We start from the raw sequence: 72,089 nt of genomic DNA, 5'->3' as shown, positions 1-72,089 counted from the left end.
AATGATAATAGATATGTATGGAAAGACACATGTTCAACAAATAAAATCTATACATAACCATTTGAATAACATAAGTATCATGGAAAAACAGGAACTTGATTATGTACGATAAGTATGTACAATATGTACATTATGTACAGTATGTGCACGGAATACTGTATCTGTGTAATGAGGTGGGGTTTTGATAAAAAATTATTCTACCAACAAAATGAACAGAAATACTTGACATCTCTGAATATACAGTGCTGCTTGAAAGTATGTGAACCCCTTGTGCAATTATAGATTTTTTAAATGTTTACCATGAAATGTAATTAATCAGAACCATCTTTTTTATCTGACATAATAGGTTTATATTTATCAATTCCAGTACCAGCTTGCTTCAAGACCTCCACCATTATCCCTGTCCCCAAAAAGTCGAGGATCACAGGCCTGAATGACTACAGACCCGTTGCCCTGACCTCTGTAATCATGAAGGTCTTTGAACGCCTCGTCCTTGCCCACCTGAAGTCCATCACAGACCCTCTCCTAGACCCCCTGCAGTTCGCGTATAGAGCCAACAGGTCCGTGGAGGACGCGGTCAACATGGCTCTACACCATGCCCTGGAACATCTGGACACGGCCGGGACCTACGCCAGAATCCTGTTCGTTGACTTCAGTTCGGCGTTCAACACTATCTTGCCACCCATACTGGAGTGTGGGCTCTCTGCACTGCAGGTGCCTGACTACACCTGCAGGTGGATCACAAACTTTCTGTCCAACAGGACCCAGCGGGTGAAGCTCGGGAAGTCCATCTCTGAGCTGAGGACCATCAGCACCGGTTCCCCGCAGGGCTGCGTCCTGTCTCCCCTCCTGTTTTCCCTCTACACCAACTGCTGTACCTCCAGCCACCAGTCGGTCAAGCTCCTCAAGTTCGCGGACGATACCACCCTGGTAGGGCTCATCTCCAGGGGGGATGAATCTGCTTACAGGAGCGAGATTGACTTGGTGGTCTCCTGGTGCACCCGGAACAACCTAGAGCTGAATGCTCTTAAGACAGTGGAGCTGATAGTGGACTTCAGGAGGAACCCACCCCCTCCCTCTCCAATCATACTGGGAGGCACTCCAGTCACCACAGTGGAGTCATGCCGCTTCCTTGGGGTGACAGTCTCTCGGGACTTGAAGTGGGGGCCCAACATCGACGCCCTCACAAAAAAGGCCCAGAAGAGACTGTTTTTCCTGAGGCAGCTCACGAAATTCCACCTACCAAAGACCACGCTGGTGAACTTCTACACGGCCATCATTGAGTCCATCGTCATCTCCGCCATCATCATCTGGTTCCCCGCTGCAGCGGCCAAGGACAAGGCCAAGCTGCAGCGGGAGATACGCTCGGCGGAGAGGGTGATTGGCTGCCCTTTGCCCCCCCTTGAGGCCCTGTTTAAAAGTAGGGCTTTGGGGAGGGCCAGGAAGATCATGGCTGACCCCGCACACCCAGGACACGGTCTCTTCGCCCCGCTCCCCTCAGGCAGGAGGGTGCGGTCCCTAAAAACTGTGAAGGCCCGACATGCACACAGCTTTTTCCCCACAGCCATCTGGCTCCTAAATGCCGCTGGGCCCCCCCCTGACCTGACCCCTATCTATCTACCCTCCCTCCACCCCCACCCAGAGAGCTTTGGACTGTCTGGATATGAACACTTGAACACTTGATCTCTGCACTTTATATTTATATTAATTATGACTCTTGCACTTTGATGTTGGTTTGCACTGTCTTGTCCTGTCTTGCACCTGTCCTGCTGTAAACCGTGCTCCATTGTCCCAAACCAAATTCCTAACATGTTTACATGTCATGGCAATAAAGTCTTCTGATTCTGATTCTGATTCTGATTCTGAATTCCATATGTTGGTTTAGAGGGAATCATGCATGTAGTAGGAAAACTAAATTATAAAGAAATTAGTGCAGGTGCAAAAACATTTTTAAGTGAATAAGTGAACCCCAACTTGCCTTGTTCAAGTAGAATCAGGAGGGTAAATAATTGGGTACCAAATGAACCAGTTGAAGGGGAGATCTTTAGGAAAGTGTTCAGATGGGACTCATAAGATGAATACATAAGAAACCTGGTCAGTTTTGTGTTATCCATACAGGTGAATGCAAAACACAACATGCCGAGAGGAAAGGAGATCTCAGAGGACATCAGGAGGGGTTAAGGCCCCTGCCCACTGTGCGATTTGTCCACGATTTCGCCACGAATTTGTTGTCGCAGACTACGTTGTGTAGTCGTAGAGACATCCTAGCGTCGTAAGGCCAAATCGGGACGTCGTAAGTCGCACAGTGTGAGAGAGTCAGCGATCAACGACTAATTGCTCCTACGTTCTAAAGACGAGGCTACGACCTGCCGACAAATTTCTGGCAGGTCAGAAATTTTCGGCGTGGCTCGTGAAGTGTGGCTGGTCCTACGATATGTGCCGTCGTAAATGTGGAAAATAGACCCTAGCTAAAAGCATAAATGGATGTAGTGCTGTGTCTTCCCTGTGCAGGGGAAAGCGTCCCCTCCCGTTACCCCGACAACCCCGGAGAGGCAGGGCGGAGTTACGGAAATTGCCGAGTGCAACCCGAATAAGAGTTCGCTCGTTTTCCCCTACAGATAGTTCGGTTGTATGTTCGGTGTCATTTTGCGCATTACAAATGGAAGTATAAAGCACACCTGGTAATTGTAGATTTTCCACATTTCAGAACGGCATAGTTCTAAAACGTCTCGTGGGTTCACACAGGACGTTCAGAGACATTCGGTTTCAGCGCTGCCAGGGGGGTATTCCATCAACGTCGCTAAAGGAAAATCTAGGCTTATTTTGACAAGTCTCGCGAGATCTATCAAGGTATGCCTGGATCTTTTTAAGGGTCTCGCGAGACTTAACGAAATAAGCCTAGATTTCCCTTTAGCGACGTTGATGGAACACCCCCCAGCTGGAGCTTTTCGTGAAGTGCAAAGGAATTATAATTCCTAGTCCGCCATTTCTGACTCACGGTAGGAACCTTTGTATTGTTTACAGTTCACAATCGAACAATTTCAACAACTGCACAAGTCGCGTCACAAGCAATCGTGGATGACAATCGTGGCTGAGAGCAATCATACAGTGTGAGCACAATCGTACAGTGTGAGCACGCACGTCGTAAGGTCTGATCAAATCGGAGACGGTAGGACTGAAACTTTCAGTCGTGCAGTGTGAGGGGTTCACCGACATAACATCGCACAGTGGGCAGGGGCCTTTAGTGAAAGCACATCTGTCTGCAGAAGACTATATAAGATTTTAACTCCATTAGTCCACTGTGAGGCAAATCATTTACAAATGGGGAGCATTTAACATGAGAGGAACATGAGTAAAAACCAACCCAAACATAATATTTAGAGATTTCCAGACCTCCCTTGCTGCATCTCAGGTAACTGTGCATGCTTCAACAATAAGAAGAACACTGAATCAAAATGGCATTCGTGGGAGGGTTGCTAGGAAGAAGCCTCTGCTGTCAAAAAAATAACCAAACTGCCCTTCTTAACTTTGCCAGAGACCATCTGGAGATGCCTGAAGGTTTCTGGAAGTCCATTCTCCGGACTGATGAGTCCAAAATGTACCTTTTTGGTCACAATCAAATTCACTATGTTTGGCGAAAACCCAACACTGCCTACCACCAAAAGAACCTTATCCCAACAGTCAAGCATGGTGAATTTTGAGGTATAGCAGGAGATTTTTTAACTGAACTTCAAGCCACCTTTCATACAAGAAATGCAGCTCAAAGTGCTTTACAACAGGACAAAAACATATACAAGCAATACAATACAATATTAAAGCAGGGGAAGTATATAAAACAGTAAAAATAAGGTACAAATAAAATACAATAAAAGAAGAGAAACAAATGTAAGAAATAAAAAGATAAAACATTAATAACACGGTCTTAATCTGAGTCCCTTGCCTTGAAAATACTTGAAAAGTCCCTTGCCTTGAACATATTTAAGACTTCATGCTTTGAAAGTACTTAAGACTTGACTTTATGAAAGTATGGGACTTGACATTATGAAAATATTTAAGACTTGACTTTATGGTACCAACGTTATCCCCTCACACTGAGTCCCTTGCCTTGAAAATATTTAAGAGTCCCTTGCCTTGAGAATATTTAAGACTTCATGCCTTGAAAGTACTTCAGACTTGACTTTATAGAAATATTTAAGACTTGACTTTATGGATAAGAATCCCTTGCCTTGAAAACATTTAAGACTTCTTGCCTTGAAAATATTTAAGACTTGACTTTATGAAACTATTTAAGACTTGACTTGACAAAGAATGGCTCAGGATAAAGAAAATGTGTGTTTTGGATTGGCCAAGTTAAATTCTGATCTAAATCCAATTAAGAAGCTGTGGCAGCTTCTCAATTGCATAAGGGGTTCACATACTTTCAAGCAGCACTGTAGATCTTTTCACTATTTTAGGGTTTTAAACAATCCTTTTAAACAGAGGATAGGCAAGAACATTTGCCTTTTTTTTTTTACTTTGTTTATTGTTTTTTTGGGAAAGCATCAATTATGAATACAGCATTTATAAAAAGTAAAAAGGTACATACCGTATACACTCTATAGAAAATACAAAATATAAAGACATACAAACAAAATCAAAAACATAAAAACAAAACATGACAAAACAAAAAAGAGAAAATGACATACAGACAAAATATATATATACAGTATACAAATTTAAAATAATAAATAAATAAAAATAAATAATACAAGTTAAAGGCTAATGGTTTCCAGTTTCTACAGAGTCGGGAAAGGTCAAGGTCAAGGTCAAGGTGTAGGATAGGATAGGGTCCCATATGAGGTGAAATGTATCAAGTGAACCTCTTATAGAATATTACATTTTTTGTGGAGGAAAGTGGAGGAAAGATAGCAAGTCCTTCAACCAGGAGAAAGAGCTTGGAGGACTAGAACTCTTCCAGTGTAATAATATGCGTCTGCGTGCAACAAGGGAGGCAAAAGCAACCACACTAGCACACTTTTTGTTAAGACTGTTCATTAAAGCGGGCATCCCAAAAATTGCTATCAAAGGGCATGGTTGTAAATCAATATTGAGAGCTCTGGACATAGTGTCAAAAAAGGAAGACCAGTATTATTTTAATACTGGGCAGGAATAAAACATATGTGTATGATCAGCAGAGGAATAAGAACACCTGTCACAAGTGTCGACCGTGCCTGAGAACAGCTTACTGAGCTTTGCTTTAGTAAAATGACTCCTAGGCAAAACTTTGAACTGAATCAGAGATAAGTGAGCGCATGAAGATGTAGAGTTCACCATAATAAGTGCCTTTTCCCATAATTCCTCAGTCAACACCAGCCCCAGTTCCTCTTCCCATTTGTTTTTGGTTTTTGTCAGAGTGGAAGTCTCGAAAGATAATAACTGATTGTAAAGAATGGAAATAAGACCTCAGCTATACATTTGCCAATTATGTGTGTGAAGTGAATTAGCGCCATTGAATTTGGAGGTGGCTGAGTGTTGCCCTTCAAAATAATAATAATAACTAAGAATAATAATAACATCTGAGGTGTTTATTAGTTTACTTTGTCTATTGTACTCTCCAATGTGTTAGGTTATGAGTAGGGCTGTCAATGTTAACGCTTGCGATTAATCTGGAAACCTTAACGTGTACAAACCTTTATGCAAATTAATCATGTTACGAAGATATATACATACATATTAGAACTACAGACATTAGACGGAAGTCAGTTTACAATTCCATTAAAGAACTTCCATTAGCAGACACAAGTCAGGATGGCTGAGCGGTCTAAGTCGCTGGGTTCAGGTTGCAATCTCATCCCGCTTCTGGCAACCTTTTTTCTTCTTCTCAGTAATATACAATATGGTGGACCCACTACTTACATGTTACTAAATATTAAATACGGTGGACATACTGCTTACATGCTACTAAATATGAAATATGGTGGACATACACGCTAGTATTCGTTCAGTGGACTACTGACCAACAACAAGTGTTGGGTCGTCGCAAATCTGAAGAGCCACTAGTTTTGTGTGTTTGAGCTAATTCCCCTTCCTCTCACAAGGCTAAAGTGATCTCAAGAACAAATGGTATACTTTAACCCGTGTCCTTCTTAGTTTATGTAGGAGCTATAAGTATACTGTATTCTGTGATAGCAATTCGAGAATGGAAATAACGGTGATCGGTTTGAAGAAAAATACTGTCTGAAAGCAAGACACATTTTGTCACTCGAGTGCTTGGAGATGACTCTGTAATTCTCTGCTTGCTTAAGTACTGAATGTCGGAACAGCCCCACAAAACCAACCAGTGGATTGATTGATTGATTGAAAACTTTATTAGAAGATTTGCAGAAGTAGGTACATGAAAGTACATATTACATACAAGGTCAACTAACAGGATAAAAACCCAAGAAAGCCACTGGCTTATTTCAATTGGGGTCCTTGATACTCAATTAATCGTTACATGTAAGACAGACAAAAAAACTAGTACTATCTACAAGATAATACAGACAAATAACTAGTACTATCTACAAGATAAACATACATCCAACATGGGAAGAACAATACAACAAAACATAAGGTATGTACAGCGGGTAGGACAGGTGGGGACATACACCACAGGTGGGGGCGGGGGACAAAACACAAAGTATGTACAGTGGGTAGTTCGGGCAGGGGGACAGACATATAATATGTACAATGGGTAGTTTGGGCGGGGGGACAAAACAACAAGTATGTACAGTGTGTGGTCATGGTGGGGGGGGGGGGTACAAAAACACCAGTAGATTTAGGCGGGGGGGAGGGGGGGGGGGGGCGACATAATAACATTGCGTTTGCTCAGAGTGTAGACCAGGTAGGGGGGTGAGGATTGGGGGATGGGGGGGGTTGTCCATTGTTCCACGGTTTCGGTAGAGAGTCTCCGGGTGGTGGGGGAGGGGGGGTCGTCGCCGGGTGGGGGAGGGAGGGGGGAGGGGGGGTCGTCGCCGACTGAAGCCTTTGGTCGTGTAAGCCTGTCTAACCTCGCTGCAGCTCCGGGCTTTCATCTCAGTGGTCGAAGATAATGTGGCGATTGTGGAAAGGAGTTGACTCGAGACAAAAAATCGAGTTCATGTATCATACCTGGGGCCCAGACACCTCACGACTCCAAGTACTTTGGTTTATTTGCTAAACTAAACACACAGAACAAAGCACAATGAACAGGGGCTACCTATCTCCCCAACAGACTCACGGTTTGTACGATTCCCCCCCATAAACCTTTGCGGTACTTTGCACATTCCTATTGGATGCCAGCTGCCGTTGTCACAATATAATACATTATAGTAAATTCTACCATGACAATGAATGGGGAAAAGTTAAGGGAGTTTCAGAGTAACTTTTCCCGACTCCGAAGGTCCCTGTTTCGAAACAATGTTTTTCCCTTTCACCTTTGTGGTGGAGCAGTTACTTACGATAGGGCTTCTTTCAACCGACTAGAATTCAGGTGAGAACGAGCGGGTGCAGTGTATCTGTGCAGTCTGAGATTTGGCAGTTAAGTGCAATTCTGACTTTTTTACTCAAATTAAGAGATTCTAATCTTATTCAGAAACCTTCAAAACTGTTTGTCATTTCTTTATTCCAACACCACACATGTTTCGTTTTATCTCCCCCCCAAAAATACAAGTAAATACTAGTATTCTAAACTTGTGATTAATCATGATTAATTTGAGTAAAAAAGTCAATCATGATTAATCTGATTAATCACAGAATATTATTGTGATTAACTTGATTAAACATTTTTAATCGATTGACAGCACTAGTCAACATTTTGAAAATAGCCTTAGCTGTAGCCTTTTCAGATCAACCTTGGTTTGACTGATGTTCCCCCCCATACTACTAGTAGGTCGTCCTCGGGCGTGCCCTCCATCGGCGTACTAAGCCACAAATCAAGTTCTCATAATCAAATGTACATATCAGCTGTAAACACAGTGATTTTGATGGCTTGCCTTGCATAGTGTGAGTTGGTCAATGCTATGAAGAGAAGACAAGATCACATCAGATTTGCATTCTGACACTGAAGATATGATCCACAACATCATCCCAAACTGGAACTTAAGCCCTATTCCCACAGGACTAGTATTGTCTGCTTACCTCTGGTAATTTGAAATAATTACGGAGGACGTCTGTGTTCTTAATCCTGTGTGAATCGGCCATGTCTGTAAAAATGGCTGTAAAAATTCCACCGCAAATTACCTACCATATTTCACTGATTACGGAGGTCCTGTGATAATATTAATCCTGTGCTAATCAGCATGACGGTAAATTGGGGTTTTTGGGGAGTTTGTTTTCTCTGTCCCTTTTTTTTGCAGCATGTTCGAGAACTAACCAATGCCTGTTGCGCTTTTTGTTCATGAAGCGGATATTACACAGAGCTATGACATCATATCCGGGGGAATGTCCATAGATTCCAGTAAAACACAGACTTCGCTTATCTCGTCCGAATGCACCACACGAAACACAGACATCTGAGGTGGATTTCTAAATTACAGAGGTCACCAGATGATACTAGTCCCATGTGAATAGGGCTTTAGTCCAGCAGGTCTCCCAAAACAGGTGGTCTCTTTTGGTCAGATGTGGCTTCATGCTAAGCATTATGAAGATGATCAGATTGCGATGCAGTATTGGCTAAAAAATAACTATTTCCAATGGAATAGAGTCATGTCTTATTCTTACTGCTCCAAAATTGCAATATCATGTTTATCTAAAGGTTGTCTTTATAAAGTGCAGGCTTCAGGTACGTTTGTCATCGAGAAACAGGGATTACTCTGTGAATTCTGAACTTTGCATCACGACAAACTGGATAATCCTGCTGTAGACAGTTTGTTAAATGCAAGAGCCACTTTCTGAGTTCATCACTGTTTGGAACAGATTAGTGGAGGGTAGTGGATCTCATATGGCCCGGTCAGGGGCCATCACTGAAGGGCTTAAAGGATTAATGGTCTCTCTCTCCAATATTCAATCCAACCAGCCTTGAGGACACATGAGTTACAGGACAAGCATGTTACAATGTGTCTGCATGTGTTACAATGTGTGTCGGCGTAAATATAGATCCATGCACTTCACTCATTCTGTACTCCCCACATGTATGTTTACATGTGATATGCTTTCTATGATTCTGTGATGGGGTTTATCCTTAGGAATCCTATCTCTTTTTTTATTCTGACTCTCACCAGCATTGTAACAGAGCGGACTTCCTGAGGGTACAGTTCAGTCCAGCTTGCTGCAGTGATTGACTTACGATGCAATGGCTTCCATGGAACAAACTATGGTCATATGGGGTTGGGGAGGTGGGGTCGGAGGCTAAATACATGTTTAAAGACACCATGAGCCTGCTCCATCAACAGACAGGCCATTTCAGCGTATGTTGGATGAGATGTAATTTCCCATCTGCTTTATGGCCATTTCTGATCCCTGGACTCTTGTCAGGGAACTCTTCAGGGAAGATATCATCAGTAATATAAGGAGGACTCTGGCAATACTCAGGGCCTTAGAAGGCACTTCACTTCCCATAGCCTCGTGGATGGCTTGAGGAATGTGAGAGCACAGGTCACAAGTAAACGGTTTGCAAACACTGTATCAAATTGCACACATTCAAGTGGCTTAAATCACCTTGGATGTTCAATTTGAAACAGTGATTTTCATTGGACTAGCCCCAGATATTCCCCTGACCCTTAAGTATTTCCTTAAACTTAAATTGTTATAGTTTGGTGAATCCAAACAGTGAGGGAACACATTTAACTGTTATTGTGGACAGTGTTGTTAGTTGACTGTGATTATGTTCACCGCACCAGACCAGTTCAATGATTCTTTAAGCAACTTTCAACAACCGCCTTTTTTATTTTATTTTTTAAAGACCAGTTTATGCTTTATGAAAATCTCCTGTTATAAGGTTTGATGATTCAGCTACTTTGGATAACAACATTTGAATGCACATGTTGGATTATAAATAGGTACCTAGTTTTTCAAACATTCACATGGTAAGGAGAAACTTAGGGCCTTAGCCATAAATAATAGTTGGAATAAATGCTCATTAGAAGGCATATATTGAGAAAGGACTCTGAATAGAATAAACTGTATAATTCAACACTGCAACACTAAAGTAAGGCCCTTTTGTATGACCAAGTTGTTTTTTTCTCCCTCATTATCGGCAAACAGAAACTTGGCATGTGTAATGACTTATGAATACACTCTTGAGAAGAATACAAAACAGCATGGGCCCTAGCCTGGCCAGGAGTGCTGCAGCTATAATATGAAACATTAACTTGGCTCCACTGCAGCATCCCAACACATGTTATTGTTTGTTGCCAAACGGCTCTTTAATTGCGAACAACAGTAAATCTGAGGTAAAATAATTGCCAGACTAGTTGAGAACATGTGTTTATATCCCATGTAGGTTATAAAGATCGTTTTGTTATTGCACTTGTTGATTTCTACTGAAGAAGAACACTGTTTTAATGAGAGAAATTCCAATGTATTTTAGAAACGTTACAATTTTTCAAATGATAACTTTAAAGGTGAAATGAAGCTTCACAAGTGGTATATGAGTCCTCCAAGGATGCTTCATAAATCATGTATAGGTGAATGTCATTACTGTATTATGGTAGCAAAGGGGTTTGCCACATTTGGCTAAGCACCAGATGTAAGGATCGGATATAAAACCTTTTATATATTATGAATGTTCTTATGAATGGTTTGTTAAGCATCCAATTTATGAACGCTTCACAAAGTCTTTTCATTTTGTTTTTATATGACACTTTTTTCTTAACAGTAGCCATAACATTATATTGCCACTAATTTGGCAGCTGAATGAAGAAGCCACCATTAGATCATTGTGCAAGAGGCTAATAATAAAATGATCTAATAGTAGCTTCTTATCAATAGCTTCATCAACAGGTGACTTTTTCTGTTTCCCATCATTTCCACAGAATATCCTTAAGTACAGTACATGCAATTCAGTCCATCTCATCCAATACATGCATCCCTTTTCATGCCTCTTACACTTATTCTCTCCACCTTATGGTCCTGATCATGTTGGACAATACTATTCTCTCTCTCTCATGGAGTGACCCAGTGAGTGTCTTCCCTCTGGGTTCTGTCCTCCACCCCTACTTTACAGCTACAAAGCACGGCCTGTCTCACCTCCCCACCTCCCCACCGCCCATGCTGCTTCATAAACCCAGCTGTTTCCCTTTGTCTCTCCTGCTCAGTATATCTCACAATGTCCTTCAAATTAGCTAAGGGAAAATCGTCCACTTGTATGGGAGGATCACATTTTGAAGACAATGAAATGTTTTAACTGGATCACTCATTGCGCGGGATGCATATCCAGCTGTGTCTCTTCAGCCATGATACGTTTCACTTGTAAAACACGCTCATTAGTTACTCAACACTTCTTGGGCTGCCTGACAGGGAATTCCTGATGACAGTTTCCCCCACCCTGTTCCCTCCCACACTCTCAGAACCTCCCACCATGAGCACTTCAAGGCTCTTGCTCTCTGCTCATGAGAAAGCCCATTCCAGATAAGAAAAGGTTAGGGGTAGAGTGGTCATCTAGGAAAAGGTATGCTATGCTGACCATTTAGCAAGTCCATTTAGTTGCAAGCTTTACCAGTAGGATTGGACACCAATATCCCAATTGGTACGTTCAGTAAGGTCTTATTCTACATGTTCATTACTATACCATATGTATCATAAAAGTATACCACTAATACATAGGCTCTAACTTTTTTTTTTTTTTTTTTTTTTTTTTTTACAGATTATAAAATTGCAGATTGTAAGCTTTATGTTATACATTGACATCTGAAAAGTTGAAGAAGAAGCTAATTTGAATGTTGGTACACCTCAAATCAAATACCGGAGAAAATCATTCAGAATCAAAACAGACGCGTTTGCTACCATCGCATTGTTCGCAGCTAAGAAAGAACATCGCTATGAACATCTAACTGCATGTTTAGCACATCACAATATGCTGATAGAACATACATGCTAAAAGCACATAACTGCACATATGAGAGGATCACACAGTCCTTGCTTTTGAACACGTCCTATAACGTACGTTTGTTTACAAGCATGTATCACTAATCCAGTAGCCTGAAGCAGGATGGCAGACGATACAGTGAATCCAATTCACAAATGATGATGATTATTATTATTATTATTATTATTATTATTATTATTATTATTATTATTATTATTATTATATTGAGTGGGCTCTTCCAACACTTAAACTTTCGCAATATGGAAAGAAAATGGAAAACACTTTTTGAAGAAGAAGAAGAAGAAGAAGAAGAAGCTTTTTGGTCATTTGCGCGACTTGAGAATTACCTAAATGTGGACCTTTTCACCAAACCATGTCACATTTTACTAGGTGCTCTTGATGATTTCACTAGCTGCTCTTGATACACTATGTAACAATGTTCCAGCTGTTAGAAGAAAATGAGTTTGAAACCTTTTTGTGAGTTTCTACTTGCTTCTCTTACCTTCCCCTCTTTCTTCTGTCCATTCTGTGTACATCATCCTCCGTTGGGGAACACTCAGAAGGAGAGTCTGTCCTTCCATGTGACATTGAAACAGGCCAGGACACTGCCTCCATACATCACACAACGGCTGCCTAAAATAAGCCCTGACCTTTTTCCCCCAATGTTGTATGTGCATAATATAGAATTTTGAAATGTTGAGTGGCTCATAATGGCTCGATATGCTACACTAGTTTGTTTTAAGCAAGAGAAAGCAAGAGAAGGAACATTTTAGACCAATCAGGTAGAGATCTGGGTTTCAAAAGCACTGATCGTTTGTACCATTTATGTTTTCATTAGCAAAATGTTAACTGTCATTTTACAATTCATGTGTAAAGTTTGATAAATTAATTTCAGCAACAAAACATCCTCTTGTATTCTTAATAAATCAATAGGGAGCAATGCTAAATGTTGGGTAGAGCTCTTTACAGTTTACCATGGTTAGACATGAGGAAGAGAAGTCTTCATCTTCTTTAATGTTCTGCCACTCTTAATAACAATACAATCTATATTACATTTAGGGTTAGTTTTCCTCTGATGTGTATGAGCTCAGTGTGTACACCAATGTTCCTCCTTGGAGCTTCATTTCAGGAATGTCACCCATGAGGCCTGGGACAACCCCGCCACCCCCCCCCCACCCCCCCCACCCCCCCACACACACACACACACACACACACACACACACACACACACACACACACACACACACACACACACACAGTCTGACCCTAGCCGGGTGCTTCCCTCACCAAACCTGAGAGGGTTGCAAGCATGAACAGAGGTCCCTACACTTAACAGTATCAACAATCTAAGCACTCCCTCTGCTAGGCTGTGAGCATTGCACAGTGCATTACTGTACACCACAGACAAGTGACCTGATACCCACACTTTCTTTCTGTCAACAAAGATTACTCTCAGAGGAGCGCGGTGGGGATCTCCTGACAGGGCAACCTGCTGCTCCCTGACTCATGTGGACAAACAGAGCATGTGCGGGATGGGATGCAGGTTTGTTTTCCCTGTCAGAACAGGGTACGAACAGCAGCAGGGCCAGCCACCACATCCCCTGTGGAAAAGGCTCATATTTCTCCAACACTGTGGCCCACCGTTTAGAATTCAGTAGTGCAACGGCGCAGACTGTAGCTAGGGATGTCTGTGCCCTTGTGGCTCATTTTCAGACGTCCCCTGCCCTTATGCACTATGCCCTCCACCCTTCTCCGAAAAGAACCCCCCTGCTTTGTCTTGATTTCTCATTTCCTTGTCCAGGCTTGTGACGGGCCCTGCTGAGAAACTACCGCCTGGTGTGAGGTCAGGTGTTATTTATCACAGCCGTCTGGGCTGGGAGTTGACGTTCGTAAAGGCGTTCTGCACTGCCATTGTAATTGAGTCTCCTTGTCTTTTCTAGGACACCAACAGATATAACTATGTCAGGACAGCTCACAGCTATATATTACCAGCCTCACTGAGGAGGACAACTGGTAAGTTATCATTCGACGTCAGCTGACTACAGGGAGGGACACACATCTGGCTCAAAAAGAGGCATGATTTTACCACGGTAGATGCACATAGTATGCATCATACAAATGCATATCACTATTTTCAGAGGTCATCTACTGTATAATGTAAAACTACTGGTACTTTGCCTGCAATAATTGTCTGTTAAGAAATTGTAAACAAAAGGACTAAAAGGATCCTTATAAAACGGGTTCAGAGAAATATGTGATCTGATTGGCTAAAACTGCATTCCAAGGCATATATTCATCTTTGACAATCACACGTAGCTGAGAAAGGGGTACCAGGCAGTTAAAGGCAAGGAATGTAATAAGAAGTTTGGCTGGTGACATATTCTGTGGATGGGAGTCTCTGACACATTCACGCCTACCTGGTCCTGGTCTGTGGGACAGTTGTTTTGGGCTTTTTCTTTATTATGGTGAGCAATCTTCTGTCATCCACTGTGGAGGTCTTTCTTGACCGACCAGCCCTTTTGTGATTGCTGAGCTCACCAGTGCTTTTGTTTCTTTTGAACAATGTTCCATACTGTTGTTTTTGGCAAGCCTAAGGTTTTGGCTATGTTTCTGATTTTTCACTTCCTCGACTTTCATTGACACCTCTTTGGTCCTCATGTTGACAGATGCAAACTCCAATGGCAAATCAAAAGCCTAGAATTAATAGTACACATTGACAGGTCTCTTCTACCTGCACAAATGATGTGATAAAACACACCTAACTTACCTGTCAAACCAATTGTCCCATTACTTTTGGAAGAAAATATGCTTCACTGTACCATTACGTATGCAGGTCACTGTATATAATATAATATATAATTTTGTAAAAAGTGACAATAGCACATTGTCAATCAAGCAATAGTCACAAAGTTGAGTTACAGCTTACAGAATATGTTCGGTTGTGGCTCAAATAAAATTGCCATCTAGACATACTGTAATTCAATGTATGATGTAAATTTACACTGAACAAAAATATAAACACAACACCAATTTTTCATGAGTTGAAATCAAAAACCTAAGACTTTTTCTATGTACACAAAAGGCCTACTTCTCTCAAATTGTGTTCTCAAATTTGTTTAAATCTGTGTTAGTGAGCACTTCTCCTTTGCCGAGATCCATCCACCTGACAGGTGTGACATATCCAGATGCTGATTAGACAGAATGATTATTGCACAGATGTGCCTTAGGCTGATCACAATAAAAGGTCACTCTAAAATGTGCAGTTTTATCACACAGCACAATACCACAGATGTCATAAGTTTTGAGGGAGCGTGCAATTAACATGCTGACTCCAGCAATGTCCACCAGAGCTGGTGACAGAATGTTCATTTCTCTACCATAAGCCGTCTCCGAAGTCGTTTCCAATTCCAATTCCAATTCTCGGAAATGCCTTTGGAGATGGCTTATGGTAGAGAAATTAAATTCACGGGCAACAGCTCTGGTGGACATTCCTGCCAATTGCATGCTCCCTCAAAACTTGCGACATCTCTGGCTTTTATAGGCTTTTAGAGTGGCCTTTTATTGTGACCAGCCTAAGGCACATCTGTGCAATAATCATGCTGTCTAATCAGCATCTGGATATGTCACACCTGTCAGGTGGATGGATTATCTCGGCAAAGGAGAAGTGCTCACTAACACAGATTTAAACAAATTTGTGAAACCAATTTGATAGAAATAGGACTTTTGTGTACATAGAAAAAGTATTTCAACTCGTGAAAACAAAAGTGTTGCATTTATATTTTTGTTCAGTGTATATAGATATAGATATAGATAAAGATATAGAAAGATACTGTAGATAGATAGATAGATAGATAGATAGATATTTTATGATATTTATATACTTTATTTAAATGTGATAGTTCATTGCAAATTAAGATTGTCTTATAGAATCAACCTAACAACAGATCTCTAACTTTATCACAGCAAACTGATGTCTACATATTTGAAGACCACTGCTGTGTTACAAAGAAAAAAAAAATCAGGCCAACCCCTCTGACAGTGTTGACATTTATGGGGCAAAGGCTCCATGCACATTGGCAGAGGTCATCGGAAAGTAAACACCTATTAATGGTTACCTGCATGACAACCAGATAAACAGGTCATGGTAATGATTAAGCCAAGGTTGGTTGGGTTATAGGCCATGTGTGCACAAAAGCATGTTGGGTGAAGGCAGGTTCATGCCGGTGCTAAAGAGTGAATGTAATTGTTTTAGGACAGCGATCTTTGACCTGTGATGTGTGAAAGCAATAGTTGTAGATGGTACCACTGGAGCACTTCGGAAAATAGGGGAGCCACACAGACACTCGATCGCAGGGACTGCAGTAAAATATGCCTATTGAAAGCCATCAGAACTCTTATGCAGGTATTGCATAGTGGGTGGGTTGCAGGCTACTCAGTGTAAAATGAAGAGAAAAAAACAGCACTCTCAAGTTCACAAGGTCACTTCCAGCCCAGGGATAAAGTAAACTGAGCGAAACTGCACAGGCTGCAACTTATCAGGCTGCCTGCGTGCCAGAGTTTTTTTTTCTTTTTTTCTTTTTTGTGAGTGTGAGTGTTTTAGAAAACAAAACAGTCCTCAGCTCAGGTATTAAACAGCGAGACCTTCAATTTGATATGAATGGATACTTGTTGTCCTTATAAGAAAAGAAAAAGAAGTTGATTTGAGAAAGCAAATAATACAGTCAAGATAACTCCATTTTTGGATATGAGGAGACTGTAAAGTCCTTGAGAAATAATTGTGTCGTCAAATAAAGGAGACTTCCCTTTTGTTTGGCCATGTTCATGCCATTGTTTGATTTACAAAAAAAAAAAACTGTGGTTACCTTTCTCAATGAAATGTCAAGCTAGTGAAAGAGGGAAATTGAAGGCTACTTCACGGCTAACAATTCAGTGAGGAGGTTGAGCGTATTCCCCTTCCCAGCATTCATCAGTCTTTGGTGGTCTAGGAGAAACATGAGGGTAATCATAAGCATCAATGGAATTCACCATCTTTTTGCTCATGAAAATCTGTTGTTGATTTTGCAGAAATGTGAAGCACTTTCTCATTGTTCACCCCCATTCTTCTGACACTGAGTAATGTGTCATGGCATGGAGAGCTTACTTCTGTACAAACCATTTCAACAGTCGGTCATCCACAACCACCTTAGCACTCCACATATTACACCTGCATATTTCAGAGCTTTTTGCAAAAATCTGGAAAATGTTACCTTTGAATATCATTCAACTGTAAGGGTACAAACTGTGAAATGAGTACTTACAATTCCATGCAATTTAACATTTCATGAATTCCAAATACAAGTTTAATTGAAAATGTCAATGATTGTTTGTTTTCTGTCAATGGACAATGCATTGGCAGGGCTGGTGGGTTGGTTCATTGAAAGTTGATGAAATGGTGGTCTAAATGATCTGCAACTACCAACAATTCTTCAACAATTCAACAATCGTATTCAGAGTTCAACAAAAGACATGTCATGCCATCAATGCTGCTGCTGGTTTGTATAATTTATGTTCAAGTGTGACATATTGAGACTCAATCTGCATTTCAAATTATGAATCATAATACCCTAAGCCCAATCGAGGTTCCTGTGTTTAACTTGGTCAACATACGACTTCACTCAAACTGGTGATCGTAAACGACTTAACTTAAAACGTGTTTATCTGTGCCAACTTGGTACAATGGGACCAAGTTGAGAGATTACGATACACAAATCATGTTGTGGTATGCTCATTTGGAGATCAGCCTGTTACCTTAAAAACGACATTTTGTTTTGTAAAAGAAATGTGATGTTTAAGACCTACATTAGTATCATAAACACTGGCAATAGGCAAAACAGTGTTGGTTATCTTATGTTGAAGTAACAAGGAAATAAAAAAACCTTAAACCCTGGCATAAATTACATGAGTGGGAGAGTTGTTCAAGTCTATATCACCTCGGCAGGAATTGTAACATTAAAAAAGGTGAAAAAAGAGAGGGTCATCTGGTTTCCATTAGCAAGATAAAATGGTTCACTTGGAGCCTTTTACCAGCCTCTTTGTTACTGGGAGGCGTCCATACTGCTCCCTCCATCATCATCCAGTTGACACAACATTAAAGGCTTCAAACAGCCGCGCTGGGTCCCTTAATCAAAAACTAATTGTAATAGATATAGGGGGAGTGCTAACACTCTGACTGCTCAGGCTGGTATCAGTCGTCAAAAGCTGGAGATACCATGAAATACAACAAAAGCATGATAGCTGAGACAGGGCAAAATAAGTGTGAAGTACAACATGTGGCTTAAAAGGCACATGTGCTCTGATAGCATACTCCATGAGATAAGCTCACTCTGAGCTTGTCAAGCTGTGTTAATTAGCAAAAAAACGAAATCAGAAAATAAAACATGAACTTCTGGTCCAAGGTTTGCATGTCACTAATAGTTTTGAATAAAATGCCTAATTCATGTTATTTCTAATAAGCAAGGAAACAGATGTTGTGAGTGTCAAAGGTCCTCAATGCTTAGAGAGAGTTACTGCACAGAACAACGGCATTATTAGGCATTATACAATGGTTTGATCAGAACAAGCTTTGTGATTGGCCGAGAGACATTCAAAGCTGTGTTTTTTATTCCCTGATAAAGTAACAGCGATTACGTGTTTTACCTGTTAACCATACGTCACAGGAATATCCCTGTGCAAACACTTGCATTACAAAGATTTCTTTATCACGTTACCTTGACAACAGTGGTTGTTTTGAAAACTATATTTCTGAGCGCAGGGCAGAAAACACAACCATCTACCACAAAATAAACATTTATTTATTTATTGTTTTCTTTTCACAGCCTCTCATGCCTTATTGCTTCATTGATTAACTTTGAGTGGTGTAGGTAAGGGTAAGTTGTCAGGGAACACATTAGCAAACATTAGCGCTAGTATAAGACGTAGCAAACAAAACCACTAAAAGCACTTATGTGAACATTTTCCCCAAAGCCGACGCAAGTCTTAGTTATGCACACCCTCTGCCATCCTTGACCTAACTCCTTGCATCTTGTATCATCCTGCCAGTTCTCGGGCATTACTGTAATAATAATGCATTTATTATTGAGGGGGGGGGGGGGGTTGGGGGGGGTTATTATGTGTATGCTGTTACGATAGCTGGCCATCCCACTTAAGTATCAGAATATGTAATTGTAAGTAATTGATTTCTTTGCATTTTTATTAGTTGTGATTCAATTAGCAATACCTCTTGCCTGCACGACATTTTAGAACTTAAGGAGGTTTTTCTTATATACTAACCTTCCTGACACTCTTCTGCTATTGGAATCCAGTCGAAATTCATGTGCAAGGTTGGAGCAGGCTGTCATGTCAGAGTGATCCATAATGTAATTCCCATCTCCTTAGATGATTGAGTTAGGAATTAGGACTACTGATACACTTGTCTTCCTCACCATGTCAGTCCCTTTGGCAGGGCTCATTCTTTTGCAGTTAGTCATACAACCTCTTGATGAATTTATTCCCAAGTGAAACCTAACCATCCTAATCTCTGCCATATAGGTCTTAAGGACCTGACTATAAGTGCATTAGATTGGTTCATGGTTTGAATAGTAAATTAAGAGGGTAATGGTGGAATTTAAGTTAGTGATGTTAATGTAGACTGTTGCAGAGGGTATTGTGAATCACCACAGTCGCCTTTATAATGACGACAATTTATTCAGGACAATTCAAGAAGTTACAAATTGCAGAGGGCAACAGTACAACAAGACATTTTATTTGACTAGAATCAATAACAAGAAATCATTATGATAGATTAGAATTGGATAAACACACACACACACACACACCTGGTATTCAAACTCACACTTACAATAATGCTTAGCACTTCAGTCTATGGCAAACAAAATATCAAAGTTAGCTTATCATGACAGTTGGCTCTTAGATCTCAAAGTGTCTGGACACTTTGACTTGGGGTAAGTCCTTTTTCACCCACCAAAAATGTATGCCTGAGAAATGTAATTGTGTAAAAAATGCACGCAGCTCCCAACCAGCAGCACCACCCTTCCTGCACTCCCCTGTGGATAACAAATGGGCCTTTTCTCTGGGAATTGAGGCTAAACGATGGTTTCACTTAGAGAGCAAAGTGACTGTCCATCTTCATAACAGTGCTCTCCATCAAAGAGCAATGAATCCCATCCTATCCCACTGGCTCTGATTAAACGCAGGCAATGGATATCCCCTCTGTGAAGGCCTGCAAAGCTGCCCCCTGTGTCCGCCTCGCACCTGCAACTATCAGCTTCTTCTTCTCTTGTGATAAAAAAAACCCTACACATCTGGTCAGGGGAGCACTGTTCTCCTCAGGCTGAGCCATTCAGCAAAGTCTTTTTGAAAATGACACACCTCCATTTGATTGAAATTACTAAAGGCATTTCTTATTAGAGGGGTCACATGGAAAACCCACAGGTCACAAAGTTCAATGGCTAAGGGAATTTCGCTGTTTGTTTCACTTTGAACTTTTTTCTGGCTTTTTTTTTCCTAATTGTAGAGTGAGAAAATCATGTTCAAGGAATGCAGTTTTGCCAAGTTTAGGGAAAGCTGCAACTCTCATACTTTTTACAATCCAACTTGAAATACTTCTGATGACATAAACAAGATCATATTGATTGATGCAAATATGCAAGTACAACGGAAAACAGTGCGCCTGAAATAGGATTTTAAGGCGCAATCCGTAAAAAACATGTTCACTGTGTTTCTCCTCTGTTGGGGCCTCTTTTGAAGCACAAAATCAAAGAGGTAGGATTTAGTAGTGTGTGTGTGTGTGTGTGTGTGTGTGTGTGTGTGTGTGTGTGTGTGTGTGTGTGTGTGTGTGTGTGTGTGTGTGTGTGTGTGTGTGTGTGTGAGTGTGTGTGCGCGCGTGTGTGTGTGTGTGTGTGTGTGTGTGTGTGCGGGTGTGCGTGTGTGCGTGTGTGTGACTGCACATGCATGCAGGCATGTGTGTGTTTTGTTTAGCCACGCTTGTGTATGTTGTAATTCGTTCTGCTTCCATACAAAAGAAAAGCTACAGATGGTGTCTTCAATGCATGAGCTTGTACGCTATACCCAGTTGCTCATGTAAAAAAAAATATAAAGTCACAGTTTAAAAAAAAGAGCATGTCTCGACTGATGGTAAGAGAGCCAGTGGAATCTAGTTAGTCCTGTCCTGGCTTTGTATTGGGTTACCATCCATTTCAAGGGAGTAAAAACTTACAACATTCTTCCTTTAAGTCTGCATCACAGACAGTGAAGAACATTACTCTAAGAAAAACAAGCTAAGGTCAACTCAGATAACCATGTCACACATTAATCCTTTAAACGCTTTAACATACCCATGTCCCTAATACTTACACTGACAAAACAGTCGACTTAAAGTCTATGCTCATACAGTATTTACAACGAAGAAGGTCTTTCTTTACTCATGTTATGAAAATGTGTGTATAAATGAATGCCTACAGTAGCCCATAACAAGTTAATCAGATACTGAATTAGAAGTAAACCTGTGTCTCACACAAAGTGCACACAGTAACATTAGCTAATGTCATTATCTCATCTGTGAGGTTAAAGGGCCTAATCGGATGTTATAGGATTTGCAGAAGCCTAAACTGATCTAATAGGGTAAACTACTGGCACTGTGACAAGGTCTTAGATAACAGACTGAACATCCCAGCTATTTCTAGTGGTATCAATATACTGACCACAACCTAATCTCACTGAGGCAATGACCATGACTCACATTGGCTTGAATGGAATTATCTCATGATCAGATGTTCTCCGCAGGCAACTCTATGGATTTGTCAGTTGGAACAGATCGAGTGGGAAACATTTATTTGGAATATTCCAATAGTCATGCTGATACTGTCCACAGCTATCGTAGGAAAGTATTGATACTTGTTGTCTCTGTGGAGGGGGAGGAGGAAACAATGACTTCACAGAACCAGGATTAGGATGTGTATCACTCTGAGCCATGTTTTGATGGCAGCAGCTATTGAGTGGATCGGTCCCTAGAGCTTCAGTCAGTATATTAGTCCCATAACGCCCATTCTCCATATTTGTTAACATGCTGGGTCACCTGTCTCACAGCTGTCCACGTTGACTGAATCTGCCTTTTCATCATCAAGAGGTACCTGCCGTAATGACCCTGTAATAAAGTGTCATTATCTATCCGCCCACAGTCTTGTGTACCCTGCACAAAGCCGCTGGAAGAAACCAGGCCTTGTCTTTTATAATTCATTTCTGGTGGGTATAAATGTCAGCGTCCTTTTGTGTGGATTACAGACATTCCCACATCAGGGCTGGGCTGATTATACCATGTGGAATAGTGGGAGTAGAATAGAGCATTTGATTTCAGATAATGTAGAACGAGACAAATGCCACTGGACTGGCAGGGGCCTTTTGTCTAAGCCTGGCTGTAGCTGGAGACTTGAATCTGAGACAGTCTATGTCAGCGAGTGCTTGAAGAGATGAAAACGGCAGTGTGGTGTGGATTTCACTGACTGTAATAATACAATTTGTCAGGTTTTATGATGCCTGTGACAGCTGGAATTCATCCCCTTAACCTTTTAAATTCCACCTCATTATCCCATGCAAAACCACCTAAGATCCTAATTTGTCACCTTTATGTATGATGGTGAATGTACAATATCATTCACCATGCTATCCCTTTAAAGGTGCAATCTGTAGTTTAATTCCCCTGTGGTTGCAAAATGAATTACATTTACAATCACAGCTGAAACGTAGCAAATCCTCATAGACAGAAATAGTTTATGTGACTCAGGCTACATTTAAATCATGGAAAGCATAAGGAAGACTGTATGAAAAGCATAATGACAAGACTATTAGCTGACAATCTAATGGTGTAATGAAATGTTATGATTGTGGCCCGTGGAGACAAGTGAGCAAAATCATGTTCTCAGAGTTTGTATGTTCTCAGAGCTGTATGCCATGTCTCAAAACCAATGACTGAGAAACTATATTACTGATAGTGACTTGGATAACGGAACTCAAGAATAATCACATTGTTAATTCAAATCACACATATCTTGATAATGTGAATATGAAACACATGTAGCATAAGAGATAGCTTGAATAGTTCTTCAATAATGTGTTTTCAGACACCAAGTTCAATAACTTGTCCAGTAATCTGTATATTGATTGCTAGTGTCATCATGTGTTAGTATAGAGGCAGTCATGTGGCTGGCGGAACAATTCAAGGGTCCCATTGTTCATTCATCAGCACCCCTGATTGGGCCCATGTCTTGGTTAGCTGCAGGCCAGCCAGATAAAGATCAGTAGATGATTGGGCACACACATTCTTAACATGGCTGACCCGTGACATCTCGGAGGCAGGCAGGGAGCCTGTCATTATGTGTACAATGCACTGCTTTCTTTCCTCTTATCTTTACCGATGACATTGAGAGTTTTCGTATTAACTCATTAACGACAAGACTCATCATTAAAGGCATCAAGGGGTACCAAGGCGTGGTGTAGTGGCGGTGACACTACCATGAGGAATGTGACCGAAGCCCTTCTGCAACCTCATGGAGGACTTAATAATCCCTTAGGGCAGTTGCAGGTCTTGGTCTGAAGCTGTCACGTCAGCCATTTTCATGTCATCATACACTAGGTTGGACTTTTGCATAGTAAAAGCTTCTTCGAAGTATGTAGGGTCATGGCTAGGCCGATCACATTTTTGGTTTAAGGACATCAGCTGCACCCTGTACCTTTGCACGCTCCTAAGTTTTTCCTTTATTCCTAGTTTGTCATACGGAGGCCTTGACACAATTCCCTACATTATTGATGGGCTATCTGCTTTCCCTGCACTATACTGTATATAACGGCATGGGGAAAAAATTAATACCATCCTTTCCACAAATCTGTCACACCAGCCTTTTCTCTGTTTTGTTTGTTGTCATGTTGCCGCAATTACACCAAGGGGGGAAAAAATGAAAAAAGTGTCTGCGAGAGATTGATAGCTTTGGTCTGTGGTTCAATTGTAAATTAGAATGCAAGTCCCTCTGGGATACAAGGGCTCTATTTGTGATTAAGAAAAAGGCTCCATAATAGACTGATGGTGAAAAAGTTTGCTCCCTCTTACAAACAGGCAATTAGCTTGATGAAATGGCCACTACTTTTTTAGTGTCCTGGATATGTAAACCGATATTATAATGAAGTGTCGGATAGTTTATGCTATTATTTTCACCTTGAGCTGTACAGGAAGTGGTGTTACAGTATATTGGCGCTTTGTCCTGCCTTGTAGCACTGGCTGACACCAGCCCAGCACAACAGCCCATGCACAATGAAAATTGGAGCACAGAAAGAAACAAAGCAGATCCTATTGTGTGATGAAGGTGGTGCTAGCAAATGTCATTGCAGAGGCCAGTCTGACAAAGACCTCAAACATTGCATGCAGCTAAGTAATTCTGATTCCTGGAACATGCAAAAACACTTTTCTTCTGTTGTTTAGGTAATAAACTAGTAGTCAATACAGCAGCATCTATTTTGTCATTTACTTAACACCAAGCCCAAAGTTGTCTGATGGCGTGGTGGTAAGTGGGTAGGGTAAGTTGCTGTTGTTTTTGTGGTCTCTCTAGTAATGTTTGCTGGTAGGTGTGTAGCAAGGGGTCCTGGTGATTAACCACCACCTTTCTAAGGTACCCCAATAAGTCACACTTAATAACTGAATAAGAGCGATTTCTTTCTTTCTTTATGTATTGTAATTTACACCAGTTTTTTGAGACAGGATGGTGGATATGGACATGGTGAAAAGATACAAATGCATGGATGAGTTTTTCAAGGTCTTGCTTGGACATGAAACCTCTCATTCTTGTTATGTTCTTCAGGTGATAGTAGGCTGATTTAGTTATCGAGTTTATGTGGCTGTTGAAGTTTAGATCGGAGTCTAGAATTACACCAAGATTTCTGACCTGTTTTTCAGTTTGAAGAGAGAGAGAGAGTCAAGTTTTACACTGACTTTCGATCTTTTGTCAGGTGCACCGAATACAATTATCCGAATACAATTATCCTAATACAATTTGTCCTTGTTTAGTTGGAGGAAGTGTTGTGTCATCCAGGCGTTTATTTGCTCAATGCAATTACAGAGATTGTCAATGGGACTATAGTCGTTCGGTGAGAGGGCTATGTAGATTTGAGTGTCATCCGCATAGTTGTGGTAGGCAATTGCCCAGCAGATCCATTATATAATACTATATAATACAAGTAAGGAGAAGAGTGTTGATTTGTGTTAAGCAAAGGTGTAGTATACCAGAATAGATGGCAGTGACACAAGGCAGTTTTACTTTGGATATCAGAGGGGATCTGCTTGCAAGCAAGGGTGAGGGGGTCTAATGTGGAAGCAATTATTGAGAGGGTGACTCATTGCACAGACATTCTGAACCAAGTTTTCTTTCATTCACAGGTCATTGTCCACAGTTGTCGAATACCACTGGTATGTCAAAATCACTATATTACAGTACACATGCTTTCCTTTGCTTGAGGATATTTACTTTGAATATGACTTTGTACTTCCACATGGAATGAGAAATGTGACCCAAACCCTTTAATGAATCCTACAGATGTATTTGTACCTACAGTATGTCCTTAATGCAAACATTGACACATAAGTTCATTAAAGAAGGGAGCTGACAATGTAAAATGAGGTGATTATTTAAGAAATATGCAAGCCGTTTGCTAATAGGGTCATCGGGTTGTTTACCTATGATAAGAATGCTGACTTTCACAGCTCATTATGTAGAGTGAGCCTTCATTAGAGAAACCAACCTGACTTGTAAGTTGAGTCAGTGATTAAACATAGGGCAACATGTTGATGTCTCTCAGCAGTTTGCACATTAATAAATGGGTAGCAAGAGCAAGAAGGCCAAGACCTAGTGGTACAGCGCCACCAAAACCACCTTACTGTCTAGAGTTGGGGCCTTCTTCTCTCAGGTATAGCCCAGCCACACCCTGTCAGCTGTCTCAGCTCTGCTAATGTTTCATTCATAAAGGAAAGTCTAGACCATAGAGGGCCAAGTGGCCGTATTAGTTAACACTCTTGAACAGTCTACTGATCTTGTGAAAAGATAAAAAGGCCTCCTCAGACATAGGCTGCATAAGGGATTATTTCTTGTACAATAAGGAAATGGCTAGGACAAAAGTTCTCTTAGTCATGTGTTCCCCGGTGCCCACATTTACAAATGTTCCAACAGGAATAGCAAATGGGTTGAAGGATTAGTCAGGGTATAACCTGATATGAGGAACTGGATAGACAATACTGTGTATTCATGGTCATTCACCACTTCGACTGAAGTCTGATGGGCGTTGGGGTGATAGATCCATTTTGATGATTGTGTCACACAGAATACAGTTTGTGAGGGTGTAGCAATGATTAGACTACCTTTTCCATGAGTAGTAGCCCACAGTCGATTGCTCGTTCAGGTACATTGATACTAATTACTATTTATTCCTCACCACTTTGTGAGGACTTCATCAACAGTATGTGTGATACGTGATACTCATACTGTAGAGCAAAACTCAGCACCATGATGTAATCCCCTTCATGCATCTTCAGATAGTTGACTCACTGGGACCTTGTGAAGTGAACCACAAAAGTATTTTGGTAACCCCCTAGTGAAATCATTTGTGTGTGATATGTCAAATCAAATATCACTGAAAGTTTATTTCAAAGTGCATTTCACACAAATTTCTGCTAGAATTATGAGAGCTGTCTTTGGCCCAACTAAAGTCTACACTGCACTACTGTATAAGAGCCTCTTCTGTGTCATTTTACTATTATGATATATGTTACTGTGAGTAATACGCTATAGTGCCAGAACATATGCTGAGGGCTAAAACATTCCCATTGTGCAGGCCCAAAACCATTTGAGTTACTACACACTAATAAGCTATGGAAACCTTCAATACGAACTTGTTTAAATATCCCCCTGGCCTAGTAAGCAACAGGAGAGGTGGAAAGAAAAATTAGGTACCTAAACCATTATTAAAGGCTGTACCCAATACTATTAATCAACTTGGTTGGATAATGACTATACTATTAGGCATTTAGAATGACCCTATGATCACCTCCACATACAGTGGTAGGTTCTACCAAGATGCATAATGAAAGGAGGGTAGACATCCTCTCATCTCAACAACTCGCAAAACATGTTTCTGTTCGCTTTTTTTACTTTTCTCGATATGAAGTTACTCTAATTTGATAGATAATCTCCATGTTGATTTAATTCAATTGAATTCAATTCATGAGTTGAAGGCCAAAAAGGACCACAATGACATTGTAGAACCTGAGTCAGCAGGATGATATTTCTTTTGAAGGAAAATGTCAGGTGTTAAGGTTAAGGGGTGTATCATGTGTCATGACTTCAAATTGACTTGATCTATGCAAAAGTAATTGACCTCAGATGTCAATTGATCAACAATACAGTGATAACATAGTTGACTCTAAAGTGTTGCCCTATTTTCCCCTATAGTGTCATGATCATTTTTCTGTCAGATACACATCAGTACAATTCAGCCTTAATTTGCCAAGTGTGAGTGGTGCTCTGACCACAACCATAACATGCCAATTATCAAATCATACTGCCGTGGTAGTGTTGCAAGTGTACGTACCAATTACCAGTTTAGTACGATTTGGCTTTACAAAATTATAAAATGTGAGAGGTTCTCCAATGTTTTGATTTAGCTTATCATCTAGTGTCCACCCGCCTTAAGTATGATATGTTCAGCTAACAGAATTATGTTGTAACAAATATTAATAGTTAGCTACAAAGCTAACACTATAGGCATTTTTAGAGTAGCTGACAAACATTATATTAGCAATCAGTGCAAAACACCAAAGTACCTACAAGCTCAAACAAACTACATTCTGGCAGTATGCTTCAAAGCTATTACTCTAAGATTGGCCAGGAACTAATTAATCAGGTGAAGAGACTGAAAAGAAAAGCTCTGGTTCCAAAATGACTTACCTGGATATTCCTCTGAAATAACTCTACATCCCATCCCATACCGTTCTGAAACCACGTCATTATCCCTCTGAAGAAAAATATGTTAAAGTCTACAGGTGTTTATTAAATTGTATGACTCTATATTTCATCTGTAAGTACAAGGCTTTTGTCACCTAGAAATATGTTGTGCAGTATAATCATGGCAACAGTTACTTTCCATTCAAAGAGACCTTTGATAACTGGTGGATCACCAGCAGGTGAGCATAATGGAATCATTTGTAAAGGTTTTAGATAACTATCAACAACTCTACTATGTAATCAGTGTAATACAGAAAAACCCAACATGAATATTGGTATTTGGTAAGTATAAAGTTCAATACTGCCAACACTGGAATTAGTCTTTGTGTGGATAAACTTCTCTTTAAGACACAGACAGGTATATAATAAGCCATTAAAAAACCTGTCCAAGGGCAGGACAAACCTAACCTCAGACCATGTCTCCCACTGGTGCTCATTACTAAACAAGCTGCTTCCAATTAAGTACAATCCACAAGCCAAATCAATCTCTCCCCTGCCCTCACTCTTTGATTACTTTAGAAAATATTTATATTTCCTAATAACTTGAGTTAAGTCCAATTGCCCATAATTAAGTCCAGACTGACAGTGAACGCAGAAACTGAGGTTGTGTATGGAAACATCAATACATTTGTATTGTGCTAAACATTTGTTTACAAATGGAAGTGTTACACTGTAAATGTCAGTTTTAGCTCTATAAGAAAGAGAGGTTAAAAGCTTTGTCAAACTTAATCTACATCATTGTTTCATATTTCAGATAAACAAATTCTTGTGAAAACAATCAAATACAAAATGTCTGTTGCTATTTCATTTAGCCATTGTGGTAGAGATCAACTGTTATGTTGAGACAGAATGGGACACAAATGCAGTTTTAGTAAATTTGAAGATTTTATTAATGTCTGATATACAATTTTATAATAACACTGTTTATAGAAGTGAATCAATACAATCTATTAAAACATGACAACAAAAGCATTTGCATAGGCTTATCTAATCAATGTTATTTACACCAGGGTTCAGTGTTTACAAACTCAGAATGATCCAGATTCATTCTTGTTATCCAGTATCAGATCTATGTATTTTGATTCAAATCAAATCACATTTTATTTGTCCCATCATCGGCAGATGTTGAGTAGTGTAGGGGAAATCAGCCAGCTCAATCTGAACCTGGATAGCAAAAAAGAATCCAGATCATTCTGATCAAGATTAAAAGTTTTGAAATACTGGGCCCTGGTGAGGCAGAATCATTCTATAACCATGGACCATCATCAATGAACATGATTTCCAGATTTGATCAATATATATCAGGGACTAGGTATTCAATGGCTGCAGTGGGCCTATAATTAGTCATTAGTAATTAACAGTATTCATCTCTGTTGACGTAAAGGAAAAGTACATGTAAACCCCCTGACAGGTTACTGTCAATTGAGACACTACCCCTGACCCTAACCCTAACCCTAACCCCAAACTACGATAGCAAACCATCACCCTTGATGCCCTGCCTTCTGACACATGTAGCTAGATGCTAACAACACATAACATCGTGGAACCATAGGGCAGCCATTGTTGCCTAGGTGTGCATTGGAAGAGTGGGCGGGGCCAGAACTATAAGGGCCACTTTTTTACAATGGATTCCATGTACGGTAAGCACAATTGAACATTCCATTCATCCATTTAAGATGAGAATTTGGATTAAAGTTCTGATTCTAATGGTTTTGTTTGCGTTTTACAAAACAGTTCCAGGGATGACTAACATCTCTCTGGCGAGTGGAACTGTTTCTTAAAGTAGCAGTGTTATGCGATTGGCATACTACAGGTGTTATTACGGGTGGCATACAGCAATTGATCAAAACACTGGTGAAGCTGCATTCTCATTTTATGCACCCAAATTGTGGAATGCACTGCCAGTTTATATTAGGGATGCAGCCTCAGTAAAAAATGTAATAATTCAATGATGATTATATAATGATTAAAGCACTTTGAGCTGCAACGTTTGCAGGAAAAGTGCTATACAAATAAAAGTTATTATTATTATTATTATTATTATTATTATTATTGATGATTTCCCTTTACCAGTGTATGTTTTTGGGTAACACCCAAAGGAAAGAGGCTAAGGCTAGGTGATGAGAGAAGATTGACACTGCCATAGAGTTTAAGGTATAAGCTATTATCACCACCCTTTAAGTGTTTTATAAATGTTACCATTATGCCAATTCAAGTATAAATACCATGACCTGGTATCCCTTCCCAACCTAACACCACTTCATCCTCACACAAGCCATAGTTAAAATAAGGAACCCAGGACCCATAGCTCTCCACGATGCTGCAGGACCGGCTTAAACTTAAGTGTCGGAGAAGTGGGGTTCACAAACACACATGCAACGCAAAAGGGTGTGAATATGCATAGAAGGTTTCGTAACATTTCATACATATGGGTGCTTAGTGTTACTTTTTGGTATTTTCATACTGTGTGATGATGACTATGGCAACATACATGGAGAAAGCTAGTTGGCTCCCAAATATCTATAAACAACACCAGAGTATGTTTACATCTAGCTATATACTATACATCATAGTCAGCATGATTCCAACAATACCCAGCATTTACAGGAAGTGCAGTGGATGGGAGACAGGAAAAGCACCCTGGCAGTCAGCCTAAAGAGAGATCATTGAAACAAATTAATCCTTTGCTGTTTAAATTGACACTGTAATCCATCATTGGCAAATCGAACTCTGTGAGCTATCTTGAATCTGCTGCCTTCTTAGATTGGCCCTTGGGGCAAACAGACACAGAGGGAAATGAGAGTAATATACACCACTGAATGAACTCCATAAACACACAAACCCACATAGACCCACACACCCGCACACAAGTACGCACGCGCACACACACACACACACACACACACACACACACACACACACACACAAACTCACAACATCACCAGCCAAAACCCTACACTAAATTATGTTATAATTGTTTCAATAATGCGTGAGTGCCGGTGATTACTGCGTACATTTTACACATGACTAATTTGTTACCTCAAAGACGTACAACTGTGTATGTTTTATTTCTATTTTCTGTTTTCTGTTTTGTATTTATTTTACAGTTATTCGCCTTCCATTTTGCTTTTCCTTTTTGCCATGTTTTCGACTCACAATCTTATCTCATTATCTCAGACAGTTCAACTTTTAATCTGAATTCAGTTCTTTTCAGAATGGCAAATATTCATTTGACCAGTACACACTGAGATTGGAATGAGATCCAAGTAACAATTGATCAGTTATAGTAAACAATGCTTTAACGCTGAACTAGATTAGTCATGTGTAAGATGAGTGTGTAGATACATTATTACTGTATACACACAAAGATCCTTCACAAAGTACACTTCATGAATCAGTATATTCAAAATGATCATGTGTAAGCACTTGTTGCATAATTGAGAAATAACATATGCAAATGGTAATGAAATATATGGTTAGTGTGTTTGCTGGACCATATACATGCAATACAAGCTTTGTAATGCTTTTGATGTTTGAAGTTTTGCTAAAAAAAACTGTGCCTAACATTCCCTCTTTATTGATCCAATTAATCCAAATATTGATGCAATGGATTGATAAGACTGCTGAGGCATCGTATATGGATGGACCATTGCACATTTATTTTTTTCTTCCTAAAATCTTACTTTTGCACAACGTGATATGCTTTCTCTGAGGCTTTTGTTTGTATACTTTACACTGCACATTGAACTTTTACCCTTTTGTTCTAGATATTTACTTCTTACTGCATTGAAAGTATGAAAAAGGAGGCCTAAAAAGGTATCTAGACGTCTACATACTGTATGTGCTATAAAGGGTTGAGCACAATGTATAAGTAAACAGTGCAAAAAGTACCTGAAAGGAACTGAAGTCTTTGGAACTGTATTCAAAAGCCTCTAATATCAGTTACAAGCAGGTTGAATAGAATTATGCGGGGTTTTTTCCACAAAGACGTTTGGCTTAATGCCCATATATGTTGCAATTTGTTTAACATCACCTTCGGTCTGAAGACAACATTGTTGCCTCGGGAATTCTGGAGAAGCACCAATTCTTCACAACACAATGTGCTCTGGATACTACACAATTAAAACATATGCTTGATAAGTCTTGATGATTACAGTTATTAAAGATATATGAGCATTTAGGGTTTCATCTATGACATCTATATCCTGTAAATTAGCCTGAGAAACATCAATATGATCGTGAACATCACACTTACTCTGGATGGACTTGAATAGTGTATTCTGAGAGATTTCCTTGTAGCCATGTTGTGTTTATATTAGTGAGATTAGAATATCGGCTGGACAGGTTTTTGCTTGCATCTGTGTGTACTCGATTCTATTCTATTCTCAGAAGTGCGTTTGACCAGCATGGTTGTATTGTTTTAACTGGCAAGTTATGATGTGTTTTTTTTTTAGGACAGATATCAATAAGAAGTAAGATCAGTGAATAGTAGGAACCATTGTATATTGTGAGATGAATTGGCTGGAGGGGTACTTCTCCATCTGCCAATCAAACTCCAGCCCTGCATCCCAATTCTCCACCCTTTTCCCTGAAGTGTGCCCTTGTGCACTTCCCTACATCAATTTAGGCTCAGGGTAAGAGCCAATACTTACACCATGAAGTGCACATGTCAGGGTGGAGAATTGAGACGCAGGGCATCATTCAACAATGAGGGGTATAATGCAAAACATAGAGTAGGTACCACTGGATCGATTTTAGGCAAAAGACTGAGATCTATAAGATAATATAAATATTGATTAGTTGCAACACATTCATGACTCCAGGATGTAACATGTAAAAAGATTTACTCACCTCCTCTGGCACAAAATTAATTGATAAAGTTGCCCCCACTAGAATTAATACCACAACTAACCTTACATGTTGATTTTTTATTTTTTATTTTTTATGTGGGGGGGGTTATATTTGCTTATTGCATAAAGGTGTGAGGAGATAGATACAAGTGAGACAAGTGCAAGTGTAGCCAACTTTTGGCCTTTGGCTTTAGGGGGGGAAGGACAGTTGTTTCCCCCTTGACTTCTCGTCATCTAATTCAATCAATCTCTTCAAGTTGATTAGCCTGGTTAAACTTTGCTCCCAACAGGGTCTTGAAGGGTTAATCAGGCCGGGATCTCGGGGACCTTCGGGTCAGTATCCCTCTATCTCGCGCATGAAGGACTTGGTGAAGGGAGAGATAAGATTAAAGTGAACTTTCATCCTTCTCTTGCCGCCTCTCTCTAACGCACGACTGTCTCCCAAACCGCACTCCTCGAAGGAGAGAGGTGCCTAGTTGCCGACTTCACAAATCACAGAAATGTGTCATTCAAACTCTTACTTATAGGAGAGGATTCATAAGATATTGACAACAACATGGTGGATTTCCAACAGAAAAAGTGGAATACATGTTCTTATGATCTCTTGTAATATTCTTGTTGTTTTCATTAACGCACTTTGAGCTGCAACGTTTGTAGGAAAAGTGCTATACAAATAAAAGTTATTATTATTATTATTATTATTATTATTATTATTATTAATGCCTATAATCGGCAAAGCCCCAAATGACACCCCTAAACCTACTCATTCTTTACTATGCAGCATAACAGCTCTCTTGTTGAACTTGTTTGCTTTATCTTTTACATGAGTGAAAGCTCTTTCAAAGCACGGCCGTGAATCTCAACCACTAACTTGGCTATTCACTGTCTATCGATTCACTAACTGCGCTTATCCCGATCAAGGCACATCTTAAAGCCCTGTATACCAGAGTGCGGGCGCTTTGCTTTACAAACAATAATGAAGTGATTTACCCCTTTCTCCGCGCCCTGGGCATGGAAAATCGTTAAAGATCCTGCTATTTGTGTGTCATCAGTAAATATTTAGTGTGGCGACATCCTCGAGTCTCGTCCTAATCGATGTTGGTCCCGATGGGGGTGCGCTATTGTGTATGGAGGCTTGCTGAGCCCTGTGCTTTGAGACCCTGTCTTGAGGATGCCCCAGCACCAAGTGCACCGGCGATGAAAGAGGAAAAGCTTTGTAGAATTTAAGATTATCACCTAGGGTTATTCAGATAATGTTTATGTGAAAAGGTTGGTCAAATGTGGGTTCCTTGTCCAAAACTAAGGATAGGCCTAAAGACAACATAAACTCACTCACTCACTCTCTCTCTCTCTCTCTCTCTCTCTCTCTCTCTCTCTCTCTCTCTCTCTCTCTCTCTCTCTCTCTCTCTCTCTCGCTCGCTCGATCGCTCGCTCTCTCTCTCTCTCTCTCTCTCTCTCTCTCTCTCTCTCTCTCTCTCTCTCTCTCTCTCTCTCTCTCTCTCTCTCTCTCTCTCTCTCTCTCTCTCTCTCTCTCTCTCTCTCTCTCTCTCTCTCTCTCTCTCTCTCTCTCTCTCTCTCTCTCTTAGTCCTATCAATGATAAACAGCGATGTGTCAATTGAGATACTATGAAATCATACTCTCATTTCCTTTCCGACATATTAGGTATTTTGCTTGTATTGGTTATTTTTATTATTACGAACGTATTATTATTATTATTATTATTATTATTATTATTATTGCTGTTGTTGTGGATATAACAATTACAATATAAATAAAAACACTCATAAAATAAATAATAACACTAATAATAATAATAATAATAATAATAATAATTGATGCCGCTCTAGCTTAATAACTGACTATTAGCCTAATACAAATTCGAATCAATAGATTTAGCTATCAATCAATTTGTTTTTGCAGGTGGGTTTTCCACATTTAGTTGGGGTTTACCCACGAACTGTAACACTTTTTTATGTTATTTTAGCACATTTGATTCAATATGATTCTAACATAAAGAAACTAGAAACCATAGAACAACCAGTTCCAATATAAAGAGACAGGTGTCTGTTCTTACTTCCCCCCTCCCTCTCATCCTGCCCACACAAAGCAGCGGCGGAGACGCGCGTATCGCCACTGTAGAACACAGAAAGACCCACAGGAGCATCATCTTTCTGTATTAGCCTTCTTTTGTCATAAGGACAACCATATGAACCACAACTTATGAAGACAAGTCAACTTATATTGTATGGCTCAAGCTCAGCACATAAGTTGAATAATTTGTTATACCATGGGGTTTTTTGCTCAACATTTTTTTCATTATTGTTTTTCTAAATAAACTGTTTTTGTGGTTAATTCCGTCTTGTGGCCAGGACACCTTGCCCCTATCTAAACATAATCGAAAAGAAAGAGAAGACTAAGTATATTTTTGGTAAGAGAGAAGATGCATCCCGCTACGGAGGAAACGACAACGTATGCATTTGGTAGGTCTGTGAGAATACATAGCTTCTTACACACTTATCATCTGTACCTCATAATCAGTTTAATATCATTCGCAGACTAGTGGGCTTTTACGTTACATTGTGAATCAAAGATTAGCCTACCTGTAAGATTATTCTACTGTAAATATGCGTCCTCGTACGCGTTGCAGGTTCATAATGATCAGGGTAATAAGGAATGAATGCTTAATCACTTAGTTTCCATCAGTTTCAAAGTAGCCGATTGTTTACCAACTCGAGTAATGCAAGCAGAAATGATAAGCATTCTTACATGAATGAAACATACCGTACAAAATGTTCATACTCACCTATGGTGTGAAATAGGCGAATCCATAGTAAGACGATAGAGGGGACATTTTATTCTTAGACCACCAAGTTTGCATAAGATATATAGCCTAAGGATATATACCGGACAACAATTGTTACGGGTAAGGCACATTATAACAGACAATGTTTTAAAAGCCATCAGATACAAAAATAATTCCGGAGCGTTGGATCTATCGAGCACATAATAGACTATGAGGAGAAGAAACGCAGACATACCCAAGTCAATTAAAATAAATTCTCTAAAACATTAATCAGTTTGAAATGGGCGCACGTTACTTTGCTCAGTGTGAGAGACGAGAGAGTGAGGCAGTTTCCCTGTCGGATGGCGTCTCTAAATTGAATCTCGATTTGAGGCAGAAAGAATTCATACGCTAGGGGGCACCCAGATACTGTAATAGATCCTTTCTGCTGCATTTTCCCCCCATTGACAGCATATGCTCTGATTTAGCTCTGTACATTTTTCACTGGACCCAACTTTGACAGCCCCTGGTGATTTTGGAAGTACCACAAGCAAGCGGTTAAAAATGCTCAGACTAGAAACTTACGGTGCGCACAGGGAGCCACTTTATTTCATTAAGGAAGATCCTTTGTCTTAACATAAGACAGTGAACTCGCTGGTAGCCTATATGTACAATTATGAGTTTGTTTTTTTAAATTATTTTTTATGAAATTGTAGCCCACATACATAATGTGGTCAATGTACAGTGTTTTGAAATTGAGTTATCACTCACTAGTTAACATATTTTCATATGATATAATTATTATGATATGGTTATTACATTAGTAATATATAGGCTGCTTCACTTGATGGTCTATTGAACAACTTTCAATACACACGGTTAGAAATCATTAATAGGAATAAACTACTAATCATTAACGAGTACCTCTGTATATCAAACTATGAACAGTATAGTCTGAATCTCGTGCTCTCTGACATAAAAGACAGATAATGGGCCCACCGGGTGACTTATATATAGGCTCAACATTTTAGTATATGGAAATCTCAGATACCAGTCTGTTTTAATCGTTTATGCTTGTGTTTCTGTTGCTGTATATCTAGGTGAAGGAGAGACAGTTAGCCATACACACATTTGGGCGTCAATCAGCAAAATGAGTATCCAAAACTATTATGGAAGTCAAACTTCCAAAGTATCTTATCTGTAAATATTACGACATACAATAGGCCTCTTGATGCACATTTCTATTACTTTGCTGTCGTAGGCCTATATGTTATCATCAATAACATTGACCACGATTGAACATAATCAATATATCTATCATGTGACGTTTAATTAAGGTTTATTAAACTACAGATAAGAGTCTGTCTCCAAATAAATGTAATAGATATGTATGAGTACGACTTAGATATTTGACCAAACATTATGGTACACTCAACATTTGTTTGTTACAACGTCCTATAATATTGATTAATTTCAGCAAGTTATCATAGGCTACGCTATGCTTCTTTGATACACCCGTAGCCTACCGCATTTCGGGAAATCTGCACAACACAAGTATAACATATTACAGTGGCATGAGCACTATCCAATGTGAACATATAGCGAAAATAACATATTTCAGACGAACATTATCATCACCGTTCTGTAGCATTTCTAGGGAAAAAATGAATATAGACCTAAGAAACATTATGTTTCATTGTATCGTGCGTTCACATAATTAGAGACATTATGTGCCCTTGATATACAGAGAATGGAATCATTTAACATTTTTATGTTTTTATTTATATTTCATCAGCATGTGAGTGAATTAGAAGCCCTTGTTGAATTCCTCTGGTTTTAGGACCCAGCGGCTTCTCGACCCCTATCCTTCCTTTTGGCAAGCCACCAAGTAGCACAAGTGCCGACTAGCCAATGGGGGCCAGGGGGAGGTCCGTGAGCTCTGACCAGTCAAACACAGTCACTTTCCTTATATGGCAGCTCATCTCCATGGTAACGTGTGCTAAGTTGCAGCAGTCGTGTCAAAGTTCACTATATAGAGAGCTCAGTGAGCTGATCAGAGAGAAAAGCATTCTGCCAGCCCGGCTCGTACAATTCGCAATCACTTCCTAACCTCCCCCCTTTTTAACATATTTGATCACTTTGATTCTCTGTTCTCTTTTTCTTATTATTTTTCCGCGCGTGAAGGAGGCTCTAAGATTAGGTTGTGATCTTTTTGTTTTATAATCACTCGCTTGTCGGAGAGTTGACTTCATATTTTGACAAAAGCATTCGGCTTTCAGCTGCGCGGTGCTGCTCGCGCTTACCTACCTCACAAGAAGAAAAGGGAGAAGCAGCGATATTTTTGTACCAGTTGATGATTTTCTTCAAGACTTGTGCAGGAACTTGATAGCGCAGATCGCTGCTAGACTGCACATCAATTGTGTGTTTTTATGCTGTGTGCTGCTGCTGCTGCTGCTGTCACGTCGCCTCCGCCTAACCCACTGGTCCACTGCTTGAATAGGCTACCTCGTTTCATTATCGCAATCAATTGCCCCTTTTCCCCTTGATGGGTCTCCTGGATGGCTGACTGCAAGCGCCCCTGGACTTGGCCTCTAAGCGCAAGGCTGCAATTCAGCTCACCATCGCGTCAGTTTTAACGTCTGGCTTCGCACCGGTCTTGCCTATTAGAAATCGCCACGATTCGCACGATTCCACGGACAATCGAACAACAGTAGGCTATTGGCGTTTATTTATTTATTTGACTAGATTGATTACAGTGTGCTCTGCATTCCTCGAGAAATATAAGCACCGCGACCACCAAAACGGCAGACAAAAAGTTTCTTTACGTTGACTGATAGATATGGCAATGGTAGTGTGGAGAGGCTCCCAGGACGATGTGGCCGATACCCAAGGTACCCTTTCCTCGCAGACCCAAGGAGGACTATCCCTGCCCACCTCTCAACCGGGCCAGTTGAATCTGACAGGCTCCCAGGTCGCCCCGCCGACCCCCCAGACGACCGTCCAAGGACCCCCGAACAATACGCAATCTGCCCCGACCAACCAGACGACGGAGAAACAACAGCCGCAGCACATAGAATGTGTCGTTTGTGGGGATAAATCCAGTGGCAAACACTACGGCCAGTTCACTTGCGAGGGGTGCAAGAGCTTCTTCAAACGGAGCGTACGGAGGAACCTCAGTTACACGTGCCGTGCCAACAGGAATTGTCCCATTGACCAGCACCATCGCAATCAGTGTCAGTACTGCCGCCTCAAAAAATGCCTCAAAGTTGGCATGAGACGGGAAGGTATTAGGAAATTTGTTTTCTTTATTGATGTATATGTCCTGTGTGTGTATCATGCGCTGAATGAATTGTGTTATTATCCTGCCGTCCGTCCCCATATTCTCTCCCGACTGTTCTCCCCTAGGCTGCACGGCTGAAGCACGCAATGGAGCCCGCCTGCTTTGGTGCTCCGAGACGGAGCGTATCAAACCTTTTCTATTAGCGTTCGATTATAGTTCTATTTTAAAGCGAACTATTGTCGTCTGCAGTGGAACACGGTTGTCGTTGTAGTAGTGTGCTTAAGATCCTACAAACTGAACCATGTTCATTAAAATAAAGAGGGGAAATGGCTACCCATCATGCAGGATTTGAATAGGCTACAACCACACATATTTATACCGCGCTATTATGGCGAGTGTGGAGTGAGGAGACCGTTTAGATCCACCACATTAGCTTATAGCCTATATCTCCAAACTGAGCGTCAGACACACACTGATATCTGTTGAATTGTTCTGTTCATTGAGGATGATTCGAAAATAGTTTTCGCTGTACACCCAGATGGATTGCTGGCTAAGTAGGTTAAGGGTTAAAGCATGCAAAGACTGCCTTGCCCTCTTTGTGCTGATCTATTCAGTGAGCTCATGTTGCTGTAGTACAACAACAAAATTATTCTAAAATACTTCTAAAGTATTTAATTTAGAACCATCATATGGAAAAGGATACTGCTGTTGATCAGTATAGGCTATAGCCTACAATAGTCTGAAAGTAACGGTCATTGTGTAAAATGTAGGCTATTGTGTTGTTTATGTTTCAAATATTCTAGCCCATCATACAGCACTTTAGGCCGAAGTATAATTTCCTCATATGCATATATGCTAGATATTTTTTTAATAACCGAAGTAGCGTAATGATTATGCATGCAGACAGGCATAATCCTGCATGGAACTGTTGTAGGCTATACTGTAACTTGACATAGCCCCCTGGTCAGGAGGAATACATTGCCTCGTTATGTGTGGAATTCAGGCATCAATATCTGCAGTTTCTCTTTTTACTGCAGCGGTGCAAAGGGGACGGATGCCACCCACACAGCCACACCACGGCCAGTTCGCCTTGACAAATGGGGACCCGCTGCACTGCCATTCCTACTTATCCGGATATATCTCTCTTCTGCTGAGAGCGGAGCCCTACCCCACGTCCCGGTATGGCAGCCAATGCATGCAACCCAACAACATCATGGGCATCGAGAACATTTGTGAACTGGCGGCCCGGATGCTCTTCAGCGCCGTGGAGTGGGCTAGGAATATCCCCTTCTTTCCAGACCTTCAGATCACCGACCAGGTGGCCCTCCTGAGGTTGACCTGGAGTGAGTTATTCGTGCTCAACGCTGCACAGTGCTCCATGCCTCTCCATGTGGCCCCCCTTCTGGCGGCGGCGGGCCTCCACGCCTCCCCCATGTCTGCGGACAGAGTGGTCGCCTTTATGGACCACATTAGGATCTTCCAAGAACAAGTGGAAAAGCTGAAAGCTTTGCACGTTGATTCTGCTGAATACAGCTGCTTAAAGGCAATCGTGCTTTTCACATCAGGTAAGCCCAGGAATGGTTGGCACTAGAATAGAATGTAATGTTTAATAATAGGCCTAATCGGCTGTGATAGTATATGTTTACGTCGTAAAATATGTGTTCTAAAATAAGCATAGTCAAAATATAGGACATGTCTCCAAAGTTGTTTGCAAACTGTCTGTCCTATAGAATATCATACCAAAAAAGACACATACTACTGCCTGGATTTAATTGCAGACTTTCGCTAATAACATTGTCATTTTAATTCACTGACATGTCAGGCATAAGGCTACACACATCATTCAATGTGTAACTATTCTTATCCATTCGCTTGACAATTAAACTCATTATGAAGATACGTTATGATAAAGTAGCGTAACTTTATTTACTGTAGAAAGCCAAATATATAGGCTTACGCTGACAGAAACTTTGGCCCATAACATAAATGCCATTGAAACGTGTTATTCGGTGAAGAGTTCCATCCTAGACAAATTATCAATATATTTTTACACTTTCTTTACACTTTCTCATTTTGCCTACTATATAGGCTAGGTGTTTATGTGCAATTGCCTCTATATGGAATGACTGGTAAATGATGTCACGGTTTGAGGGGGAGGGGAATAGAGAAGGAGAGACAGACCTAATGCCCCGTTTGCACACATTAGCGCGGCATATCATTTTGCCATGAAGGGCCAGAAATTGTACAGAAACGCGTATATCATTGAAGTTATGGTGAATTAAATAATTACTCATTGCCTTTTTACCATACTTTAGTTTTTGTGTGGACAATGTTTCACAATTCCTCCTTCTTCTGTTAGGGTGATCTATAGTGATCCAAGGCATTTTCTGGACTCGTTCCAGAACTAGGTCATGACCCAAACTTCCTTGCTATAGCATTACAGCAGTGGAGTGGAAAATAAAAAGCGTGTGAAAATACAATACAATTTTTTATTATTAATTATATTAAAATAACGGAGGCTATATATAGACCCAATGTTATATTATATTCCATAGACATTTATTAAACAATATAGGCTATTTTACCGGGTTGGTTTACTTTAAACACCACCGTCGTGTTAGATCATCCCTATAGGCCCACCAGGCTTTTACTCTGTTTCTGAATCTTATATGCTGTTTTGATTGCAGGCATTTGGAATGTAATCAATGTAGTTATGGAAAAGCGTTTGCCTATCAGTGGCCGCCATATTTCTTCATTATTACTGCGATTCTCATCCCAGTGAAGGTACAATAGTAGGGTTGTCCCACGGTTTCTAGTGAAATCAAAACGCAGTGTAGAGGTCATGTCTCTCTCTCTCTCTCTCTCTCTCTCTCTCTCTCTCTCTCTCTCTCTCTCTCTCTCTCTCTCTCTCTCTCTCTCGCGTGCGCGTGCGCGCGCGCGCGCGCGTGTGTGTGTGTGTGTGTGTGTGTGTGTGTGTGGAGTTACGTCTAAATGCTTACCGGTTTATTGTTAATCAAAAGGGATTAGAAATATAGAGCAATTTTGCCTTTTGTTATCGGCGCCTCCGTGAGACTGCAAATAAGGGTAACACGTTGATAAATACGTGTAGGACATCTGAGTGATTTGTAAATGTTTTCGGATACAGCTCTTCAAGAAACATGGGTCTCTTAACGTAAATTCAACAACGTATGTGTTCGAAAACAGATATGGTATCATACATTAGGCCCGCAATGAAAGAATGTAGGCCTATACCGAATAAACATGATATGACTATATTTAGTGATGATACCGCAGAATAATGTTGATAGATTTCCTAGTCACGATTTGATTTATCATTATTGTACGTTTAATCTGAAATGCATGCTTTATAGGCCTACAAGTGTACCTTACAAACCTCACTAAAAATCATACAGCATCCTCAATTACGAGACAATGTATTTGTAACGCACATGTCATCATAATACAAACCAGAGAGATATGCATTTATAATCGTTTTTTTTCTTCTACTGAGCGTTGCATTTTGGATCCATCATAAAGGACGTTTATTTGTTTCTTTCCCCTAGATGCTTGTGGCCTCTCAGATGTGGCCCATGTGGAAAGTTTGCAAGAGAAGTCCCAATGCGCCCTGGAGGAATATGTTCGGAGCCAGTATCCCAACCAGCCAACTCGATTTGGGAAGTTGTTACTTCGCTTGCCTTCTCTCCGCACAGTCTCTTCTTCGGTCATAGAGCAATTGTTTTTCGTCCGATTGGTAGGTAAAACCCCAATTGAAACCCTCATCAGGGATATGTTGCTTTCGGGGAGCAGTTTTAACTGGCCTTACATGTCAATTCAGTAAGCAGAAGGAATGAACAAAGGGGCTAAAACTACAATAGTAAGAGCTTCTTAGAGCTTCTGTTACACGAGATTGCTTTCACGAAGAAAGGCATTGTCGTAAATGACTGTGAATTTTAAAATTGAGCGAACTTTCAGCGAACTTTCAAAATGCAGATAAAAGCTGACAGTATCATTCGGAACAACTTGCTTCTTATCCATTTTTTAAGAAAGAAGAAAACGGAAAAAATAAGGAAAAGGATTTTGGTAATCCTCAAATGGAAAATGAAACTATAAAGTGCATTTAAAATGAAAAATTGGAGAAAAACTTAGGAGAAAAGAAAAAGTAAGTTTTCTTTTTCCAAATAACTTGTCCTGTGTCCATGTATCTATAGCTGTTTTTTGTACTTTTCTTTCGTTCCTCCTTTCTGGTTCCAAACCGGCCTATGTGATTCTGTAGTACAGGTGGTGTTCTTTTCTAAAACCATGACTTTTTTGAAACAGTAAAGTAATGTAAAAATGTTCTTCAAGAATTAAAACTAAATCCACAGCAATATAGGAAAAGGCTTATACATGCTTAATGCTGCAAGCGCACTTACTCTTAAGGTGACCCATAATACACTGGGCCAGGGTGTTACTCGGAGTTCATGTTTAACTCTTTGACCCAGCTGAATCATTGCTCTTTCCAATTGATGATAGACGGAGTTCCAGGGTCCACTTGTTTTTGCCACTGTTTAGAGTTAAACCAACCCAACTACACAACAAATTATAAGGCTTAATCCCAGAGATATAAAGATAAATGGCAACTCTTGATATTTCTGTTGATTTGGGGCAGACATTAAGTGGTATTTGCATATTAACTTGTTTCTTGCCAATGCAACACTTCAATGAAAACATCTAGCCATATAAAAGCTTATTTTGAAATTGGAAAGGTCAAGGGTCATATAAGTTTTAGGTATTGCTGGAGGAGTGTAATAGCAGTATTATTAGGACGTCCCTGAAATGTCACCCTCTTTACACTTCAAGCATTAAGTGCCTGACAAGCGCGAAGTAATTTCTTATCAAAACGTTGTTTAAGTATACAACTTTGGGAACACTATTAGATTTGAAACTTCAGTCTTATGCTCATGTATTTCACTTGAAAACATTAATTAGAGGCAGTATTGTTGTAAATATAGGTCAATTCATTTCAACGAGTTTTCCTTTATACAAAGTATATGTGATTAAGAAAATCTGTGGTTGCCATTTTTTTCGGTAATACAACGTCTTCAAATTGAGTGGCAGACTTAGCTAGTAGCACTGAAAGTTATGTTTGTAATGTATATACATATTACGACAAATGTTTTCTTTTCATGTATTTAGACTGTGAATGCATGGCCACAGGTCGCTAACCTATTTTACCTTTGATATATATACATGTAAATGTTTTTGACTGTATAGATATAATCTGTGCATTCAGTACACTAGCCCTTGTATTTAAAAAAAGAAACAAAAAGTTCAATATTAGGCTAAGACTAAACAGGGTGAGCTGGTTTGGAAAGGAGTTGCTATTTTGACTTAGTGTTCTGCTCCTTCGGTCTGTGACAGATGCCTTGTGTGTGTGTGTGTGTGTGTGTGTGTGTGTGTGTGTGTGTGTGTGTGTGTGTGTGTGTGTGTGTGTGTGTGTGTGTGTGTGTCTGTGTGTGTGTGTGTGTGTGTGTGTGTGTGTGTGTGAAAGCTAGCAATTTTGTCCTTGTTTTGAGGCTTTTCTTCAACACACAAGACACCATGTTGTGGTTGGATAAAAAGGGATCATATTGTGTAGTTGATTGAACAGTGATCTTTGGCTGTTCCCATGCCACATATGGACCAGAGAATGATACATGATTGTAATTATGAACAGTTTAAACTGACCCACGTTTTTATATAAATATATAAAAATATATGACTGCAGGGTATTGATAACGTATAGATACTTTTTTTATGATTATTATTATTATGATTATTAATTGCAAGTGATATATGTGAGTGTGTGTGGAAGTTTATAGTTGAACACAATTCTTGTTTGTTTGTGTTAGCTTATTGTAAACAAGCATTCTGCTGTAAATTTGTTCTTGGTATTAAATTATAATTTATGAATTTGAAAACAAAAGTTTTTCAGGTCTGCTTATTACTTACCATTCAAACGTGTGTGTGTGTGTGTGTGTGTGTGTGTGTGTGTGTGTGTGTGTGTGTGTGTGTGTGTGTGTGTGTGTGTGTGTGTGTGTGTGCGCGCGCGCGCGTGTGTGTTTGTGTAAGTTTGCGCGCACGTCGGCGTCTGCGTGCGTGTGTGTGCGCGTGTGTTCAGGTCTACGCTATTTAAATGATGTTACGTTATGCTTCAGTCTGTCTGATTCTGGGCCTGTAAGTTAGCCATAGGGTAATCATTAAGTTGTCGGTTGTCGCATTTCTTTTGTGAACTTATGTCATTCACCTCCAGGGACGCCACTGCAGGTAGTCTACTGACTTGAGTATTGGAATACTACAGTGGGCATTTAAAATAATGTCAGAGTAAGCAGCTATGCTCTGTTTAGGCCATAAACAGCAAATAAAACATCACTTGGTTTTACTCAGCTAAATTCAACCACCAAACTCGCGCATTAGTGGACATGGTGTCTGTAAAGGGAGATCAAGCGTGCGATCTCCAGCCTTAAAGCTCGTCTTTAACTTGGTGTCCTATTAGTTCAGTCAATATGGCGTCTTGCAACCCAACGCATGCTACGGCTCCCCGGAGCAAAGCAGTGTTTCATAATAGAAACCACATTGTTCAAGAAAAAGACCCCCGTCATTGAGAGGCATGCAGAGCCTCAATCGCAAAACTATTATCGGAAGTGCCCAACCGTTTCTATCGTGATTAATAGGCTACACTTAGTAGGCTATCTTGCAAAGAATGTGAATTATGAAATTTGTCCGCTGGGTTGAAATAAAACCTGATGACTATTTTCCTTCGAAAATATACATTGCTGTAGGCTACCATTCTCAAACGTATGGTCGCTAAGTGTATACAACCCAAGCAATATTAACTGATGTATTAACTTAAACAAGCCTATAATAAACGTGTTGTATGTTTATAATAATAATAATAATAATAATACATTCAGTTTCATCAGTAATTGTCAACTCAGCATTATTAATAATTAACAAGCAGAATATTTGTGCATGGGGAGCCTACATTTACATTAGCCTAGGCTACAACCAGATCACGATTTTTATACAACATTTGGTCAGTGTATTTATTTGTGTAAGTAAATCTCATTTTAGCCGACTTCCTCATTCCTCAGATTTCAAAGGCATCCCACCATGCCCCTGTCTAATTAATGGTGAAAGTCAGCTAAATGTAATTACGCTCTAGGCCTAATTCCATGCACATTGTGTTTGTCATTATTGGTGTAACTAAATAGTAATAACAATGATATAGGGTTGTGTACGAGTGGGTCCACTAAATTATTGCAAATGAAGACATTCCGCTGCACTTCAAACGTTGTTTATTTTATCTTCAATTCGAGTGAATCACTGCGCTGAGAGCCCGGCAGAAATAAGTTTCATGTAATTCGGATCATGGTCGTGGTGACCGTGCTGATTTTAGTTGACAGAACGTGTGTTGAAGCTGAACTCTATAATTTGCACTTCTGTTCCTTTATTAGCGTTGGACGACGAACTAATGAGGTCTCCCTCAGTATGATGTCACTTTTATTTATTTCCTCGTGGAAATAATAAATAAATACACTTTGGGATATGCCTGTGCACTGCAAAACTCTGCAAGCGAACCAGCAACACTGATTTGTAATCACCACATCACTGATTGTGAGATTCAAGAGGTTTTGGTAATATGGCACGCAACTCTTGCAAGCATGCATATGCGCAACCAGCCCCAGGGCTGTTTGTATATCCTCTGTTTTTGAATGTTTGAAGGTGTGTGTGTGTGTGTGTGTGTGTGTGTGTGTGTGTGTGTGTGTGTGTGTGTGTGTGTGTCTGTGTGTCTGTGTGTCTGTGTGTGTCTGTGTGTGTCAATATGCAGGTTGTTGTACGTTCTATTTACAATGTCAGTGAGTGATGAAACACGTGGAGACACTACGTCAAGTCATACGACCCATGATGACCGCATTTAAGGTCAAATTACGGAATGATTTATAGTAGCCTTTTCTGGGCCTCCTACTATCATAATTATCACGGTGTTATCAAGGTGTTCTGCTCAGACAAGTCCACGATCTAACCAAATCCCGTTTGGCCAAGATGTGAACGACGTAGAGATAGTGGTGGGGGGGGCACCAATTAATTGTCTTAAGTAGCCCTATAGCCTATACGCTGGTCTGCTACTTGGAATCCAACAGTGATCACTCGGCACTCCCATAGCACGACGCCCGCAGGGAGGGTAGACCTAGGCCTGTGTTAGGCCTCTCATTTAGAAGTAGGCTACTCCCCCCCTCTCAAATAGGCTATACAGAAAAAGAGAGATTTGGTCAGGTTGAACATTTTCGCGCGTTTGTTTTTGTAACCACATTTTGTTGTTCACCATCGCTCCTATCGCCTTACCGGCTATTGTCCATCCACAAATTGAGCCATGGGTTTAACCGAATCGCTCCCTGCGGCCTAAGTAATCGTCAAACCTAGTAAGGCCTCATGTCACCACTCTAGTAATAATATGATCATGGTAAAGGCCATTGTAACTCGCGGGAAATTGTATTACCTCTTTACAAACAAGCAACAAATACTTGTGTTTGTACTTACTATTTCTAGTTATTATTATCGTTGTTATTATGATTATTATGACGATGGTGATTATTATTATTTGGCTATTATTATTATTATTATTATTATTATTATTATTATTATTATTATTACGCTGTTAATATGAGGCCGTACTCTTTCGTTTCCTCCTCTTCTTGGCACCAAAAGAGCAAAACCTATAAACCTGGTTGGGTGATCTAAACTTCTCTGAGAAGTGTGTTCATTACGATTGACTGTCAGTGTCAGCTATCTTTGTTATTTTGAATAAAGTGCTTTTAAATCGACTTGGTGCTGCCGGCTTCCTGCGTTCTCTCTCTAAATGTTAGAAAATTGTGCCATCTACCCGCTATTCACAGAACTGTCACTTCCAGGGACCTCCGGAGACCTCGAGCCAACTTGAACACAAAGGAGACCGACGTGGCTGGTGAGGCCTCACGTTACCTTCTCCTCCACTGCAACTCAACAACGTTGGAGAACAGATCTGTGTGTTTACGTTATCACCCTTGCCATAACATCTCAATCTCTCTCTCTCTCTCTCTCTACTCTATCTTTCTCTCAAAATGCTATCAATCAATCAATCAATCTCTATCTATCTATCTATCTATCTATCTATCTATCTATCTATCTATCTATCTATCTATCTATATATCTATATCTATCTATCTATCTATCTATCTATCTATCTATCTATCTATCTATCTATCTATCTATCTATCTATCTATCTATCTATCTATCTATCTATCTATTCATCTATGTATCATTCAGTCACTGAACAACAGATGAATCAATAACGACACACGACAAAAAAAGGCCTATGTTATGTGAGGCTCTTAAACAGCGATGTCCGAAACTGTAATGTTCTATATTTTCGTTAATAAAACATGGGATAGGCTATAGTCTAAGTGAGGCTCCTAGCTCATCTCCCATAGGCTACTGTGCTAACAGGGATCTGGGAGCGATTGACATTCAACATAGTTCCTAAACGATGGATGCATTTCTTCTAAGTGAAATTCTCCTTGCACTTGTTCGTCGAGCACTGTACTGAACGCATGTATTCCCCTGGAACCAGCCCGTGTTCACTAGGAATCGTTTGTTTTTTTTCTGTGACTGTCGATATAAGCTGCAGTGGCATCTCACTTGAATGAATCTGAATGAAGAGTTGCCCCTGGAAGGATACAGCAGCACTAATTATAGGTGACATTAGTTGATAGTAGGCTAATGTTGTGATGTAAGCCCCTAGTTGTCACTCGCGATATCAGATCATATGATAAAAATGTTAAACGGCTGTTTCAAAACGTGTTTAGCCCCACACTCCTGCACAGAAGCCCGTAGTAAGGCACCGCACCAAAAGCAAAATTCTCAGAGCAAATGCAAAGCAGAGAGGGGCCAGTCGACACCAAAGTGGCAAAGTTCATCTCGGAAAAAACTGCTCAGACTTACAAAGGGTACAAGGCACAAGGCTTTGTGGTTGTAGAAAGGGGGGAAAGAAAGACAACTGCAGTCGAGGTAGAGAGAGTGTGAGAGTGTGTTTTGTAGCCTTATATCTGAGTGTTTTAAAGATTTTCTTTGAGCCGCTTTTGTGCTGACAAGGCACAAGCTCTTGCCAACGCGAGTCACGATCTGAGCAACTTTTGCTATCCTCTTGAAACGAATGAATCTTTTCATTTTAAATCCCAATAAATCTTAATCGCCATGGCTATTGTCGATGAGCTCTGTGATCTCTATACCTACATGGGACACTGAACACGAATACTTTATTTGCCGTTATAAAAGAAGACGATAGGTATATATATATGAGTAAGCAAACTAGAGAACTAACTAACACATTTAGAAACCTGATTGGATGCGGGACACCGGAGAACAACTTGGACAAGTAAGAACAGAATGTTGACATGTCAAGAAGACAGACAGACAACGCACGTCCTTGTGTTTTTTCCCAGTTTTTGCATTTTTTTGTGCAAATTTTACAATTACAGCGGAGCCAATGGGGACTGATGAGACTTGGAGCCTTGCTGATTGCACAGATGAGTCGCAGTGATATGATAAAGTTAACAGACCGTGACCGTGCTCGAAATGTAGTGATCTACAACTAAAACATTTGGGCTATAGTACCAATAGGCTGGCTAGATGTATGAGAACGAGGATGGTCATAGGTCTCTAACATACATGCATTGATACCGTTATTAGTTGAATGGTGCGGACTGGAGTATATCGCATATCATTCTTTGGATCATTGTTTACTGTCAACCAACACATACAACTTACAAGAGACTTACTTTCGAGATTTGAACAGAAACACATAGAACCACTGGTTGTCACAGTGATATGAACGTAGTACTACTAGACGAATACAGTGTAAGCCGTAATAAAGTATAACAACATATCCATGCGGACGCCCGTAGCCTAATCAACGGCGACAAGAAATAACTGGATGGTATAGGTCCATTAGGCTGTGACAAGATTACTATAATAATGTAGAATCTATTGGATAGCATACAGAAAAAGGCTATTGTACGGAATCACATGATATTCCAACTTCATATTCATATGCCGGTATCAAAGGGAAGTTCTATGAAATTGTTGTCAATAGTTTTGCCATTTGATGCCAGTCGTCGCGTGCCTTAAAACGGAACTACTGTTCTGTCAGTAGTCATTAATTGCCAATTGATATTTGTTTGTGTGTGTGTGTGTGTGTGTGTGTGTGTGTATTTGTGTCACAGAGGGATAGAGAAGAAAGAAAGGAAGGCATAAATAAATAAAGGTAAATAAGGAAAGAGAGCAAGTGATGTCATTAAACAATCTTTGCACAATGTGTATTTTATTACTACCTTTGGACACAATATTCACCCAACATTATGTTGTTTCTTGCAGTAGACTGAGTGGGGAAATTCTCCTGCATGCTTCATCCCCATTCAAAAAGCGTTTTGCTATTTTGTAAGTTTGTTAGAAATGGCAAGTGACCTTGAACTGGGATTTGTGTTCAAGATGGAAAGACCTGCAAAGACCTGCAAAGATTCCGTACTAATCGCCTGAGAATTAATATTGCAACAAACATCGTTTGCAATGATGATGATGGACGGTGATGATAACAGTGTGACAGTTATAATGTAGGCTACCTCACAAAAGGAATGAAGCCTGCTGCTCATACGCCCCACCATCGGCCGACCATAGCCTACAGCAATAAAGAACTGGTTACGAATTCCAAGTATTCTACGTCAGAGCCACCAAACATCATGACTTCTTTTTGAGGCGTCACCCTACGTGCGTCTTTGTCTCCAACTGCTGCAGATAGACGAGCCGTTGTGTCCCATGCATCTCTATCTCAAAGCCCATTTAGGCCCCTCCTCGAGACATGACCCACCACAAACCAGGAGGGTGAGGAACACATTGCGCGCGAATAAGAGACTTCAAACACGCACTTGGCAATGCTCTTATGGGTAACATTTGCGATGGCTTATGACACAATTCTGATATAGGCATACGATTATTTACTCATAGCTGGACATGTTTTCAAACATACATGTATACAGTAATTCAAGCTTCATTTCATACCATAGTTCCACTCATCAATTGGACGGAGATCATTGTCATATTATCGCGATTATCATAGTGTGACCATATGGCATTTTGATTACACATGTTTCACAACTTTGGAACCAAAAGTTCTGGGTTATTGGAACCCAACTTTGAGAAGGTGATGATTGAACTCATTGTGTGAGCGTCATGACGATGTATTGAATGTTTGAGTACTAATGCTACCAATGTTCTTCAAAAACGATTAGAGTAGAGTGGTGATGTTAATTATTACTATTATTACAATGAATGTATATATTATTATTATTATTATTATTATTATTATTATTATTAATAATAATAATAATAATAATAATAATAACAACAACAATAGCAACAACAACAACAACAACAATCATGATGATAATGATAATAATAAAACAACAATAATAATAATAATATAAATAAATTAATAAATAAATAAAAATAACAGTAATGATAATCATATTGGTAGTGGTGCTATAGGCCTAAAAAATATCCATTACTTTGCATTGAAAACACACTGTTCACATTGTTCACTTTACAGTCACTGAAGTCCTTATGTGATAACAAAGAGGTGTAGGGCAGAGCAGCAAGCCTAATATCTCCAGTGTACCTGAAGATCTGAGCGTCGTACAGTTTGATGGCCTACTTTGAAAGACTAAGCAGACAACCATAGCATTCGCTTTAATGATAGCGAGGGATGCAACTGTCAATTCCACAGAAGCTTGTTACCCCTTTCTTATCCAGAAATCATTACAAACCCCCTCGAGCAACATGTTCAGCATGGATGGAACAACTTTACATGGACGCAAGCCCCCCTCCGTTGTGGTGGATACCAAGAAAAATAGATGATGATACTCTTCAGATCTACGCCCGACATGATCAAGTTCGAAAAATGATACCTCCCTTGATACTCATGTAGAGTAGCAGAAATAAATACTTTTTAAATGTTGTATTTACATGTAGAATGTTTATCCAAATAAAATAGGCTGAAATACAATGATTTGGAGATCAAGGCAATACTGTATAGGTGGACTGAAATAAGACATTTGAAGATTTCAAGATATGCTATGGCTATGACATTTTTAAAAATAAAAATGCACAAGAAGTGGAAATGCTTGGTTATTGAGTCGTGGATGATATGCCATTTTTGTTAATGCTCAAGATATCGTTAATGGAACCAACTAGTCAAAATCAGAACAATTATAGGCCTAGTTTTCTAATGTAAACCTACGATTCTTTAACATAATCAAATCCATGTTCAATACACCTTTTGAGAATATGGATTTCACTGAGGTATTGTCCAACCTCAAAGTAACACGCATTGTGTGAGTGCTATTTTCAGAGGACGACTATTTCTTATTTCAAAAGCGAGATGGCGCTATTTTGCATGCCAACCACAACCATGCTGGGCTTTATATTCCTTTTTTATTTCTTTGTTTCTAAGATAATGAAAATCTATCTTATTATTTATATCATGACTGATGTGGAATCTAAATATATAGGCATGAATATTAAGTTTGAAGAGCAATACGTTTTCAGAGACTAAATAAAGGTTACAATCATATCCACCATTATTCATTGCATGTTATTGAGATATTTAAAAATCGTCTTTCTTAATTTATCCTAAGAGAAATAACTTTCTTCTGTATGACTTTCAATTAAAATTATTTGAATGGAAACATATAGGCTGCATGAGTAAAGTTCAGCAGACATAACACACGGACTGTTCTATACGTTATTACAAGCTTATACTACCCTATAACGTCAGGCGACATTTTTGCTGCTCATGTATATTTAAATGTTTTGCATATTCTGGATTCCGGATAATATCTCCAGTGCGGTGCACTTAGAACTCGATTTGTTTAATTCTAGAATTGTGAGATTAGAATAGGACATCATAGACCGACATCCCTTCAAATGTCACATTTTTAATGTTAAATGTTATTCTACTAGTTTATGCGATGATTTATATTTTGCAGAGCCATATTACAATGTCAACAGAAATCAAGTCCAACTAAGTAGGCCTAAATCAAACGCCCTTTCTCCGACGGTACAGTGTACCTCCGCGTTATTACAGCACCATTGATACAAGTATCACCTTCATTATTATTATTTTGCAACATGTAGGCATGTCGTTTGAATGCATCTAGCGCAAAAAAACAAAAGATGCAAAAAATATTTGTCTAACAGCTTTCATGAAGCCTCTCCTATCAATCTCCTTCTTCTTGTACTACTACTACTACTACTACTACTACTACTACTACTACTACTACTACTACTACTACTACTACTACTACTACTACTACTACTACTACTACTACTACTACTACTACTACTACTACTACTACTACTACTACTACTACTACTACTACTACTACTACTACTACTGATGATGATCATGATGATGATAATAATAATATTAATATTAATAATAATAATAATAATAACAACAACAATAATAATAATAACAATAATAATATCAACAATAATAATAATAATAATACGAATAATAAGAATAATAATAAGAATATTGATAGAGCCTACAACATATTGGAAGAATTCTCTATTACCCATTATTTCCCTAAATAGTATTAAACCAATTTATACCGAATTTATATCGAATGAAGGGCTAACTTTAATGTGCAATATTAATTAATTAATCTTGTCAAACAAACTTCATTGCAATAGTTTAACTCCGCACCAGTGGTTAATTTACTCTAAGTGATATAAACATTTTAATTTCAAATCATGTGTGCGGCACGCAATAACACGTTCCCTTGACCAAACACAGACTACACCTGTATATGAAGCTGTCAAAATCCATTACAGGAACATGTTCCCGAGCTCTCTATAACATTTCTAAACTTTTGAGAATTGAATTTATATTTAATTTAATAGAATAGACGTAGACTAGTAATGAACATGGGCTTAAATGTGCTTAGTTCATTAACGTGATTTCCCGTATAAAAGCAAACATGTATAGGCTATATTGTATCCTGATGGTACCCGTTTCGAACGGAGTAAATGTCATTCATACTTAAATAATAACACATTGATTAGAACATGGATTTTTAAAAACAAGCCATGTGGATATTTGCGCTGCATGCATCAAAAAAGAAAGCGTTTTAATAATAACAATAATGCCAATAAGAAAAGGCTAATACCAATCATTAAAAAAAACAATAATAACAATAACAACACCAATACTAATAATAACAACAACAACAATTCTACTAATAACAACACAATGCAATACAATATGTGAGTTTTTACCATTTTGAATTCTTAGCAAATGTAACAAAAAGGCAAAATAAACGTCATGTACCACTAAACAAAATCAGAACATAATATGAATCAGTTACCTGACAAGCTGTCTATCCATTCTAGAATATCTTAATTATCTAGACACAAAGGTAGAGACAGGACCCTAGTCTGAAATAGAGGATTTAAATCTAGGCTTTTATATGCTGCTTTTATTATGTGGTGGACTGAGTGCTCAGCCTCTAATCGTCTCCCCTGAAGTCTCGGCCAGTCCTCTGAACTTTACAACTATATGTAAACAAGTTGTCAGTTTGGAAATAATCTTCTTTGCTTTTTATTGGAATGAAAATTCAATCTTCCAAACTCAGATTAGGCAGACGAGATTTTTCCCCCATTCCATGTCATTGGTGGGGCTGGACTTTGGTGGACAATAATGTGGCAATTGTTGATGCTTTATGACCCATAACATTTGAGGGTGGCTATTCTGGCTTTGGTGTGTAATTATGCAAAACACTTTGTATAAAGACTTGCCATCCGATCTAATGATAGAGCCTGCAGTCTAATTTCAAGAGAGGGTGGGGCCAACAGCACATACACTCCTTGAATGGGGGGGGGGGGGGGTGACATTCAAATAAAATCAAGGCAAACTGCAAATAAACATGCATCTCATTGTTCAGGAGCTGTGTGCTGGTGTGTTTGTCTCTCACAATGTTTTGAAAGTGAATGTGAGCACACAATGATTTTGCAGGTAAGAAAAACACCTGGGCTGATATAAAACCAACATATTTAGGCTACACTCTCGTCATCAAAATATAATGTCCAACATCATAACAAGAGCTTCAACATTTTTGGTGGACCACAAGTATTCATTCTTGTGAGTTCAAGTCATATGAAAGGATTCAGATGTTGACCCCCAGGTGAAAAGAGTTTCATAGAAAAATTGGATACCTTGTCTTTACTAACTATTATACAAATAACAATGTGTGTATTTAAATATGACATTGGAAGCTGTGAGGTTGTATGTCTTTATTGTCCATTTTGTAAGGAAAGACATTGTGCATGTACTGTATGGTTGACCAAAAAGTGAGAGGCCAGAAATTCCAGCCCAGTTTTTCAGGTATCAACGCTCTACTCTCACAGATGTCTCAAAAGCATCCTAACAATGTAGAAACCAGTTCCCCAATGACATAGCGCTTGTATGGTCAGTTTATAACAAAATGTTTTAGTGAATTCATTGGAAAATTACTGGACAGTATAACAGAAAAAGAACAAGCAAATAGATTACGGTTGTACAGTTAAATTGTGAAACATCACAGGATATATATGATTTAAAGATTGCATGCTGCATGTTTTCTTGTGGTGTGCACTATGGGTATTCTGTGTGTATGCACATAATAAACACTTGTGCTGTCTGTCAGAGGTGTGAATCTGAGAGCTTTTCTACCAAATGAAGTGCAGGCAGAGAGAGAAATAAAGAGATCTGCAGCTGTCAGGGGTCAGTCAGGCTGAGATTGCTTCCAGAGATCTTTTGAAAAAATCACACGTTTGAAGGCTTAGTGCTTTGCTGCCTTCGCATTTCAAGCTCAGATCAGTGGAATCACAAAAAAGAGAACAGGGGTTGGAGAATTCTGATGTTGGGATAGCCATGGGACGACAGGCAGGAGACAAGCCTTTACCTGATCCTTCAGAAGAACACGTGGAACAGAAGATATCATTCTTACTTTTTAACATGTATCACACAATTAAAGCAACAGCGTCTCTAATGATGTCTATTCATGTCAATGTGGGTGTTTGAACGGTGTGAATATTGCAAAATAGAAAATCAGCTCACTATACTACCTAATTTGCTGTACCTGAAGAAAGAAAGTCATTCACAGCAAAACCAATACTTATCAACTGATTATTAAAGGAAAGTGTTTGGTTAGCCAAGCATTAAGCAGCATCATCAGAGATAAAAAAGCACTAACACACAACCAGGATGATATATTGCAGGTGCACTTATCTACCATTCAATCATAGATCAAATAACCAATTTGGAGTTCTTTATTTGTGTATCAATTCAGCTTTTTTCATTCATATAGCAATAGAATACTTAGTGGACATACAGACATGCAGACAATGTGATATCTACAATAAAATGTTCAATCCAATTAGTAACATCACATAAAAGAGTGCCTGAGCATATTTCAGAATTGAAAAATCCCCAAACCCAAGAGGACTTGTACTCCATGTACAACTTCATCCATGTCATGTTTGACAAAGGTGGTTACACAACCATCTTGTTCGTTTATCAGGTATGGGCTATATTGAACATGTGAAACCGTCATGATACCAGGTAATTCTTCCACCATAACAAGGCCAAAATAACCAAGTCTGGTGCGAAAAAGCATAACGCATTAACTTAGTTTCCAGATAAATAACAGAATTCTCACATCTATAATAACCATATCACATATCTAGGCCTATTGTTTCCATAGATGCTTGAGAAATGTGATTCGCAAAACCTCGAATTCTGCGAAATCATTAGACACCTCTCAACGCAAATAACTCAAGATTCCCTATACGCAATGCTCTGGGCAGGACACCGTCCATGACATGCAATTCAAATAGTTCGACAGGTAAGCCTAGTATGTCGTTTAAGGTTGGGACATGTAAACACGTTACTGCTATGTTACTCTTTTTCAATACTTTAGTCTATATACATCTGTATACATGTCCCCCGACATACTGCCTACTCCAACGACTGGCAGGGGCATTGGGTGACAGGTCTATTAGAAGACGACAGGCCTGGAGGCCCATTTACGAAGGTGTCTCTTGCCTGACCCTTGTCAAAGCTTCAATATGCGACTTAATATTGATATTTCGATCAGAATTGTATTTGAAGGCTGCCTGGGTGACTGAATAGCATCCTCATCTTTATGTCTATCTGTTGCACATTTTCCATTATTTCCATCAAGCCAGTAGCAATATGACTGTATTGAATTTGGATCCCATGCTTCAAACCCTGACAAGGTAATTACGTCTACAACTCAATGAATATTCACAATTTTATTGCAAAAATATGTATTTATTTGATTTATTATTATCTCTTACTGGCACTATTTCTTTCATATGTAGGCCTATAGTTCGTATTTTCATTCCTCTGCTTCCTTGTGGGGGAGGCAAAATATGCAAATCCCATCAAATTTATAACCATCAGTGGCTTTCAATGTTCATGTGTTCCTGCAGTGGTGTATTATTATTTTTCAAGGGTTCTCAGCAGGAAGGTAGAACAGGGGAGTATAAGTTATTCTTCAACCTGACAAGAACACTTTATTTCTCCTCTGTTTCAAAGATTGGACAAAGTAGCAGTAATGATGCTCCTTATTATCATTCAAATGGGTGACGGAGAGCTGCTTGATTTTGACAGAGTTTGGAGCAAAGCAAAAAAAGGAAACAAAACAAAAAGAAATGACAGGGAATAATATGTATGAGCAGAAACGAAGTTGAGAAATTCTTTGATGTGACAGCATCATGTGCTCATTAAATCACCCATGAAAAATTGCATTCAGATAACTTCATGGTATACCATAAGAATTAATTCATCTTTTAGCATTTTACTTTACCTTTGTGGGATGAGGTGGTAATCGGATGTCAGTGTTTCAAGCCTTTAAGGTATAAATGGGACGGTAGGTTCTTAGATTTTCAGTCTTAAACTTATTTACTTTGTTTTGTCCTTGACGTCCATACAGTATGCAGAGTAGAAAAAGTTTGGAGAGTAAAAACTATTATTCTAATTTATTCTCTTTAAGCAACTCACTTCACACTCTTTAAGGCTCTTCAGTTCTTAGAGCATCACTGAATCATTGCAGTGTGGACTGTTTATATTTCTAAGATATGGATCAGACTTGTATCGAGATGGCGATAATAGGGAGAAGGTTTTTCCTTCTATCAGTGGCCCCGGGCCCGAGCTAGAGTACTCTTCCTGCAACGAATGGTGGACTGCTGATTCACATGCTTAGTATTCAAATGTATTGATTGTAAGTCGCTTTGGAATAAGGCGTCTGCTAAATGCCAAAAATGTAAAATGTAAATGACTCATCATTTACTAAATACCCTGACAGGTAGCATTATTGAGGTGGTCTACCTGCTTAAAGTAAGTAAGAGTTAAAAGTCTAGATGAAAAGGGAGTACTCAAAAACAGATTATATACAAAATAATAATTTATTTCATTAGTTAGTTTCTGATTGGGATTTGGAGGTTTCCACAGCCAGACCTTTGAGACCTCTTGGAGATACATAGTGTTATAAAGCTCTGATCTACCCTATGACAGGCTACGCTAACAATATGAGTCTGTTGGACACACTGGTTGGACTGTCACTTTCAATTTGCGCATGACCCCCTGGCCAAAAATTGGGGGAGAAGTGGCAGAATGTGGGACTGAAAGCTGGTATTATTGGTCTGACAGCTTCACTCATCTAGAAGTAATGCAAAATGCAATTCATATTTATACTCTGTGACCTTGCGCTCAAAGAGTGGATACTGTATCCAAATTCAGGCCCCAGAGGCAAAGGGTATTGAAGAGGATAATTCTTCAGAAGTAATTCGTAAAAAAAAAAAAAAGATAAAAAAAAGAAAAAAGAAGTATCTCACTTATCAGTCTAATTGTTCAACAGATGTGAACCGAAAATATAACAAGAGCGCCTCTGGTAGAAAAGCCCAAAAGGCTTCTAAATATGAGTTTGACACTGTTCTTGCATGCAGTGTTAGCAAAAACGTTTGACAAAATGCTAAATGAAGATCAAGACATCATGAACTCTTACTGTACGTTTGTGCTGAAGGGAAATGGCTTCATTGTTTCATGGCATTGAACAGCAGGGAGAACCAGGAAGCTGTAGGAGGAAGGGAATCTGCCTCTCATTGATCTGTGTGATCTTTGAGGGTGTGTTAGTGTATTTGCTTGAGCCTACAGGGTAAGGGCATGACTGTTCTCTGGGAATTGTAGGCTGTGGGGCTGTAACATACTGTATACAGTACAGCATTTGACCTTGGACATTCACCAAACATGTAGTTGATAATATGATCATCCTTCTACTTTGTCTATTCTGCATTTTGCATTACAAATAACATGTTTTCCATCAACATTTAAAATGACTATCCATGCATGCACATCAGCAATGTCGGTGATATTCTGGATATTGATATCCTGTAAAAGTTTCCAGTTAATCATGTAAAACACGAACATTCATTCAGGTGGTGGAATGCGCACTTATTGATAAGTCTCGATATGGTCAACATCACAACATGATATTGAATACAAAAAGTGGTTCATTGTTCAATGTCTGGTAGATCCAAACAAATGACAAAATACACAATTGCACATTTATTTCTCAACAGAACTGTTCACGGTAACATTGACATGTGAGCAATGTGACTTGTGGTGGTGTTATGGGGGTGGTCATGTATCAGTGTACAGGTGTGGAAGGTTACAGTCTAAGGCAGGTTTCAATACCTTAAAGCAAATCCTACACCTGTTATGCATGGAAATACTGCTCTCACTTTGCAGGAGGAAATCAATCAATCCAGCTCTTAATGTGGGCCAGGTTAGCGCTGTGCATGTTACAGACAGCTCAGTGAATACTTGGAAAATTGCATGTCTAAGGGCTTTATGTGATTGGGGTTTGACTAATTCCCTCCAGGGTAATGCAGTGATTTACAACTATTGGACGAGGAATTGGTAAGATACCTGGTTTCCATGAAGATACCAGATTTTTTGGTTTTAAATGAGAATTTACGTTCAAGTCAGACTTGTATCCATTGCGTAGAGAGAACATTAACCAATGTATCATATTCTCTGCAATTCTGTTGTGGTGTTTTGGGACTCCTAGTCTTATTGGGTACAATGAATACGTCCTTTTACACTGTGGTACGAAACAGAATAAACTCATCTGACGTACAAGAGATGAGGGGTAAAGATTTGTTCTTTTCCTTTCATAATCCAGTCCTTGTCCCCCGCCTCCCCTTCTAATCCCTTGGCATGTGTTAGTGACATCACATGGCTGCTGGCTCCAAGTTCTCGTCCCCCTGCAACTGTCATTAACTCTGCGAACAAATGAAAAATGACTGGGAGACTCGCTGGCTCCCACCACTGACCTTGGGTATTATTAGAGTGACCTCTCTTTGGCTTGACCAAAAAACCTTTTTGATATCATTGCTGCAAGTACACACTAGGAATGATGGCCTGTCAGTAGGGGAAAGAGAGCATTACACAAGGGGGACTCTGAGGAAGTCTGAGCAACCAATGTTATGTAAACGTATACCTTGCTCCCATTGCTGGTTCATGAATACTTAATTAGGGGACATAACCTGAACTATCATGCTCACAAGTTTCCTGACCCTCTTTACCGACGATGGACAATATTTGGGTTTAACATTGCGACAGGTTCAGATGAAATGTTATACTGTAAAGCATTGTCAAAGTCCATGTGGGAATTGTATCAGTGTTGGTGGTGTGATATCATCTCTGTAGCAAGAGAAAGGAACAGTCAGGTGTGGCAGTGGGAGGCTTCTCCACATGAGGCACCATGCCCTGGATTTAACCAGAGGAAGATATGCAGTTAGTTTGTTAAAAGGCCAGCATGAACACAGCAAAAAAAAAAGCACCAGGGGAGGCTTGTCTGAGAAAACAAGCCTGCTTCAGTGGTGAGAGTCCAGGAGGAATCACAGGGGTCACAGGTTGTGGGTGGGGGGAAATTCTTCACACAACGTCACTGGTGCGTAGGGTTTTCAGAACTGGAAGGGGGGAGGGAACACAACACAACACTAACGCCAACGTTTGGGATATTGTTCATTGTTAGTGTTCTAGGAGTTTCCTCCACCTCCACCTCCAAGCAAAAACAACAGTCATTTGAAATGGACAGCATGTTGTGTGTATTTGTTGTACTTTATATCACTGAATGTGACAAACATTTGGGGAACTTGATTTGAGGGAAAGAAAGAAAGACAGACCTAGGGGGGCGGGGGTCTTTGAGACTCGGCATTGTGTTCTCTGAACATTTGAAACGGCCTATATCACAGAGTACAGAGGAGTGTCAGCACAACCATGACACCATATTCACAGATTTGATGGGAGGAGTCTCATGCACTCCAAATCTCTGCGGGATGAGGCCATTTCATGTCAAGAGGAGGAGAGTCACAGAAACTCACTGACACTCACGAACAAACGTTTGACGTATATTATATATGCCATTGATTAATGCAATCAGTGTTCACGTCAGAAGGTGGAATAACAAATGTGCATTGTTCCCCATACAAGGGACAGTAAACTACCTTCAGGTGATTTCCCCAAACAAATAATTGATATAAAAGGTGCACAAAAAAATGTAACAATCTGTCCAGAAGAATAAAAAAAGGGGGGGGGGGGGGAGATAGATCAGTTTGAAATAGATCTGATGACCTCTGGACTTTAACTCTTAGCAATACTTTATTTTTTACAGGTTATGACAGCCTGACATGGAGCGGACAGGGAAATGACAAGTGGAATAGAAATGCTCTAGATATTTAGGAGGCAGACCTAAGAGGACTGGAGATTACCTGAGATGATAGGTAGAGGCGGGAGACAGAAGGCTTTCCATCATTACAATCGAGTATGGTAGATTGGGATAAACGTCGCCAGAATTGCATTGGGCAACTCAATCCAACCAACACTCCATTTACGAGCCCCTGATATCGATCCAAATTGAGATGTCCCGATAGAATGTTTTAGAATTGAGGCCTATTTCGTTGGGCACTTCTAACTGGAGGAGAAAGACGACACATCTGCACCTGACTCCCTCACAGACCTACATGCACACACGATTACGACGCACAAATCGATAGGATATTCAAAAGGTCTTTAACCCACGGCAGTTGTGTTGGTTTATTTCGAGTGGCGCACCAAGGAGACTGAGAGGGTCAATTAATCCGCTATTACAGCGCACCAATTAGCCCGTTTGGTTTGCCTTTATAGACCTACCAAAATCAATATTACGACGGAAAATTATGAAAAAGAGGACTCTTTAAAATGAAAAGGTTTGTATTGTATCATTCTAGACATTTTCAATAACGTCGGCATCCTAACAAAGGCTGTTTGCGACGCGATCCTCCCCCAAATAGATTATTCCCCTTAACTTTTGAGGCAGAATAGGCACGCAACATTGTTCGGTTGCATAGTGAGACGTTCTCTTGTCTGGATGTAACAGCCAATTAGATAGGTCATCTGGTGCCTGTCTCCCGGGACAGGTGAATCTCACCTGACAACTCCACTCTCTTGAAACGGGTGTGTCAACGGGACAGCATGCACTACACACACAGTGAGCCCATAGGGGACGTGTCTAACGGTATGCCAAACTGCGCACACTATTTAGGATCACCGTGTCCATTCCCAGCACGTAACATCGACATGTTAATGACAGTATATAGAATAGCACATCCCGAATTTGAATCATTTTACATTTCGTTTGTCGACCTTTGCGGTTGGCCATTTATTGACATGAAATAACTAGGAGATGGAATTGAACTATGAAATAATCTATATGTCTAAATATGAAATACAACACCAGCACATGTTGATTGTTGGTGTATGTTGATTTTTATAGAACATCCCAAAACATCTATTGTGGGGTTTATGAAGACGTTGGTCTTTGTTTAAAGGGCAAACCGATCAGAGTGACTTGCGTCGATGTTTCCCCACCTCCTTAACTCCCTCTCTCCTTTCCTTCATGATTCCCAATTTGTCCTTTAGTGAACCTTTGTCTCCAGTGCATCTGCTTGTAGTTAATTAAAATGTGAAGGGGTCACTGTGCTGACTTCAGGCTGCTTGCCGCGTCCTTTCCAGCAGCCTCCACATTAGCAAACTTCACAGGTGTAAAAGACTATGTCTGGCAGATGTTCGGGGACACTTTAACCACCTTAATGTATGAGACGAGGAACGGAACTAGGTTCTCTTTTCAGTGGCAACAGATCAGCCTTTTTTGTGAGATGTGGCTGCATGTGAGATAGATAGGCCTATTTGATTATTGCTGAAAAATCACAGATTTATCAAATTAAAGTGTTCCATGCTCTTGTTGAAGGAATTATGGAGACATTGTTTTTGCATGCGAATAATGAAAAAAGCCGTGCAGATTAAAAAAAACAAAAAATAAAACAGAAGCAACAACGTAATAATGTTCATATCTATATTAAAACAACAATAATGTTAACACTAATGTCGATAATAACAATAACAAAAATAATAATAACAACAATTATTATAATTATTATAATTATTATACAAATATCAACAGCAAGCATAATTTATACGTTAACATTGTATGTAGTCTATTCTTATTTGGCAGAATTGACAAGACTTCACTTTGAAGCATATATGAGCTTTCTCTCTATATATGTATGTCTGAATATGTAGGCTAAAATAAATGTTGAGAAGTTTGTGTGTATGACAAGAAGAAGAAAATCAAACAGCAAGTGGATAGAAAAAACACGGGATAATTCAATTCATTCCTATGTAACCCATACTAATGATGCGGCTGTCAGATAGCTGCAAAACTGTCAACTATGTTTGGCTACTGAAAATGATGGGCACAAAAGAACCACAGTACAGACAGGAATAACACCGTTTTTCGTTTTTAACATATATTTGAAACACAGATTGTTCTGAAAAACTGTATGTTCTTTGGGTAATTCCTGCACTGATGTCACTTGTAGGCCTATACGTATCGGAAATTGAACATATTATATTGTTATATATATTGTATATTTCCCTAATATACTTATATTCCACAATATATCTATTCCATAATACTATGTGATTGTTTAGATCATGTTGCTATAAAATGTGTACAGTAATAAAACATGTACTGATAATTAATACGTTGTGATAAACTAATAGGCTAAAACCAATAAAGTTGGCAACCACAACAACGTATTATTAGCCAACTATCATTATCATTGACATTGTTATCATCAAAATTATCATCATCATCATCATCATCATCATCATCATCATCATCATCAGTTGTTTACCAGGATTATTATCTGTCAATATTATAATGATGATAGTGAAGTTAGCTTCACATCAGAAACACGGTGCAGTGACATTGGTGAACAAGTGATTGAGGGAACTTAGTCTCTTCCCCATGGTGCTCCGAAGATCCTTGCCCTGATGTACAATACTTAGTTGAGTAGAAGTAGATGACGAATGACGATAATGATGATGATAATGATGATGATGATGATGATGATGATGTTTACATTGTGTTAAATCCATCTTAAATGGCTGCATTGACACAGGACCATCAATGTACCTGTGCACCGTTCTAAATGTATATACCCTATTAAAAAACGATGACCACCAAGGTAAAAATGTCCTGATCACTAGCCAAACAGTAATTAAAATACAGTCATTGAATCATTTCTCTAATTTAGCAGTCAGAGATGGCTTGGATGACAGAGGGAGCTGAAAGCAGCGATGGATACTATTGTCCAAAATGTGACCCTCTATTAACATCGCTTTCCAGCATCTGGATCCTGTCACCAATTCCCGACATGGAGGCAGACAGGGCAACTCATTTTCTGATCATACCAAATCCATCTCTTTTTAAGTGTATCCCCAGCACCACTAAATGGATGGAGAGGGCAACCCAGAACCCCATTATCTTCCTTCATCTCTTTCCACATTATCAGCCCTCCAGTGGCCCTTTTGTTTTGCAGGTGCCTCCAATTTGCTTCTTATCTTGCCAGCATTTGTGCAGCCTCATTTTCCTTATGTTAATGCTTGTGGTCTTTTTTCCCCAAAAAGATTTAAACATTTAGTGAAATTCCACAAAGTAAAAAAAAACGTTATACACGACCCAAAAAAATTAAATAATACAGCCATGCCCTCATTTATTAGTTGGGATATAGAGTGTTACACTAGGGGCCTTCTGGGTGAAAGACACAAGTTGGAGGCTGGCATTTTATTGTGAGCGTCTTGGTGAAAAGGAAGAAAGCAAAGGACCAGTCAATTTAACACAGAGACCAAGAGAGCATGAGTGTTGCTAAGAGACAGGGATTCTGCACAACTTCCATCAGGAGCTTGGCTCTGACCTTATGCAAATAGGGTTCTGCCAAATCTTTTGTGGAAAAGCAGAAAATACCATTCACTATGTCACTAATACCTGGCATTCAGATTTATTATACAGACTATTCTACAAACTTGGATCATACCTTCCACTGGCAACATTCCACTCCACTTTCACTAGCAAGAAGAAAACCTTTGAAAACTGAAATATGTACGTATGCTCATACAGGCCGGAATGCTCTTGCTCTGACAAAGGGAAGGGACTCTGATGGTGACACATATTGCAGACGTGCCAGCCCTCGGGCCATCGGGGCTGTACCTAGTCCCTTGTGGGCTTTGTTACATCCGTCCACAGAACCTGCTCTCCTGTTTGAGCTCTGCAGCTGAGGTTGAGAGGTTATTTGTAACTAAAGTCCCAACACCACATAAACAAGACAATGTCAACCCCATCTCATCACATTCCTTTCTGTCCAACAAGACCCAAGAGACGGATGGAGGTGGCTACATGAAGCTCAATACCTGCTTCGCAAACATCAAGTTCTGAATTTGCTACTCGCCTGATACTCATGTCATTTGAATTGAAGTGAGACAAGATTACAAGGGCAGAGAGGGAGAGAGAGAGAGGGGGGGGGGGAGAGAGAGAGAGAGAGAGAGAGAGAGAGAGAGAGAGAGAGAGAGAGAGAGAGAGAGAGAGAGAAAGATGTTAAATAATGATGGCCAGAGGGGGCACAGAGGTTACAACCTCCTGAAAAGGCTGTATCGGGTTGTATTAGGTTATCTGATGGTCACTGATAATAGCCTTTCACACATGCCAGGTTTGATCCCTTTCACTGGCTAAGAACACGAGGTAATCAATAGTATGAGTGGATCAGTGATATGAGGTTACTGTATGGCCAGCTTGTAAGTAGTGTGGAAAGACTGGTAAACTTGCTCATTGAAGTTTGTCATTTGACTGGGTCAACCTGAAAATAGAACATTTAACATTTATCAATTATTTATCTATTTCTGAGCAAAATCTCTCAAAAACGGTCACAGATACATCCAAATAATTCATTGAAAATCCCAGTTAGTTGGGGCAACATAACATTTTAATCTAATGCTCAAGTTCAAAGCTATCAGATGTTTCTTTTGAGACATCTGATAATACAGTATATGCACGTAAATTAAACACCATATCAATACTGGGGAATATAGTTACACTGATCTTTCTCGGATCTGATATCTTGTCAGTCCCAGACAAAAATCAAATCAAGGAATAATCATCAAGTAGTTTTTTTGGTCAAATATAAACATTCATCCACTTGATTTGGGATGTGTAAGGCTACTACTACTAAGGCTTACCAAGGGGATCGCACCACTGATTGACCCTCAAAATACTTAAATATCAATTTCCTCTTTGTGGTTCCTATTGTGCATATTAGAAAGGGGGGGAGAGAGAGAGAGAGGGAGAGAGAGAGGGAGAGGGAGAGGGAGAGAGAGAGAGAGAGAGACGGAGTCTAATACACCATCATCGTGTTCAAAGCCTTGTCAATAGTACTCACAGTAGGCAACAGAGTGTAATAGCACTTTCCTGATTCTACATTGATATCAAATAATCCAGTGTGCGTGGATTCAGTATCATATTTATCTAACCTGCTGGGGGACAGAGCACGGGGGACAGTGTCCCTGCTGCTAGGAGCAGACACATTACACACTGCCCTGTGTAGTCTTATTGATTACTCCCACCCTATGGCCCATGGACCATAATTTAACTCAGCAGGCTCTACAGTTAATACTAGAATTCAAACATTCCATCTACACTTCAAGAGAGAAAAAACAATTGACACTTCAGAAAAGTGCAGCACCTTTCTTAATGGAATCTGAAAGGGAGGGAGTTCCTTTTCCTGCTCTATGGCTTTTCGCTCTCCTCCCAGTGCATGTTTATTCCACCAAATATGTCAGAAACAGCACTTTAAATAAATCCAGTGGGCTTCTTTGATGGATATGCGGGTGGTAGGATGGGTTTTAGCAGTGTGCTTTTCCTATCCAGAATGGCCACTGGCCAGGTACCACGTGCAGGTGTGAGAAAAGTAAGGATGAGGTGCACACCTGTGGTACGATTTCATAGCCATAAACACTAAGGCATCAAAAGAGATTGTGGGGGAGAGAGAGAGAGAGAATGTGGGGGGAGGTTTGTAAATAAGACATACATTACCATCAATAGCACATGTCATATTCACAAGGGAAATAAAATACAGTATGCACTCTTGCATGTGGCAATGGGTTGGGGTTTCATTTGATGCGGGAAAACTCCCCCCCCCCCCAATATGTTTACCATAGAATATCTTGGTTTGGGACATATGGAAAGCTGTTCACAGGAAATATCATGGTACATAGGCTTTGGTAGACCACCACCTCCATGAGGGGACAACACATGGCGGAGCTTTCCCACTGGGAGCCCCAGGCTGATCTGAGGCTGGCCTCAAGATGAACCCTGTAGATGGGTCTTGGGAAAAGCCTTGGTTTGTGTTTCCACCAGCAGGGCTGCAACATGAGGGTGGACACTAAAGCCCAGTACAGATAAACCAGCCAAGACAAGACAAAACTGGCAATTGTTTTGATTGTTTGGTTAAAACGCAGTAAGCCACTTTAGATCACAACAGTTATCTTGCAACAACAAACAACGACAACAAACTTGCTAGTATTAGCTAAGGGATTCAACTAGCTCCAAGGTGGACATAACAAGCTAACTTTGGACAGAATTGCTTAAGTTGCTCCGTTGAATCTTGAAGATGCCAACAGCTGACAGGAGATGCTCTATAAGACGTTGTTCCGTAAACAAACAACCTATGAAGTGAGATGTTTTCTGCTTTTTGTATTTTACTCACAGACTGTTCATTCACTATCATAGATGGGGTAGTTGAGGTAGGAGAAGCTAGTTACATTCCATAACCCAATTCCAATTCTCCTTTTTGATTCAGTTGATCATCCCCGTCACTCAGTTTCCCTTCCCAGCCCCATCTCCAGGGTAATTCCAATATGCCAAATTAGGAGTGGAGTTAGTGAAGTTATGGCCTCTATCCCTCTCCCACCGACCCTCTTGGATTGTTCTCGTCTTGAGTACTCGCCAGCTCTGATCCCTAACAATTCCCAGCAAGTTTGAATCTACTTGAATATACTATTCAAACAGCTGTCCCCCAAATGCAATAAATGTTTGTCATACTTTTGGGATGGAACTGAATAGGAAGGTGCTCATGAACGGAAAAGGAGTATAATCACGGATAAGGATGATTTTGAACGGGACAGCAAGTTCCGTATCTGCTTCCAACAATTACCAATCGAACACGCTGAGGAGCAAAGCTAAGGGATGAAGCAAAACAGTCATTGCAGTGAACCCTACTCAACCTTAGCCACACAATAATATGGATTCATTGTTTAACTTTTCATTTCCAGCAAACTGACCTACTGATAGGGCACAACCAGTGGGGCAGATATCTATTAAAAGTGAACTTTCAGGTAGCAGCCTTTTCATTGTGACTTCACTGCTAGATGCCTGTGTGGTGTTGATCATTGACAGACTTCATATCTGTAAGATAACGACACAAGAGAGTATAAAAATCTGCACTTTAGCTGAGTTAGTCCATATCAATGCTCTTTTAAGATAACCCTGGTCATGTTTGCCTTTTGGCAGGTCTGTTTACTTTCGTGTGTCACCAGTGAGAATATGTTGACTAATGACTATCCAGAAAGAGCTCCACTCAGGAAACAAAGACAAGGGCATACGGTACAACCCCTGACACAAACAACCACCCCAGTCCTGTCCATGGAATCAGGTTAAATGTTTGAGATCATACATTTAGTGATAAAGACTGACACAAATGGTAAGTGAGTCAATTACTGCAAGCAGGCATGCTAATTAATGTGCTGATTTCCAACACTTTTAACTCAACACCCCAAGTCCAAATTCAACATTCTTAGCTGAAGTAATAATTCAACGTAAACCAGGATGGACGTTGTCTAATAATGCACTGACCCAAATGTGATCCTGTTGCAGAAGTCCATTATAGAAGGAGATATTACAATAAACAATATGTTGTTTGAATTGCAGATTGCACCTTTAAGATTCACTCCCAGACAGGTAAACCAGAATCCCCACAGCTTTCAGTATCATTGGTGATGATGTCTGAGAAGTGTAACCCCTAATTAAACCCCCTTATTTAATTAGCTGAACTGAAGATCATACAAAAGGTTGGTAAAAGTTTCAAATTGAGGCCCCTGTGTGTAGCGCCCACATTTTCAGGCAACGATCAAACTTTTGAAATGAATGATTTTGAAGTCCAATGAGCCATGCTATGTTTTTTTGAAAGCTAAAATGCGCATCGGTGGGGATTAATATGCATTAATTAAATTGACTCTGTTTCCTTTAATGAGAGGAAAAGGATTTGATGTTAATGCCGCTGATCTCATGGAGGCTTCAATCCACTTAATTAACTGGTATTTTCTCAACAAACTAAAATAATCAATAAAATTATATTTCATTACTACCAGTTATTTACTATCAGCCTAAGAGCGACAAATAATTAGAATACTGTTTTTAGAAAATAGCAAATCAGTAATGGATGGGAAATAGCAAATTGAGTCCCTAGTTCCATCAATTCTTTCTCCCTGAAATCTAATTTGCCTTCTCTCGGTATGGTAGTCACTGACCCTTTGTTCTGTTTATAAAAAGAAAAGAAAATGAAAACAGTCAACAGAAACAGCAAGCATATGTATATTGTACAGAAATTAAAATGTTCTATTGATTCACTCCACAGTCTTATAAGATGCCATAACAGTCAAATAAAACGAATTGCCACTTTCATTGTTTCCTAATTCCATACATTATAGTACATTATAGTACATACATTATAGTATAGCAGTACATAGGACTGCATCATACAACAACTAGGAATCTTATAGAAACACCTTTCCCTTCTTTTTCCTCACTATGGTATTGAAATCCATTTCCTAATATATTTTCTTTTTGTCACACATTTTGGTGAGTGCTGTTGGAGCCTTGGCTGAGAAATGTTGCACCTGTGTGCGGTCTAAAGATAGGCCGTCTGTGGAGGGCCAGGGAGCAGACTCCAGAGAATCCATCCATCTCAATCTGAGGCTGCAGCTGACACCTTACAAAGAGGTACAATTAATAAGGACATTATCCGGCAGTAGGCAACAATAGAGTCCTAACGCAGAGACACCAACCCGGGAGGCCCCAGGAGGAGAGAGAGAGGGGGGCCTTCATAGCAGTCCTCATTAGGACCAATTTCTTCCAAAAATGAAATACTATCTCATAATAGTCATCTTTTAAAACTATTATGAGGTGCTCTAAATGGGTCATTGTCAGGGATGAATCCTATAGGAGCTGACTGAGTCTATGTTTATGAGCTATTTCAGTCTTTAAGAACAGATATTATGTGTGTGGGGGGGGTTCCTCCCAGAATGAGACACTTGCAATAACTAATAACTGTTAGTTATATATAAGAATCACATAATTTAATGAATTACTTACTAAAAGTGACGATACAAGCTAGGACAATCGCATTTGAATACATTTCCCATTTTCCCATTTCTAGGAGGAGCATCAGGAAGATGGACAAGAAATCAGACAGACCTGATAACAGGGCTCTCATGAAAGTGTCCCATTTGTGCAGGTTGAGTGCAACCCTATGGTTCACAGGGGAGAGGGCGGAGACACCACTGCACTGACATTTACAGCAATCGAGGAGTTGTTTGTGGTCATTGGACTGGAGACAAATGTTGAACCTCAGAGGTTAGAGGTCGGGGCTAAATTTCATCCACAGAGGGGGTCACTCAGTTGGAGAAGAAAAACAGAGAAGGCAGAGGAGGGTGAGGTGCTGTTGCTGTTGGGGAAATGATATCAATCAATGGGCTCCTACCTCGCATGTGCAGTCACACACACTTACAAACACCAGGAATTCATGCACCCATTAAGTTAAAATGTTTAAATGAATGAACTAAACCTACTGCCCCCCCCCCCCCCCCCCCCCACACACACACACACACACATAACTGTTAATGGTTTGGGAGTGTATTCTTAAAAGAATGAGCTCTAATCACTGCTAACTCTCTACCACTTATTTCTCAGTCAAGAGTTCCTCCCCAATGATCTATTTTATTTTTACTGCACATTCCGTGGGGAAGGGATGAGCTTGATTATGGATTAACAGTGCGATCAATAGCCAGATAGCAGTCTGGGTCTCTAAGCTGAGGAAAATTAATTCGAAATGCAGTCAAACCCTTATCGACCTGGAGCCAGGGTTTGCTTTCATTTCAGGCAGTTGATAACCCACCAATATTGTGATGAGCAGCTAATCTCTTTTTTTAAATACAACCTTCACCTCTCACTTCCTACGTTAAGACTGGCCATCTTAATTGTTCTCCAAGAGGTTTATTTGTTCCCCATATTGTTTTTATTCAGTTAGTTTATCTTTGTTTGGGGTTTGGTGAATAATTTCTCTGCTCAGAAGTTTAGCTTTTTCCTGTAGATACTTGCGTTTTGATAATGGACAAAAGTGCAAATTCTAACTGTGAATATCAGACAGTAATATTGACTCATTAGCTTGATGGTAAACCCAATGAGGACCTG

The 72,089-nt window shown here is 39.8% G+C and overlaps 1 protein-coding gene across 2 annotated transcripts; it reads left to right on the top strand.

The window, feature by feature from the left end:
- The first annotated feature begins 37,848 nt into the window (after positions 1-37,848).
- nr2f2 (nuclear receptor subfamily 2, group F, member 2) lies at positions 37,849-44,940 on the top strand. 2 transcript variants are annotated; one of them, XM_080539375.1, is made up of 3 exons: positions 37,849-39,012; positions 40,046-40,573; positions 42,572-44,940. In XM_080539375.1, the coding sequence occupies exons 1-3, from the start codon at positions 38,568-38,570 to the stop codon at positions 42,844-42,846; spliced, it is 1,248 nt and encodes a 415-aa protein (XP_080395501.1). In that variant the 5' UTR covers positions 37,849-38,567; the 3' UTR covers positions 42,847-44,940. The 2 variants fall into 2 exon arrangements, with proteins under 2 accessions (XP_080395501.1, XP_080395500.1); XM_080539374.1 differs by having other exon boundaries at positions 40,028-40,573.
- The last annotated feature ends 27,149 nt before the right edge of the window (positions 44,941-72,089 follow it).

This window comes from Nansenia antarctica (genome assembly GCF_963989245.1).
Source record: "Nansenia antarctica genome assembly, chromosome: 9".
NCBI classification, from domain to species: Eukaryota; Metazoa; Chordata; class Actinopteri; order Argentiniformes; family Microstomatidae; genus Nansenia; species Nansenia antarctica.
Note: the sequence above shows the minus strand (reverse complement) of the source record. Positions and strands in the feature narration are given on the sequence as shown.

What these genes read in the sequence shown, in the direction of transcription:
- nr2f2 (XM_080539374.1), top strand. Translation starts at nt 38,568, where the DNA reads ATGGCAATGGTAGTGTGGAGAGGCTCCCAGGACGATGTGGCCGATACC. An exon ending in AGTTGGCATGAGACGGGAAG is followed by an intron (nt 39,013 to 40,027) that starts GTATTAGGAAAT and finishes CAATATCTGCAG; the next exon opens with TTTCTCTTTTTACTGCAGCG. An exon ending in AATCGTGCTTTTCACATCAG is followed by an intron (nt 40,574 to 42,571) that starts GTAAGCCCAGGA and finishes TCTTTCCCCTAG; the next exon opens with ATGCTTGTGGCCTCTCAGAT.